Source organism: Nomascus leucogenys, chromosome 7b, assembly GCF_006542625.1.
Source record: "Nomascus leucogenys isolate Asia chromosome 7b, Asia_NLE_v1, whole genome shotgun sequence".
NCBI classification, from domain to species: Eukaryota; Metazoa; Chordata; class Mammalia; order Primates; family Hylobatidae; genus Nomascus; species Nomascus leucogenys.
Window position 1 is genome coordinate 12,832,791 of NC_044387.1, and position 68,594 is coordinate 12,901,384.

The 68,594-nt window shown below is 55.1% G+C and overlaps 2 protein-coding genes across 3 annotated transcripts; both read left to right on the plus strand.

Annotated features, from left to right (window-relative positions):
• The first annotated feature begins 3,619 nt into the window (after positions 1-3,619).
• On the plus strand, positions 3,620-33,420 carry CARD10 (caspase recruitment domain family member 10). Its single transcript, XM_030815604.1, has 20 exons — positions 3,620-4,064; positions 4,911-5,048; positions 6,723-7,048; positions 12,775-12,972; positions 14,384-14,539; positions 15,115-15,240; positions 17,012-17,203; positions 18,643-18,777; positions 19,111-19,226; positions 20,199-20,227; positions 20,693-20,816; positions 26,212-26,371; positions 26,828-26,939; positions 27,390-27,633; positions 27,809-27,878; positions 29,207-29,309; positions 30,631-30,789; positions 30,883-30,998; positions 31,550-31,662; positions 32,391-33,420. The coding sequence occupies exons 1-20, from the start codon at positions 3,830-3,832 to the stop codon at positions 32,623-32,625; spliced, it is 3,087 nt and encodes a 1,028-aa protein (XP_030671464.1). The 5' UTR covers positions 3,620-3,829; the 3' UTR covers positions 32,626-33,420.
• A 3,914-nt stretch (positions 33,421-37,334) lies between these two features.
• On the plus strand, positions 37,335-55,060 carry MFNG (MFNG O-fucosylpeptide 3-beta-N-acetylglucosaminyltransferase). Of its 2 annotated transcripts, none has more exons than XM_030815605.1 (8): positions 37,335-37,852; positions 43,466-43,514; positions 43,936-44,038; positions 44,738-44,891; positions 47,240-47,325; positions 49,423-49,588; positions 51,597-51,682; positions 54,093-55,060. In XM_030815605.1, exons 1-8 carry the CDS (start codon positions 37,598-37,600, stop codon positions 54,157-54,159), a joined length of 966 nt encoding a protein of 321 aa, XP_030671465.1. In that variant the 5' UTR covers positions 37,335-37,597; the 3' UTR covers positions 54,160-55,060. The 2 variants fall into 2 exon arrangements, with proteins under 2 accessions (XP_030671465.1, XP_030671466.1); XM_030815606.1 differs by lacking the exon at positions 37,335-37,852 and adding an exon at positions 41,418-41,486.
• Positions 55,061-68,594: the final 13,534 nt, after the last annotated feature.

The following is a 68,594-nucleotide window of genomic DNA, read 5'->3' on the forward strand; positions in this document are numbered from 1 at the left end:
AGAGAAAATTAAACACCACATCTAGAGTCCAGATAAACTTTGTCCCAAATGAGTGTTTCTTCTTTGGTCCCATTCAATTTCCAAAGAAAATCACCTGTAAGATAATGTCTGCCTCCCAGGCCCATTAATGCCTCCTAACAATCATTCACTCCTACAGCCCCGTCTCCCCTTCCCCAGTGAAGAAGCGGATATAAACGTCTGGACCTCAGTGGATTACTGGGTAATCATTCTCCTATGATTCCCCTGTGCTATGCATGTTAAATACATTTTTAATGCTTTTTTTCTTCTATTTATCTGCCTATTGTCAGCGCGTTTCCGGCAAACCTTTAGAGGGAGAAGGAGAAGCCGTCCTTTGGCCCCTACGTAGCACAGAATGGCTTGGATGGGGTGTATGGAACTCCGTGCTGGGGGGTGGTCCTGAATCAAGGGAGGGGAAAGTTGATCTGAGACCTGAAAAGCTAGAAGGAACCCTCCATACCAGGAGCGGAGGGACAAGCAGTCCCAGCAGAGGCAACAGGCTGGACAAGGGCCTTGAAGTGGAAAAAGCTAAGAGGTTCCAGGAACAGAATGAGGCTGGTGAGCAAGTGGGGCAGTGGGAAGTGGGAGGCGGGGGAGCCAGCAGGGTCTGGGGGCAGTTTGCATTTTATTCCAGTTTGGTGGAAACCATTAAGAGGTTTTAAGCCAGAGAAAAACCTGTTCTGTTTTTAAAACCATCATTCTTTCCAGCTTAGGCAACATGGCAAGACCCCTCTCTACCAAGAGTAAAAAAAGTAGCCGGGCATGGTGGTGCATATGTGTAGTCCCAGCTATGTGGGAGGCTGAGGCAGAAGGATTGCTTGAGCCCAGGAGTTCAAGGCTGCAGTGCGCTATGATTGGGCCGCTGCACTCTAGGCTGGGTGACAGAGCCAGACCTTGTCTCAGAAAAACCTCCCAAACCAAACAAACATCATTAAGGCTGCAGAGTGGAGAACATACTATAGCCCAGTGCCCTGTGAGTGGTAGTTTGTGGGGGCGTGTGTGGCTTAGACCAGTGGCGCTACAGGTGGTAGGACGCAGACTGGTTTGAAACATGAAGGTATGCCTTTTGATGAGTTGGGAAGAGGACTGACATTCCTGTACCCACTTCACATACGGAGAGACTGCAACTCAGAGGCAGTCCCTGCACATGGGGGACTATTGTCCATTTTTCAGATGTAGAAGTTGAGAGGGGAAGGAATTTGTCCGAGTAGATGCAGCTAAGGCTGAATGTTGGTCTCCAGGGCACTCTCTGTTCCTGGACTGTCTGCCTTTGTAGGTGTGGCTGGGACTACTCACCGCCTGCCTTTTGCAGACAGGGAAATGGAGACTCAAAGAAGAACAATACTCACAGTGGTGAGCCCGCGATAGAACCCAGGGCCCCTGGTACAAAGTCTAGATTCTCTGTGTCCCTGCTGTAGTCTCTGCTCGCCTTCCCGGCATAGCTATAGAGAGAAGATGAATGTAGCAAAACTCACAAGAGGACAATAATGAAGGTGGTGCCTAATCACACGCTTGCACACTCGGTGCTATGGATGCCCAGGGACAGGGGAAAGATGAGGAGACTCAGATGTTTGTGGGGAAGTGGGTGCGCCCCTGTCTGCCTCCTGCCTGGCTTGATGCCCACAGTGGGTGAGTGTGTATGTGTGCATGTGTATGTGACGCTGCGTGTGCACGCCTGTGTAATTGTACATGTGAATGTGGGAGTGTGGTGCCCACAGGAACTCTGTCGCTTCCCCTGGAATGCCGGGCACCAGGGGCGCTCAGTGTACCCAGCTACCTGCCTGTTCAGACCCAGTCTGCCCTCACTTCTCTGTCCACTTATCTGCAGAGACCTCTTGGCTTCTGTGCCTTATCTTTAGGCCCTGCTTAGCTTCTTGATGAAAAAATAATTAACCATAGCCTCATTTTCCAAGGTGTCCATCCCGCTCTGCTGGCCAAGTTAAAAATATTCACGAGGAGTAGGGCTGCTGGTGGGAGGAGCTGCCGCTCTGCGTGGGAGGGCAACCAAGGCCACAGAGAGGGAAAGGACGTATTGAAAGGGAGGCCTGGTGTGTGCCTGGACTCGGGGCTTGGAGAGGACAGAGGCCAGGGGCTGGGCTCCGGCCTATTCCCACTGTGGCCTCGCTGTGTGAATTTGGGCAAGTTCCTTGCCCTCTCTGAGCTCTGCTTCCTCCTTTGTTAATTGAGGAATTTGCACTAGAATTCAGTTCTCCCAAAGCATTTCTTCTGCATGTAAACGGGTGACACCCAAAGCAAAAACAAATGTACAACAAATCTAAACCAAAAAAAGGCTGTGGTTAATTAAGTTTGGAAAAGGACACCAGGATATATAAAGTTAAATCTGTTTCTCTACTGCTGGACCTTTTTTTTTTTTTTTTGAGGGAGAGTCTCACTCTTGCCCAGGCTGCTGGAGTGCAGTGGCACCATATCACTGCAACCTCTGCCTCCTGGGTTCAAGCGATTCTCGTGCCTCAGCCTCCCGAGTAGCTGGGATTATAGACGCGCACCACCACACCCGGCAAATTTTTATATTTTTAGTAGAGATGGGGTTTCGCCATAATGGTCAGGCTGGTCTCGAACTCCTGACCTCAGGTGATCCACTCGCCTCGGTCTCCCAAAGTGTCGGGATTCCAGGCATGAGCCACCGCCCCCGGCCTTAATTTAAGCAGGGCTTTTCAGAGCCTTTATTGATTGCAACCTTAATTCTTTGGATAAGTAATACATATGTCCACAGCATCTAATTCAGAAGTTGTGGAAGGCGTTTAGGGAGCTCACACCTCTTTCCTGTACCGGTTGTGCCTCCTCTGTTCCTCCCTGGCAGCAGGTACCTGGCAGCTTCTAATGCATAGCGAGACTGTATCGCATGCACCAGCAGATACCGTGTAGACTCGGCCAGTATCATGGTAACAGACCACCGGCCTCCCAGGCGGGAGCGGGAGTATGGATCGCTAGTCACAGCCCGCCCCCAGCATCTCTGGGACCAACACCTGGAGGAATACCCTTTGAGAATTGTGGGGTCCCTGGTCCTCAAGTGCCACGGGAGTTTGCGTAGGAGGGGAGTTGGCAGTGCCGCCCTGCAGGTTCAGACCCCCATCTTGCAGAAGGCCCCCATGACCTCTGCCCATTGCTGTCCCCCCCGGGGCTGTCCTGTGCTCCAGGGAAGCTCCGGCGCCTGCAGTGTATGTGGGGACCTGGGAATGGCAAGCCCAGCTTGTGTGCCCGTGAGCTGCGCCGGGCGTGAGCGGCTAGCCCCGCGCGGGCGGGCGCGCTGTGGGCGTGGGGAGGCGATGCGCGTGGCCCGGGGAAGGTGTGTCGCGGCGCGCGGGGGGTGTGAGTGCGCCTGCCCGCCCCGCCCCGCCCAGAGGCCGGGCAGGTGTGGGCGGGCGGCCAGGACCCCGCCGAGCCGGGCTGGAGAGCCGGCGGGAAACAGGAAGCAGGGGGAGGTGCAGCCGGACGGCCGGGAGGGAGGGCGTGCGGACTGACGCGCGGGGTGGCCGGGGGCCGGACGCACGACCCGGGGCGGGCGGCGATGTGGGGAGGCCCGGGCAGCCCAGGAGGCTGCGGGGACGGGGGCGGAGCCGGGGGCGCCACGGGCACCGCCCCCCTGCGCCGGCGGAGCCGCCGCCCGAGCGCGGACCCGGGAGCCCGAGGCGGCTGTAGCGTGCGGGGTGAGTCGCGGGGAGCTCGGGGCGCGCCCCCGACGGCGGGTCTGCGGACGACGCCCCGGGGTGTGCTTGGCCGCACATCTAGCCCTAGGGCGCCCTGGTCGACCCCCGTGCGCCTCTTGCCCGCAGACCCTGAGGACACGGCCATGCCGGGCCGGGCGGAGGCGGGGGAGGCCGAGGAGGAGGCCGGGGCCGGCTCGGGGTCCGAGGCGGAGGAGGACGCGCTGTGGGAGCGAATCGAGGGCGTCCGGCACCGGCTGGCTCGCGCCCTGAACCCGGCCAAGCTCACGCCGTATCTGCGCCAGTGCCGGGTCATCGACGAGCAGGACGAGGAGGAGGTGCTGAGCACCTACCGCTTCCCGTGCCGCGTCAACCGCACCGGTGAGCCGCGGTTCCCGAGTGGGCCACGACCTGGGGCGACCGTGCCCTTGGGCGCAGCGCCCACAGCCGTGGAGCGCGAAGCTAGGGCTCTGCTGCCCTGGGGCTCGGTCTCCGCATCAGTAGAGTGGGCTGGGTATGCCCACCAGCCTGCCCCCTCCCCAACGCGCCCTGGCGATCCGCGTTGCCCACACCGGGGTCAGAGTTTTGTCTCTTGGGGTTCTCTCCCACTTCCTGGGTCCACATTAGAGCAGAGGGTTGGATGTGGCTGCCAGGGCCGGCTGGGCCCGGGACCTCCCGGTCACAGCCGGTGGACTTGGCACCTTTCCTGCGCTCTTTGATCTCCGAGTTCTGTCTGTCCCCTCTTCTGTGCACCATACACTCTTGGGGGAGTCCTTTTTCAAATGTCAAGACCCGTCTCAGCTTTACGAGGGTCCTCTCTCCCACAGGGTGTGCCTTTGAACTAGAGCTCACAAAGGCATGATGGAATGGTCTTTAATGGTGGAATTTCAGGCATGGCCAATGGGAGAAGTATTTTCTTTGCTTCTGGGGATACAGAGGGCTTCTCTGTGCCATTGAAAAGGCAGGCTGCATTTGCGGGCCGGCATCTGTGCCTGTGGGGGGTGTTGGGGAGCTCTGGGAGCCCAGGAGTCATGAGGGAATGTGCTCCCCTGGCTGTGGCAGAATGGCTCTCTTCTCTTCCCTGATGTGTTAGGACAGGTCCCTGTGTGTGTCACTGGCTCAAAAATCTGGGGAACGTGGGCCTGGAGCATGGTGGGGGCAGAAGCAACCAGGCACCTGGGGAGGCCCTCCCCTAGACCCTGGGTACATCCCCCCACTGCTCTCTAGGGCGCCTGATGGACATCTTGCGCTGCCGTGGCAAGAGGGGCTATGAGGCCTTCCTGGAAGCCCTGGAGTTCTACTACCCCGAACACTTCACGCTGCTCACGGGCCAGGAACCCGCCCAGCGCTGCTCCATGATCCTCGGTGAGTGGATCTGCGGTGGATGCTTGCACCTCGGACTCCAGTGCACAGGCTTCTTTCCCCATCCCTGTTAGGGAGGCGCTCCCACTATGCCTGTTGAACAGTAAGGGAAACTGAGGCATGGAGAGGCTGAAGGGGCTTGCCCAGGGCCCCACGGTAGGCTGAGGCTGGGCCTGGATGCTAGTACTGTTATGCCAAGTTCAGAGCCACATGCTTAACATGGCCTTTTCTTCCTGATAGTGTTTTCAGACATATGTCTGACATACACAGATGTATAGTTTTTTTATGTAAAAAAACACAGAGGCTCCAGGTGACTTTGAATTTTTTTTTTTTTTTTTTTGAGACAGAGTCTTGCTCTGTCACCAGGCTGGAGTGCAGTGGCGCGATCTCGGCTCACTGCAACCTCCGCCTCCCAGGTTCAAGCGATTCTCCTGCCTCAGCCTCCCGAGTAGCTGGGATTACAGGCATGAGCCACCACGTCCCGCTAATTTTTGTATTTTTATTTTTAATAGAGATGGGGTTTCATCATGTTGGCCAGGATGGTCTTGATTTCCTGACTTCGTGATCCGCCTGCCTCGGCCTCCCAAAATGCTGGGATTACAGGCATGAACCACTGCGCCCAGCTGAATTTTTTTATATAAAACACACACACACACATACACACACACCCACACCTACATGTGTATTTTGCTTTTTCTTAGAACAACTGATTTTAGTGATTCTTTCACCTGTGTTACATACACTTGTTTTAAGTGACTGCATACTGTTCATTAGTGAAGTTAGGAAATAATTCATTTAACCCATTTCCAGTTGATGGATACCTAGGTTTCCAGTTTTGTATTATTACAACGATGCGGTAACATCCTTGTATGTGCGTCTTTGTGCAAATGCGTCTCAGGCGAAGAGGTTCTGAGAAGAATTTCTCAAAGAGTCTGTATTTTAACTGTTAAATCAACATACCTCCTACCAGGAGTGTGTAAGGGCCCATTTGAATCCTGGGGATCATGTTTAAACATTTTTGCCATTCTGATATGTAAAAAATAATGTTATTGTTTTAAGTTTATATTTCATTGATACAGTTCACAGGTTACTAGTTATTAAACCTTGGGTAAATAACTGCTCTGTGCTTCACTTTTTCTGTCTTTAAGATGGATACAATAATAGTACCTACCTTATAGTGTTGTCATAAAGATTAACATGTGTCTAGCACAAAGAATGAAGTTAACAAATATTAGTAGCTTCTGTAATTATTGTTGATAGGTTGGTGCATATTTTCCTGTATTTATTAACTATTTTTATTTTGGGACTTGCCTATTGATAGTTTTTGTCCGTATTTTTATTTGGTTGTTGATCTTATTGATTTGTAGGAGCTCTTTATATATTATGGCTCTGAGTTCTTGTTATATTTTCTCCCACTCTGTTGCTTATTAACTTTGTTACATCTTTCATTTTTCAAAGGTTTAAACATTTTTATATGGATTTGTCCATCTTTTTTCTCTTATAACTCCTGGATTTTGTGTGTTGTTTAGGAAGACCTCCCCTGCTCCCAAATTCTACAAATATATTCCAGAATTTCCCTCTAGTGTTTTTATGGTTTGAGTTTTTTGACACAGTATGTTATCTCCTGGATTTTACTTGCCTCAGCTGCCTGTTCTGTCCCCTGTTCTGTCCTGGCAGATGAGGAGGGGCCTGAGGGCCTGACCCAATTCTTGATGACAGAGGTGCGACGGCTGCGGGAAGCTCGCAAGAGCCAGCTGCAGCGGGAGCAGCAACTGCAGGCCCGGGGCCGGGTGCTCGAGGAAGAGCGGGCAGGGCTGGAGCAGCGGCTGCGGGACCAGCAGCAGGCTCAGGAGCGCTGTCAACGGCTGCGGGAGGACTGGGAGGCGGGCAGCCTGGAGCTGCTGCGGCTCAAGGATGAGAACTACATGATCGCCATGCGTCTGGCACAGCTCAGTGAGGAGAAGAACTCGGCTGTGCTTCGCAGCCGTGACCTGCAGCTGGCGGTAGGCCCTGGGGAGATGGGTTGGGGAGGCAAGGGAAGGGGCAGCTTTTGCAATGTAGTAGCTCGCCAGCCTGTGTCCCAGAGCCACCATTGCTGGCTCTTTGACATGGATAAGTCCTTTTAGTGCTCGGTGTACCTACTTCATTGGGTTATGACTGTGGTTCTCAATGGGGGGTGATTTTGACCACCTAGAAACATTTGGCCGTGTCTGGGAAATATTTCTGGTTGTCACAATTAGTGGGGATTTATTGGCATCTGGTGTGTAGAGGCCAGGGATGCTGTCAAACTCCCTGCAGGGCACAGGACAGTCCCCAACAAAGAATTACCTAGCCTAAAACGTTGGTAGGGCCGGGGCCAAGAAATGTTGGGTTATGAGGATTTGGTAAGTTGTTTTTTTTTTTTTTTTGTTTTGTTTTTGAGACAGAGTCTCACCCTTGTTGCCCAGGCTGGAGTGCAGTGGCGTGATCTCGGCTCCTTGCAGCCTCTGCCTCCTGGGTTCCAGCGTTTCTCCTGCCTCAGCTTCCCGGGTAGCTGGGATTACAGGCTTGTGCCACCACACCCAGCTAATTTTTGTATTTTTAGTAGAGATGGGGTTTCACATACCATGTTAACCTGGCTGGTCTCGAACTCCTGACCTCAGGTGATCTGCCCGCCTGGGCCTCCCAAAGTGTTGGGATTACAGGCACGAGCCACCGTACCTGGCCCGGTGAGTTTAAGACACAGTTTCAAACATGTACAGTCCCTAGCACACTGCTCACAACTTGTGTCATCAGTAGCCATTGTTGATATTATTATCAAGAGCCACACAGGTTATAAACATCATGTCTTCTAATCCTCCCCAAAGCACCATACGCCAAGTCCTCATTTGCAAATACAGACTCTGAGACTCAGATTAGTGAAAGGACTTGCTCAAGGTCACAGAGCCAGGAAGCAGCACAGCCTGGATTTGAACCGGGTCCGGCTGGCTCCAGTGCCAGCCCCCTTCCCACGCTGCTGTTCCGCCTGCTCCCTGTGTGGAAGTCTCACCTGACTCCCTCCAGCAGCAAGTGAGGCCATGCCTCCTACTGCATCTCACTTTCTTGGTTTCTGACTGGGACTCAGCAGGGGGATAATACTGGTATTTGACTGCCGCCGGGCGTTGTTCCAAGGATTTAATGAGCTGCTCCACGTCAAGGGCTTAGCAGTGCCAGCCGCACGGCACGCAGGAGGCTCTCTCCAGCCATGTTGCTCGAGGCTGCACAGTGGGTTCTGACCGTGGAATTTGAAGCCTCCCTACCCCAGGAGCCTTGGGCCGTGGCTGCAGCATTGCAGGTGGCTGTGAGGCTGTAGATGTGGGTGCACTGGTGTGCCAGTCCTCGGTTTGTGCACGCCAGGTGGGTCAATATCTTGGGGAGGTGAGCCCTGATGGGGGTGTTGAGGCCACCAGTTGAAGGGTCCAGGCTCCTGGTCCTGCTTGAGGATGTAGGTGGCTGGTTTGAGGTTGTGAGATGACCTTGAGGCTGTCTTTCGAGGGCCTGGTTGGTGTGTGGCAGGAGACAGAGGCTTTCTGAGGAGTGGTGGGCAGGGACAGGGACACAGGTCCCAGGCCTGCTCTACTGTGAAAAACCATGTGGCATGGGGTGGGCTTTCCTTTCTGTGCCTCAGTTTCCTCATCCTCATCACAGGTAAGGATGACGTAACAATTATAAAATGCCCTTGTGCTTTATAGATACCATCCTCAGTGCTTGCCATGCACAGACCCCTTTAATTTTCCTGCCACCCTATGCTGGGGTGGACAACACTATCTTCCCCATTTCTAGAGGAGGAAACTGAGGCACAGAGAAGTTGGTTCGAGCACTTTCCCAATGTCCCGGGATTGAAGGACTTTTTTTTTTTTTTTGAGATGGAGCCTTGCTCTGTTACCCAGGCTTGAGTGCAGTGGCCAGATCTTTGCTCACTGCAACCTCCGCCTCCCAGGTTCAAGCGATTCTCCTGCCTCAGCCTCTCAAGTAGCTGGGATTACAGGTGTGTGCCACCATGCCTGGCTAATTTTTTTTTTTTTTTTTTAATTTTTAGTAGAGATGGGGTTTCACCATGTTAGCCAGGCTGGTCTGAAACTCCTGACCTCAGGTGATCTGCCTGCCTCAGCCTCCCAAAGTGCTAGGATTATAGGCGTGGGCCACTGTGTTCAGCCAGATTGAAGGATTTCTGAGTTGGCTCTCAGCACTGCTGAGGGGTGGTGGCTGGCAGGTAGGAGTGCTCCCCTTTCTTTACCCAGAGGGCTTCCCCTTTTTTCTGAAACAGGCATGGGGCTTGCTGTAGGGTTTTCTCAGGAGAAATAATCTGCTGCTCAGAGAGGACGGCGTGAGGGCTGCGGTCTGGGGGTACTGGGAGGGGCTGCAGCCCGCATGGCTTGTCCCACCTTTGGGTTGGGTGTGATGGGATTGGGAGATGTCTTGTGTGTGTGGCATCTGGGGGCTGCTGGGACAGGGGAGGGGGATGGAAAAGAGATGGTTGGAGGTGCCTCTGTAGTCTGCAGGTCATCTGCCTCTAGGCAGAGTGGCTGCTTTTTCCTATTTTAGGGACCTAAGAAGTGAAATTGGCTGGGCGCGGTGGCTCATGCCTATAATCCCAGCACTTTGGGAGGCTGAGGCGGGTGGATCATGAAGTCAGGAGATTGAGACCATCCTGGCTAACCTGATGAAAACCCCGTCTCTACTAAAAATACAAAAAACTAGCCGGGCGCGGTGGCATGCACCTGTAGTCTCAGGGACTCGGGAGGCTGAGGCAGGAGAATTGCTTGAACCCGGGAGGTGGAGGTTGCAGTGAGCCGAGATTGAGCCACTGCACTCCAGCTTGGGCGACACAGCAAGACTCCGTCTCAAAAAAAAAAAAAAAAAAAAAAAAGAAGTGAAATTAAATGTATCTACTATAAATTTACCTTAATTTATAATTTATGTCTGGAGCTTTTCTGCTCCAAAATTAACAAAGTGTTGCAGATGGATCTGAACAGAGCAGCTGATCGTGCCTGGCTTGGCAGCTTGCGTCCCCACCTCCCATGGACAGGTGTGTGGTGGCTGGGATTTAATACCCTGTTTTATAAGGTGCAAATTTAATGAGCTGTTATTTCTAAGCAACATAAACTGAAGGAACGAACGCTGTAATTTTGTGCTCAGTGAGTTTGTATGCCAGGATTAAATGCATCCGTATTTCCTGTTGCTCGTCGGAGACTCCCAGGTGTCCTGTCCTCTGAGCTCATCAGGGAAGCCGGCCGGCCAGGGGTCAGGCAGGAGGCCCTGGTGTGTGGCTGCGGTTTGCTGAGAGGGTGTGACCACAGTTGTCCTTGTAACGAGCTGTCTTTCTCTGGCTGTTCACAAAGCATGTTTTGTGAGTGGAAAGGAATGCGGGAGTCATGAATTTCTTTCTGAGTCTCTTGCGGAGGAGGAGGAGTGGACTGTTAATTTGTGGAATTGCCTGACCCAGCCTCCAGACCCGTGTGTGTGTGTGTGTGTGTGTGTGTGTGTGTGTGTATGTGTGTGTGTGTGGAGGGGGGTTGCCATTCTAACCTCTCAAGGCTGGGGGACTAGCAAGTCACTTCCCAAGAGAGGCCAGGGGACTCCTAGGGCACCAAATATCGCATGCCTGACTGTAGCACCAGAAGTCATTGTGACCTTTTCCCAACAATTACTTCATTTTATGGCCTGCCACCTGCTGCCACGCTTGTCACTGTCTGGCCACCTCAGACCCCACATGCGTCATGCTTGGCTGAGTGCACTCATAGTCCAGCAAACTGGCCATGCATGTCTGCTCCCAGCTTGGTGGTCACCCCACAGCTGCCCACCCACCATACCAGGCCAACTTCTGGCTGCACACTCCAAACTGGTGATTGGTTAGGGGCATGGGATTTTATTTGAAGCTGTGAAGACAGCCACGGTCACACTGTGGCAGCTCTGTAGCCCTTCACAGTTTAGAGGCCTCTGTCCACTTGCTGTCTTATTTGATTCTTGCAACACCTTTGGGAGGCAAATGATGGGGCCAGGGGATTGACTGGGCCCATTTTACTGATAAGGAAACTGAGGCCCAGAGGAGGTAAGTGACTTGCTCAGGATGACAGAGCCTAGAAGTAGCAAAATTGAAACCTGAACCCTGGACGTGGAGCTCTTGAGGGAGATGAACCAACAGCCAAATCTTCTGGAGTGGAGGCTCTGTTAGGAATTCCTTTCAGGGTGGACCAGACCAAGTCTGAGTCTCTGAGAGTGTTGAGGTGAGATGTTGGCTTGTTGCGGGGAGCATCTGCTTCCTGGGCTGCATGAGACCCTCAACTCTCAAAACCATTGCCCTCTCCTCTCCCCTCACACCCCCGGTACAGATGGGATGATTGAGGCACAGAGAGGGGCCATGACTTGCCCAGGGTCACACTGAGCTAGAGACGGAGCTGGGGTCTGACCCTGTTTTTTTTTTCTTCTTCTTTCTTTCTTCTTTCTTCCTTCTTCCTTCTTTCCTCCTCCTCCTCTGCCCTCCTCCCGCCTCCTCCTTCTCCTTCTCCTCCTTCTTTTCCTTCTTCTCCTTTTTCTTCTCCTTCTCCTCCTCCTTCTCCTCCTCCCTCTTCCCCCTCCCTCCTCCATCCCCTCCCTCCCCCTCCTCTCCCTCCTCCCCCTCCTCCTCACCCCTTTCTCCTCCCCTCCCTCCTCCTCCCCCCTCCTCCTCCACCCTCCTCCTCCTCCCTCCTCCTCCTCCCTACTCCTCTCTTTTTCTTCTTCTTCTTTTTTTTTTTTTTTTTTGAGACAGGATCTCTCTCTGTTGCCCAGGCTGGAGTGCAGTGGCACGATCATGGTTCACTGCAGCCTCAACCTCCCAAATCTCAAGTGATTCTCCCGCTTCAGCCTCCTGAGTAGCTGGGATAATAGGCGCGCACCACCACATCCAACTAATGTTTTAAATTTTTTTTGTTGAGACGAGGTCTCACTGTGTTAACTAGGCTAGTGTCCATCCACCCGCCTCGGCCTCCTAAAGTGTTAGGATTACAGGCGTGAGCACTGCACCTGGCCTGGTTTCCCTTATTTTTTATTTATTTATTTATTTATTTTTTAGACAGAGTCTTGCTCTGTTGCCCAGGCTGGAGTGTAGTGGCGCAGTCTTGGCTCACTTTAACCTCCATCTCCTGGGTTCAAATGATTCTCGTGCCTCAACCTCCCTAGTAGCTGGGTCTACAGGCATGTGCCACCATGCCTGGCTCATTTTTGTATTTTTATCAGAGACGGGGTTTCACCATGTTGGTCAGGCTGGTCTCAAACTCTTGACCTCAGGTGATCCGCTGAGGGCCCGCCTCAGCCTCCCAAAGTGCTGGGATTACAGGCGTGAGCCACTGTGCCTGGCCCCCCTTCTTCTTGATGCGGCCCTCCTCCTTTTCTGCCATGAGAATACTGAGCTACATTGACGGGAGTCAGTGTCAGAACTGCAGGACAGACAGCATGTCGTGATGCAGCACATCCGCTCACAAGTTCTTAGAGTGGATTCCCCTGGGAGGGTGTCCTTGGCCTTGCTACCCACTGCTCCTGCCTCAGCCCTGTTTGTTTTATATCTGTCCAGCCTGTCCTGTTTTCATAGACAAGTCTGGGGAGGACTCCTGCTTCGGCTTCTCTGGGAATCTGGGAGGTACCCAGGAGTGAGGGAGCAGGTCTTCCCACCCCTGTAACCTGTGGCTCCCAGTGTGTCCCCCTCTGGGCTGACCCATGTCTTGGGCTCCAGGTGGATCAGCTCAAGCTCAAAGTGAGTCGGCTGGAGGAAGAGTGTGCACTGCTGCGAAGGGCCAGGGGGCCGCCCCCTGGGGCAGAGGAGAAGGAGAAGGAGAAGGAGCCTGACAATGTGGACCTCGTCTCTGAGCTGCGTGCCGAGAACCAGCGGCTGACAGCGTCGCTACGGGAGTTGCAGGAGGGCCTGCAGCAGGTACCAGGGCCAGGGCTTGTGGGCATAGGCTGGGGGGTGGTCAGGAGGGCCTGCAGCAGGTAGCAGGGCCAGGGCTTCTGGGCACAGGCTGGGTAGGGTGGGTCAGGAGGGCCTGCAGCAGGTACCGGGGCCGGGGCTCATGGGCACAGGCTGGGGGGGTGTCAGGAGGGCCTGCAGCAGGTACCAGGGCTGGGGCCCATGGGCACGGGGGTGGGGGGGTGGTCAGGAGGGCCTGTAGTAGGTACCAGGGCTGGGGCTTGTGGGCACAGGCTGACAGGAGGTCAGGAGGGCCTGCAGCAGGTACCAGGGCCGGGGCTCATGGGCACAGGCTGGGGGAGGTCAGGAGGCCTGCAGCAGTTACCAGGGCTGGGGCCCATGGGCATGGGGGTGGGGGGAGGTCAGAAGGACCTGCAGCAGGTATCAGGGCCGGGGCTCGTGGGCATGGGGGTTGAGGGGTGGTCAGGAGGGCCTGCAGCAGGTACCAGGGCCGGGGCTCGTGGACATGGAGTGGGGGCAGGGGTCAGACCCAGAAAACAGGCCCTCTTGCTGTTTGCCTATCCTCCCAAGGCCTGGGAAGCTGAGGATATCAGAACCAGGGATCTGAGATCTGGATGGAGTCCCGGTAGCCTCTTGCCTGAAGCTCTGAGCTGAGGGCCCTTAGCAAGTGGCTGTGCCTGGTTGTCTGGTCTAGGGTGTGTGAGCAGCCTCCAGAAGGTCTCCAAACTCCCTAAAACTGTCCCCCTGGTTTTGAGTGTGAGCATTTTTCTGGTGAAGGGGCCCCAGCTTTAATTTGATTTGTAGAGGGTGTGGTCTGGTGGCCCCAGGGCTTGCTTAGTGTCCTGCGGCAGGTCAGTGGCAGGTCAGCAGCTGCATGGGTCTGCCTCCTGGCCATTGTTCCACACAGGAAATGGGGGATGGGAGCCAGTGCGTTTCATGGGGTTGGGGCACTTGGCTGGGGTGTGGGTCTGGGGGTAAGATCTTGGGCCCAGGGTCTACCTGTATGGGCCAGGCTCAGCCCCTTGAAGACCCCTAGTCATGGGGGTGGGAATAGGCCTTGGAAATGGCCGCCGTCTGCTGCCCTGGATGGTGGGTGAGGGCCAGAGCATAAGTGTGTGCCTGGTGCTTGTTTAGGAATAATCCTGGCTGAACTTGTGCAGTCACACCCTCATCTACTTCGCTTATTAGCTTACTTGTACCCCAGATGCTCCCTGGAGGGTGGGTAGGGCTTGTTGGGCCCCACCCCCTCTGCCGATGGGGAGACAGAGATCCAGAGAGGGTGGAGGCCCCAGGCCAGCATGGCAGAGCTCGTCAGGTGGGTTTGGAGGGCTGAGAGCTGCGTGTCCCCTTCCTTCCCACACCCAGGGTGGGCCCCTAGCCAGACCTTGAGGTGGCTCTGCCCTGTGATCCCCAGGAGGCGAGCCGGCCGGGGGCCCCGGGCTCCGAGCGCATCCTGCTGGACATCCTAGAGCATGACTGGCGGGAGGCACAGGACAGCAGGCAGGAGCTGTGCCAGAAGCTGCACGCTGTACAGGGGGAGCTGCAGTGGGCCGAGGAGCTGCGCGACCAGGTGGGGCCCTGCCTGTGCCCTGCCCCTTGTGGGGGAGGGTGTCAGGCAGGGTCATGTGCTCACGCCTTCCCTGAGCATCTGCTGGACGTAGGCACCGTGCTGAGAACTGCATTCATTTGTTCTCAGATGTTGACGGAGGCACCCTTCTAGGCGCTTGAGACGCCACAGTGAGCAAAACAAAGGTGCCTTTTCCTTGAGGGGGAGCTCCAGCAGGGGAGACCGGCAGTATGTGAGATACACAGTCCCACGTCAGCTATTTCATGTAGTCAAAGGCGATGAGCGCCGTGGGAGATGCAGAGTTGGGGAAGGGGCCGGTTGCAGTTTGAGTGGGGAGGCCAAGGGTGGCCGGCTGGATGGGTGAAATGATGATCATTCTTCTCATTTTACAGATTAGGCAGTTGAGGGCCTGTGAGGTAAAGTCAGTGGCTCAGAGCACTCCACTGGGCAGGAGGGGACTTGTTATTGGGTCTCAGACTGTTGGTGAGCATCTCTCGCTGGCCCTCCGGGGCGCCTGCTGGTTAGTTTTCTCGTGGTCCCCAGCCCTGTGGTCTGACCTTGCCCCATGCCACCCTCAGTACCTGCAGGAGATGGAAGACCTGCGGCTCAAGCATCGCACGCTGCAGAAGGACTGTGACCTGTACAAGCACCGCATGGCCACTGTCCTGGCCCAACTGGAGGAGATTGAGAAGGAGCGAGACCAGGTGAGCCCAGTCTGCGTGTACGAGGCCCTGGGCCAGTTGCTGCTTCTCATATGGGAGGAGACAAGGAGCAATGGAGGGGACTAGAATGGTAGAAAGAGACATTAGCAGCTCCCTGGTGGGTTAGGACGGGTCACAAAGGCTGGGGGAACCAGACAGGGGACCTGGAGCCCTTGAGATACCAACCTTACACCCTGGACCTGCTGGCCTCATCTGAGCTCCTGTGGCAGTTACAGAAGCTGGTCCTGGTGTCTTCATTTCTGAAGCCCTTGTTCTCTCCATCTCAAAGACAAGGCCAGCACAGGGGAGGTGCTTACAAATAGAAGCCGATGAAGAAATTCTCAAAAGTTTTGGCTTTCAGTCCCTGGGCACTATGATGCTTGTCTCCTGCCAAGGTTGTGGGGTGGGCTGAGGACCTCTGGCCAGTGCCACCAGGTCCCCGAGCCTCCTTGTGTGAGGTTCCATGTGCAGCAGGGAAGGGCAGGAGGTTTTTGTCCTTAACCAAGTGTGAATCCCACTAGAGGAGTTGAAGTCTACATATTATTGTTATTATTACTTTTTGAGACTGAGTCTAGCTCTGTTGCCCAGGTTGGAGTGCAGTGGTGCAATCTCAGCTCACTGAGGCCTCCCAGATTCAAGTGATTCTCCTGCCTCAGCCTCCCAAGTAGCTGGTATTACAGGCATGCCACCATTCTCGGCTAATTTTTGTATCTTTAGTAGAGACAGGGTTTCACCATATTGACCAGGCTGGTCTTGAACTCCTGGGCTCAACTGATCCACCTGCCTCAGCCTCCCAAAGTGCTGGGATTAAAGGCATGAGCTCCCATGCCCAGCTGAAGTCTACATGTTAGAAATGCCCTCAGAATCCCCTGGCAAGCTTGAAAGTGCAAATTTGGGGCTTCATTCTCTGGACATTCTGATTCAGGCGGTCTGGGGTGGGCCCCAGGAATCTGCATTTTATGGGGCTGCCCCCTGCTCTCTCTGAGGCATAGGTGACAGGTCTGGACCATGGGCCTAGCTCTGGAGCCCCTGGTCTTCACTGGATGCAGTGGGCTGGGTTTGACTCCTGGCTTCTCCACTGACTGGGATTCTGGGAGTGAAGCCCCTGGCACACAGCAGGTCTTGTGGAAAAGTTTTCAGTTCTTGGTGAAATGGTGAGAGCCTGGATTCTGCAAATGGACTGCCCAATTTGAATCCCAGCTCTGTCCCTCCTGGCTTGGTTTCCCCAATCTGCAGAATGAGAATAATGATATGAATAGTGTCTAACTTAGCGAGTTAGTGTGAAGATATATTATTTATTTATTTATTTATTTATTTATTTATTTATTTATTTTTTGAGACGGAGTCTTGCTCTGTCACCCAGGCTGGAGTGCAGTGGCGCAATCTTGGCTCACTGCAAGCTCCGCCTCCCGGGTTCACGCCATTCTCCTGCCTCAGCCTCTCCGAGTAGCTGGGACTACAGGCGCCCGTCACCACGCCCGGCTAATTTTTTTGTATTTTTAGTAGAGATGGGGTTCACCGTGGTCTCGATCTCCTGACCTCGTGATCCGCCCGCCTCGGCCTCCCAAAGTGCTGGGATTACAAGCGTGAGCCACCGCGCCCGGCAGTGTGAAGATATTTAAATGAGCTGATAATTTAGCTCAGGGCCCAGCACCCAGTGCTCAGTACGTGATAGCTGCCATTCTCCTTACTGTCCCCATTCTCCAAGTCATAGGCCAGGAAAGCTGGGCCAAGGTGGCTCCTTCAGCTGCTGCCTCCCCTGCCCCAACCCTAGGCCATCCAGAGCCGTGACCGGATCCAGTTGCAGTACTCACAGAGCCTCATCGAGAAGGACCAGTACCGCAAGCAGGTGCGGGGCCTGGAGGCGGAGCGGGATGAGCTGCTGACGATGCTCACCAGTCTGGAGGGCACCAAGGCTCTGCTGGAGGTGCAGCTGCAGCGGGCCCAGGGTGGCACCTGCCTCAAGGTGAGCAGGTCAAGATTGTGGGGGTCCTGGCAGGAAGGCTGGGGTCCTGGCAGGAGCTCTTGGCCAGGGCTGGGAATGTGCCGGCCCTGGTGGGCGACCTCAGCCAGGGGAGGAAGCTTGGGGGAAGTGGGAAGAGCCCTCAGTTAGGGGCGGGAACTTGAACCCAGGCTGGGGTGGGTGTGGGCTGGTGAGCAGGCCGGGGAGCATGTTGGTCTCTGAGTTTCTGGGGTTGCTTCTGGGACACTAAGAATAGTTTGGAGCTGGTCTTTGCATTTAACTCGGGAAGGCTGGCTGCCTGAGTGCCTGTGTGCATGTTAGAATGTAAAACCTGGGCCTCAGAGACCAGCTAGTCAGGACTAACACGGGCCTAAGCATCCCTCAGAGACCAGCTGGTCTAATCCTCTCATCGCACAGGGCCCAGAGAGGGTCAGGGGCTTGCCCAAGGCCACACAGCCAGCTGGCACTGGAGCTGGAGTCCCAGACCCATTGTAAATTGGATCGTGGTCCTCAGGCTGCTGCCGGGAGCTCTGCTTTTTCCTTTTTTTTTGAGACAGAATCTTGCCGTATCGCCCACGCTGGATCCCAGGTTCAAGTTATTCTTGTGCCTTAGCCTCCCTAGTAGCTGGGATTACAGGTGGCTGCCACCATACCCAGCTAAGTTTTTTTTTTGTATTTTCAGGAGGGGCGGGAGTTTCACCATGTTGGCCAGGCTGGTTTCAAACTCCAGACCTCAAACTCCAGACCCAGGAGGATCAAGGGATCCTCCTGCCTCAGCCTCGCAAAGTGCTGGGATTAGAGGCGCGAACGCCCAGCCTGTGTTTTCTTATTTTGAGTTGCCTGACAGTGAGCTCCGCAGGCCTGGTGTTTGAAGCACTGGGGCCTGGAGGAATATAGGAAAAGTCAGCATTAATCCATGACTTTTTTTTTTTTTTAAACCCCCAGTGGCGTTTTTGCTGTTTGGTAAAGACAGAGTCCCTTTTCATGGCCAAGAGGCCCTGCGGATGGGGTTCCTCTTGTCCTCTCGCCTGGTTCTGTGGGTTCCAGTCTTTCAACTGGAATGCATCACAGTCCTGCCTCAGGGCCTTTGCACATGCTGTTGATCTGCCTGGACCATGCCAGCTTGACCTACTTAGCGCCTATATACCCTTGAGTTCTCAGTTCAAACCACAGTTTCTTTGGAGAGTACTTGGACTCCCAGGCTGGGTAGGGTCTTTGTGTGTTTTCCATGCCCCAGGCACCTTCCTTCTGCTATTGTCTCAGCTTGGGGCTATTTTGTTCATATGTCTGCTGGTTTACAGTTTCTCTCCCCCTCTAGGCTGTGAGCTCCCTGAGGACAGGGATCTGTCCCTGTGCTGGCACATGGCAGGTGCTCAGTAAAGGACTGTGGCTGCCATGGGCCTAGCACTGCTCACCTCCTTCCTTGCCTCTCCCTCTTCCAGGCCTGTGCCTCCTCCCATTCCCTGTGCTCCAACCTCAGCAGCACTTGGAGCCTGAGCGAGTTCCCCTCCCCTCTGGGAGGCCCAGAAGCAACTGGGGAGGCTGCTGTCATGGGGGGACCTGAGCCTCACAACTCGGTAAGACGACTGCCCCATCCCAAATAAGGGGGGACGCTGCTATAGCATTATTACTAATGTAGAGAGTGTTTTCTGAAGGATCCATTTCACAGGTGAGGACACTGAGGCGCAGGGAGGCCGAGTACTTTACTGAAGCTCACCCAGAACCATTTTCTTGCCAGGCATAGGTGCCAGGAGGCCTGGGGAGCCACCGGCACACTATAATCTTGCAGAGCCCACTCTTCTGCTCTGGGCCCTACTTCTGATCTGTGGAATGGGCACAAACCAGGTGTGCTGAGGACTGGGATGGTGCTGGGCAGTGGGGGTGACCCAGGCCCTGTCATGGCATTGCAGGAGGAAGCCACGGACAGTGAAAAGGAGATCAACCGGCTCTCCATCCTGCCCTTCCCCCCCAGTGCCGGCTCCATCCTCCGCCGGCAGCGTGAGGAAGACCCCGCACCCCCTAAGAGGTGAGATGTCTAGGGATAGCAGTAGACACCCAGGGAGGTGGGGCTGCCGTTTCCTGAACAACCACCTCCCAGAATCTGCAATGCCAAAGTCAGGTCCAGGCAGTCACTTCCCTTTATTGCCCTCAGATGGCTGGAGCTCTGGAAACCCAGGCCCTGTGAGTCACAGGGGCGACCAAAGTCAGGGTTAAGACAAGGCCGATGGGCAGAGTGAACTCAGTCCTAGCCAAGCATCCTGGCAGGAGAGTCACTGGGCGACAAGCCTTGAAGATCCTATACCCAAGGAGAAGCTTGATGGCTCAGGACTAGGGGGCGTGGAGAATGTTTCAAGGTATAAGGGACCTCGGGCAAGAAAGCCAGGCCCCAGGTTTGGGCATCAGCAGCAAATAGGGACCAGAAAAACCAAGGCGCACCCTCTGGTGGCAAGACCAAGGGCGGGAGATAGCCTGCCTCCTGGGGCGCAATCCTTGTCACTGCTTTTCCCATGTAAGCAGCCCTTGATTTATTCCTTTACTGGTGAGAGGCTGGGCCCTGGGAGGCTGTGGTCAGTATGGCCTTGATCTGTGTGAATCTGTCCCAAGGAGGCGTCTGATGAGGAGGTCATGGTTTAACTTAGGAGGCGTACCTGGGAGCCACAAACCACAAAGGTGGCAAGTGAGGGTGAGGTGAGGGGTGAGAGATCAGGGGTGGCTTCCAGGAGGAGGTGGCATTGAAAGAGCTGGCTTTGAAGGGCATGCCAGGGCATTGTAGGTGGAACAACACTGGACAGAGGCCAGGACATTAACTTCTTGCCCTGGGAGTTTAGGGGAGCCAGGTGGCATGGGTGCCCTGTACCTGGGACCCCACCTTGAGTCTAGCCTGCATTTGCTTAGGGGCTGTGAGACATTTATCTGATGTGGGGGCAGGAGGAGGGAGCAGGGCAGAGTGCCCACTGTGCCTCACCTCTTGCCCCCTCCCTGCCCTCTCTCTGCCCAGATCCTTCAGCAGCATGTCAGACATCACAGGTAACAGCCCTTGAGTTCTGTGGGGAGGGCTCCTCTGGTCGGGGGAGGTGGCTTTGCAGCCCACCTGAAGCCTGCACCACCTGCGCTACCCTTGGCCTGCATCCCCTTTCCTGAAGCCGTGCCGTGGCCCCTGCCAGGCAGGAAGGTTGTGCTTGGGACGCCCCTGGGGGCTTTGGTTCCAGCCTCTCACCCCAAGCCCAGTCCTGGGCCTCACTCCTGTTCCTGGCTGTGATGTACGAGGCTCTTCAGTTCTGGACCACCTTTCACCCTCTTCTGGGAAACTGCGGGGTCAGCCTCGTGGGCCCTGACCTATCTCTGAGCCCAGTGGGTCTGATGTGCTCCTGGGGCCTCAAACCTGCCAAGGCCCCTCAGGTCCTGGGCTGGAGGGGGATCAGTCCTGGTCATGGACCCTGGCCATCCCTGTTTCCCAGTCCCAGACCCCTGAACCTCATTCTTTTTCCCCAGGGAGTGTGACACTTAAGCCCTGGTCCCCTGGCCTCTCTTCGTCCTCGTCCTCTGACAGCGTGTGGCCTTTGGGAAAGCCGGAAGGCCTCCTGGCTCGGGGCTGTGGCTTGGACTTCCTCAACAGGTACTGTAGCTGCCTGCGGTGGGTGGAGCTGGGGTGATTGCTTGAGAGGGGAACAAGAGCGAGGTGGGAGGAGCAATTGCCTCGCCCCTGTTTTAATGCAACTGTTGGAAGATTAAGATCTGTAGACACTGGCAGCCCTTGGATTCTAATCCTGCTGCCGCTCTTGATCGTCCCTGTGACTTGGGCTGGTCCCTTCACCTCTCTGGGCCTCCATTTCCTCAGTAGCTAAAGGGAGATGATGACCCTTTTTGCACGGAGGTCTTTTGAGGGCTCTGCTCGCGGAAGCAAAGCACCCAGCTCTGCCAGGCATGTAGCAGGTGCTTAGTAATAGTTGTCACTGACAAGCTGTCCTTGTCCCAATGTCCTGCCTGTCAGTCCCTTGGCTCTGAGTCCCTGGGACTGAGCCACCCAGCAAAGTTTCTTGCTGTGGGTGGGCTTGGGTCACCTCAGGAGCCCCTATGACCGGGCCAGTCACAGGTCCATAACAGGAGTCACAAAGCCCATTAGTGCAGAGTGCACTGTAGGTGATGTGCTGTTAGTGTGGCCGGTGCGTGGCTGCTGTTCACACTTGCCAGTGTATCTAAGGGAGGGGTGGGGCACAGCAGGGGCTGCACTGCCATTGTGGTCTTGGAACTCAGCTGTGAGGCGAGGGCAGGTAGGGGGAGCATCCGGTGACTGTGGAGAAGGAGCGAGGGGGATGGGCGAAAGTCAAGGCTTCCTGAGTCAGGCTGGGAAAGTGTGGACTTTGGCTTGTATACTCCGGGAAATGTGGGAGGGTTTAGTTATTAACTGCAAGGCCAGCTGCTGGCTGTTTTACAACATGCTCTTTGTCCAGGGAGTAGGCATAATTATGATTATCTCTGTTCCATAGAGGAGGTAACTGGGGCTCAGAGAGGTTAAGCAACTTGCCCAGGGTCCCACAGTTGGGAAGTACCAGGTCTGGGTTCATAGTGACCTGATCAGATTTGGGTTTTGGACAGGGCGTAGGAAATGTGGACTGTCAGCGCTGGAATGTGGAGGTGTTGGGTACAGAGGGACAGGTCACGCAGCAGATCCAGAGGACCAGGACCTCTGGCCTCCGGAGCGGCTTGGTCAGCCAGTGTCCAGGCCCTGCCCCCACCTGGCCCCCGGCAGTGGGTCCAGCGAGACATTGTTTTTGCCTGTGCAGGACGTGCTTCTCGGGGAAGGGGTGGAGGCGCCTCCCTTCCTGCTCGCCTCGCCTCGGCCCTTCCTCCCTTCCTCCAGTTTGGGCTGCAGCAGGGGTCCTGGCTGTTGTCCAGGGGGCGCCAGGATGCAGCCAGGGAGCAGGAGCCTCTGTCCCAGCCCTGCCCAGGCCCCACGATCACATGGGGCCACTTCTGCTGCCCATGCTGTTCCTGGGGAGGAGAGAGGTTCCTGGGGAGGAACACAGGCTGGGGAGGGCGCAGAGGTGGTGGACAGAGAGAGAGAGAGAGAGAGAGAGAGAGAGAGAGAGAGAGAGAGAGGCGGAAAGGCGGAGAGGGAGATGAGGGCCCGGACAGGTCCCAGGTCGGGGCAACTTTCGCGTCTCCTGGGGTTGTGTTATGGTGAGGTGGGAAGAGCTCGCTTTGGTGCCAGCACTTGTTACTGTTGGACCTCGGGCACGTCTCTGAATTTCCTAGTGCCTCAGTTTTCTGCTCTGTAAAATGGGCTCACATAGTGCCTGTCCCTTAGGGTCACTGTGGGGGTTTGAGTATCCCTTCTAGAATGCTTAGCACACTCACAGTGGATGTCAGCATATGCTCTCGGTTAGCTATGATTATTGTCGCCATTGTTGTTTAATCCCCAGAGCAGCTCTGCAAGGCTGGAATTTTAACCTCATTACACAGACCAGGACACTGAAATGCAGAGACAGTTAGAAATTGGTCCCAAGTCACAGGCCCCTCGGAGCTGGTTGGAGATTCCGATGTGCCTCCCTGCTGTCTCAGCTGCTGGAGATCTCACATCTGTGTTGTGTGCCCACTGTGTACTGGGCACCATGTTGGGCATTTTCTCTCCTCTTTCCCATTTCCTGCCCATCTCTTGCCCTCAGCCTCTCTGCCCTGCCCTTTCCAGCTCCTGGAGCCTGGGTGCCGGGAGGGGATGGTGGATAGTGGGGGGCTAGGGCAGACCAGGGGATGGGCTGACAGCCAGGTAGGGGAAAGCAAGGGAGAACTCATGGGGCAAGTGAGGTGCTGGGTGAGAGGGGCAGAGCATGGAGAGCACTGGAGGGTTTTGGGGTGCCGTCTCCCCAGCATAGCCTCACCACTGCCCCAGCTCGCTCACGTGGCCCCAGGGGATCTCTGGCACCTTCTGTCCTTGCAAAGAGAGGGTTCCCATAAGTCATTGCCTGGCTCCACGGCCCACTAGCTGTGCCCATTCTTGGCAAGTTAACTTTCCTGTGCCTCAGTTTCCCTTATCTCAACCATGGGGTTGTCAGGAGGATTGACTGAAGTGATCTGTGTGGCATGCTTCAGTCTCAGCATCAGGTCCCTGACCTGGTACCAAGCAGGCACGCAGACTACTCAGAGATCTTCCCACAGGGCCCTGGGGGACACTCATTGAGGCCATGTGGCCTGTCACTGATCAGAGCTGGCAGAGCTGGCAGACTTGCCCCGTGCCTGTCTGCCTGTGACCTGACCTGACTGGGGAGGGGGCCGGGAGCTGGTGGCTAGGGACACTGTGCTTCCTAGTACCCCACAGGCAGCCAGCTGGTCAGCCAGTCCCAGGAGCGGGGAGCAGGCAGCCCCTCTCCCTGCTGTGTCCTTTCGCTGCCCCTCCTGCTTGTCTGCTATGGCAGGGGGCTGGGAGGAACCCTATCTGGACCCTGCTCTGGGCAAGCCCCCTTGTGGGCTCTGCAGACTCCGAGGAGTGCTGGGAGCGGGTATTCCTGGTCTGCGGAGGCTCAGAGAAGTCACTGGTCCTTTGAGGAGGTTGGCAAGGGCGTCCTGGAGGAGGGGGCGCCTGAGCTGGGTCTTCAGGGAGCTGCAGGAGTTGTCAGAAGAGCCTGAAAAACCTGAAGTCAAGGCTGAGGTCAGCCTTGATGCTTGCATTGCAGAGGGGAGGGGTGTGGGGGAGGGAGCGAGTAGAGGTGGGTGGGATGGGTAGGGTTGGCGGAACAGCCTGGGTGCCGGCTGCTCACTGGGCTCTGGTCTGGAGAGGCCATGATGGTCAGCTGTCTGTGGGTTTGATACAGGTGGGGAAACTGAGGCGAGTGAGAGGTGATTTGTTATGAATCACACCTGATGCCAGTAAATGTCTAGTTCTGACAGAGCACTTAGTGTCTCCTGGGCCCTGTTCTGAGAGCTGCCCATGTCTAAACTCAGCGAGTAGCCAGGGAGGTGGGTGGAGCTGAGGCTCCGCGGCTGAGCAGCTGGGCTGTTTGACCCCAGAGTTCCTGCTGGCGCCCTGCGTGCTGTGCTTCTCAGACCATCTGACCACAGCCCACAGTGAGAGAAACCCGGTACACACGCCTGGAACAAAAAGATCATGAGATAATAATTGGATTTACCTGGGGTGGTGGGAGGCGGGTGGGGGATAGCCTTGTACTTTCTATTCCATCGCATTATCCAGCTGTGCCAGTCACAACCCAGTGAATGTCACCACCCACTAAGGGCCAGGCCTGCAGTTTGGAGGCCCCAGAGTCCTCTGGTTTTCACCTCTCCCTGCATTATCTTTTATTCATGTGCCCCCCCCCCCACACACACTCACAGAGGGCAAGGGGTGCCATTGTCAGCTTCGTGTTATGCATGCGGTAACTGACGCTCAGCAACCGGCTCATTTGCCCAGGCTAGGGTGCAGTTTGCCCTGGGGTTTGGAGCAGACCGTGTGCTCCAGCCACACAGCCAGGGCCAGCATAGCCAGGCCGGGTCTCAGGCCTGCCCCCTTTCCGTGCCACCTCGATGCAGCCAGGACGTGGGGCACTGAATGATGCCTCCCACGCCTGCATCTGCCCAGCCCCTCGGCCTGGCTCTGTATCTTACCTGAGAGGGCGGGGCTGCTCCCCAGCAGTGCTGATTGGGTGGAGGTCCTTGCAGCCTCGCCCTCCCCAGGCTGGCAGCAGGGGGCAGTGCAGCTGTGTCTGGGCTGCAGCTGCTGGGGTAGATGGAGATGCTTCACTCCGCTGCCTCTCCAGCCAGCACACCTGCCAACTTTGGTCTCTCCACCTCCTCCGGGCCAATGTGTCTAGCAGGGGACTTGGGGTCCATTTGTCTCTGAGCCTGGCCACAAGGCCTCACCTTTTCTCATCCAGGGACAGGCAGAACCCTACCATAATGGGGATTTTGGTGACATCTTAACTGTTAATGGTACCCCTGCCTATGGGAGGAAAACCAGACGCCTCTGTTCCACGCCCTCCAAAGGGTGGCTCCAGCTTGCCTTTCCTGGGAGCTGCTTCCCACGATGTAAAATGAGAATTAGGGCAAGCAGCTCAGCATGGTGTCTGGCACATGGAAAGCACCCAGGAAGCGTTCGCTGCTATTGTTGTTATTAAATTCTTCCACACATCCTGTGTTCTGTCCTCCACACCTTTGCTCTGATATATTCCTTCAGCCTGGAGCTCTGTTTCCTCCCTCTGTCACCAAAGTGCGTCTATTCTTCACTAGCGTGTAGCCCAGGTACTTCTTCCATCTCTGCTTTGGATCTGTGCCACATGCTAATGGTGACCTCCCTCCTGAAACTGTGAGCATAACAAGCTTTTTTTTTTTTTTTTGGAGACGGAGTTTCACTCTCGTTGCCCAGGCTGGAGTGCAGTGGCGCCATCTCGGCTCACTGCAGCCTCTGCTTCCTGGGTTCAAGCAATTCTCCTGCCTTGGCCTCCCGAGTAGCTGGAATTACAGGCACCCGCCACCACGCCTGGCTAATTTTTTTGTATTTTTAGTAGTGATGGGGTTTCACTATGTTGGCCAGGCTGGTCTCGAACTCCTGACCTTGTGATACGCCCGCCTCGGCCTCCCAAAGTGCAGAGATTACAGGCGTGAGCCACCGCGCTTGGCTATATAACAACCTTTTATTAGTCATCTGCTATGTGCTAGACACTGGGTTTGGTGCCAGGGCTACAGAGCAGAACAGTATAGAAGTTTGGTCCTGAAGGTGTTCGTTCTGATGGAGGAAATGAAAGGGCCATGGCAAGGCAAAGTTGGAGTGCTCCCGTGGCATGCAGCCTCCACTGAACCATGTGCCCAGGTCCAGGGGAGAGGCCGCTTGTCACTTGAGCTTTGAAGGATGATCAGCATTTCCCAGGTGGAGAAGGCAAGGAAGAGGGCACAGAAGATGGAGAGGCCTGGGGTGGGAGTCATGGCATACTTGGGAAATGGAGTCACTGTGGTTTTCCAAGAATGGTGAACTGAATCCAAGTACTGACTGGACTCTAATTCTCATCTCCTTTCTCCCTTCTCAGGTCTCTGGCTATTCGGGTGTCTGGCCGGAGCCCCCCAGGGGGCCCAGAGCCGCAGGACAAGGGACCAGATGGACTGTCGTTTTATGGGGACAGATGGTCTGGGGCTGTGGTGCGCAGGGTGCTGTCTGGGCCTGGGTCGGCCAGGATGGAACCAAGAGAGGTGAGGCCCCGCCTCCTGAGCTGGGGGGGTGGGGTCAGTGCTTTGGCCCAGGCTGGACATCCCCTAGTTGGTGGATCAAGATCACCAGGCGGAACTTCTGGGGATTGGCCAAAGCCGAAGCGAGCTCAGTGATTAGCTGTGGTTGTCTGCTCAGCCAGGGTTAATTGAAGTCTGATTGGGTGGGGACTGGGAGGTGGAGCCAACTGACAGCACGTTACATCCCTGCGCTTCAAGTAGGGAAAGACTTGGATGAGCTGGGCGGGTTGGGGAGTCCTGTGGATGGGGGCGTCCTGTGGATGGGGGCGGGTCTCACTGGGCTGGGCATGGCAGTTTCTGAGGGGGCACTATCTGAACTGTGAGGCATGATCACCCCCACACCCAGTCTTCCTCCAGCCCCTGGGCTGCTCTACTCTTAGAGGCTCACTTCTTTCCCTCCCTGGCTGGGTTTTCTCCCAGCAAAGGGTGGAAGCTGCTGGTCTGGAGGGGGCGTGCCTGGAAGCCGAGGCCCAGCAGAGAACCTTGCTCTGGAACCAGGGGTCCACACTCCCCTCCCTAATGGACTCAAAGGGTAAGTCTGGCTTGGGAGTCGGAGCTGATGGCCCGAGAGGGGTCCTCTAACCCGTGGTGCATGGGGGTGGGGGGGGACCAAGGACCTGAGAAGGGGCCAGCCTTGCCCCAATTGCCCTTCTCCTGGCTCCCCGCCTGCTGATGCCTCCTTTTGTCTGTCTTTGTGCCCTTTCTCTATGCCTCCCTCCGTAAGCAGCTTACAGTGAAAGGAGCACTACATTATGAGTCCAGAGACCTCAGTTTGAGTCCTGGCTCTGTTCCTAGAAGACACTGGTCTTGGGCAAGTCCCTGCCCCGTCTGGATCTAAGTCTCTCATTCTAAGAAGGGGAAGGTGGGGTCCTGGGAGCTCAGGCCTCGAGAGGGCCATGTCTATGGCCCCACCAAGGCCGATCCTAGACCTCACCATCCTCCTCTCATCCTCCTTGCTGCCCCCTGCCCCATCCATGCCCAGCCTGCCAGTCCTTCCACGAGGCCCTAGAAGCCTGGGCAAAGGGGCCAGGTGCCGAGCCCTTCTACATTCGTGCCAACCTCACCCTGCCTGAGAGGGCAGATCCCCATGCCCTTTGCGTGAAAGCCCAAGAGATCCTTCGGCTGGTGGACCCGGCATACAAGCGGAGGCAGGAATGGTTCTGCACCCGGGTTGATCCCCTCACTCTGCGGGACCTGGACCGGGGCACCGTGCCCAATTATCAGAGGTGACGCAGAGCCAGGAGCTGGGGATGGGGTCCCCCCCTGGGAGCCAGGGCCCGGATGGGGGTGCTGTCCCTCCTCCCACATTCCCTCACCATCCTCTGGGACAGGGCGGGGGGTTCGAGGAGAAATGAGGAGCTTTCCTTCTTCCTACACACATGATGTCACTCCCTCCCACAGAGCCCAGCAGATGCTAGAAGTTCAGGAGAAATGCCTGCCCTCCAGCCGGCACCGAGGCCCCCGAAGTAATGTGAGCATGGCTGGGCGGGCAGTGGGTGGGTGGGAGGACCCCAAGGGTGGGGTCCAAAGGGAGCTAGCAGGCTCTGTTCTCTGGCAACCTAGGAAGACACTCCCTCCCTCCTTCCCTGGTGATTCAATTGGTCATCTACTATGTGCCCAGCAAACAGAACAGCAGAGCTCACCGTCCAGGGTAGTTTAGAGATGAAATGAGGTAAAGCATGCCTAGTACACAGGAGTACCCCTGGTACATAATAAGCATTTGACAGGCCAGGCGCGGTGGCTTAGGCCTGTAATCCCAGCACTTTGGGAGGCAGAGGCGGGCGGATCACAAGTTCAGGAGATTGAGACCATCCTGGCTAACACGGTGAAACCCCGTCTCTACTAAAAATACAAAAACAAAATTAGCCGGGCCTGGTGGCGGGCGCCTGTAGTACCAGCTACTTGGGAGGCTGAGGCGGGAGAATGGCGTGAACCCGGGAGGCGGAGCTTGCAGTGAGCCAAGATTGCTCCACTGCACTCCAACCTGGGCGACAGGGCGAGACTCCGTCTGAAAAAAAAAACAAAAAAAACCCAGCAGTCACGTCCCCTTTTCCAACGCCTGGATGGTGGCTGGGCGTCGTGACCAGCGCTGCTGTGTACAAGGGCAAGTGAGGCTCAGAGCCATTAGATAAAGGACGAGCGAGGGCCCCAGCCGGGCAGCCTGCATTCGACCCCAGCTCTGCCACCTATCAGCTGTGTGACTTTGGACAATCACCTGAACCTTCCTTGAGGCTTGTTTCCTCATCTGTACAATGCGAGGGTTGTACTGCCTCTCAGGCTGTGCGTGGCAGGGGATGACTTCCGTGAGTTAGTGCCCCTCAGGGGCTTAGTGAGTGTCTGTTATGTGGTAGGCATTTGAGACCTGTCAGGTATTGGTAAAATCAGTGCCATCTTTATTGGTTTCATTAATTTTCCTACCAAGGTCACATTGCTAATTCATTGGAAGAGACCCTAAAGTTTGCCTCATATGTGACATTTGGTTCCTCTTGGTCTCTGGGCCTCAGTCTCCCCATCTGTAACTTGGGGGGTATACCTAAGGCTCCTCCACCTGGCTCAGATGGGCTGGCTTCCCTGGGGCCACAGGGATGGTTGCTCTCATCTGCCTGGGGGACTGCGCTGGGCTGGGGAGGGGCAGGAGAGGGCCTGGTGGAGAAGGACATCTTTGCTGACCCATGCTCTTCCGGCAAGCCTGGACCACAGTGGCAGTGGGGCCCGCTCTGCCAGGGGTCCTGTTTCCTCCTCTCCCTGAGGGGGCGGGGCTGAGCTCTCAGATGCTCCTGTCTCCTGGCACCCTCCCAGCTGAAGAAGAGAGCCCTGGACCAACTGCGACTGGTGAGGCCCAAGCCTGTGGGGGCGCCCGCAGGGGACTCCCCGGAGCAGCTGCTGCTGGAGCCCTGTGCAGGTGAGTGCGTGGGGGCAAAGCTGTATCCTGTGTTGCTCCCATTGTCCAGGGATGTGTGCAGCTGGGTGTCCTTTAGCTTGGGTGGCCTCTTTGGCCTGGAAGGGCCGGTTGTGAGGGTTCCAACAGGAGTGGGGGTCATGCTGGAGGCCTGAGAGACAAGACCACCCCGCCTGCCGTGGTGATTGCCAAGGTTGAGGGAGACCCTGCGGGGAGGTGCATGCAGACGTGGCTGTGACTATGGGTTTGCACACATACGGGCTTGTTCTTTTCTGGCAGAGTTTGTGTAGTGGTGCTTCTCACACGTGTGTGGTGGCAGGTGCTGTGAGGACCCAGGGGGGTTCCCGGAGGCAGTAGGGTGAGGCCTTAGGCCAGACGGGGAGAAGGGGCTGGGGGAGCTCAGATGAGGGAGTAGCAAATCTGGGGCAAGAGGAGCAGGTAGTTAGGGAAGACTTCCTGGAAGAGAGGGAGTTTCCGCTGGGGCCTTCAAAGATAAAGAGGAGTTCGTTCCAGGCAGAAGGCACAGAGGCATGGCTGTGTGTGGTGTGCTTGGAGGGTGTTGGGGACAGCAGGTGAGTATTGAGTGCCAGCTCTGTCAAGCACTGGGGACGTGGCTATCCCTGCTCTCATGGAGCTTGCTGTCTAATTGGGGATAGAGGGTCAGATAATCCCACCTATGAACACAGTGAGAGTGTGAGGTGTGCAGTGGAGGAGAACTGGGGGCCGTGGGGCACATGCCAGGGGCCCTGCTGTCTGGGGACCTGGGAAGGTGTGACCTAGGCTCTGAAGGGAGGGCAAGGGTTAACTGGGCTGAGTGGTGCAGGGGTGGGGCTTTGGGCAGCCCCAGGGCATGCAAAGGCCCTGTGGTTGGAGGCAGCTGAAGGGAGAGCAGAGGCTGGTGGTGTGGGGTCAGTGGCTGGCAGCCTCCCCAGGCTCTCAGGCAGGACTGCGTCACCCACGTGGGGGATGTGGCTTTTATTCCTGAGAATCTGAGAAGTCACTGGTATGTTGAAAGCAGGGGGGATAACATGATCTGATTTGCTTTTTAAAGCCTCTCTGGCTGCTGGGTGGAGAATGACCTGTAGGGGGCAGGGATGAGGTGGAGAATCAGGGAGGAGCCTACTGCCACCATAGGTCCTACTAAGAGTGTGTGTGGGGGGGTGTGTGTGTGTGGGGGTGTGTGTGTGTGTGCGCATGCATGTGTAGGAGGAGCAGCAGCAGGACTTAGGAAGGGATGGGTGGCGGGGTGGGTTTTGGGGTATCGAGGAGCTGGTATGCTGCCTGCCTGTGCCCTTATCCCTTTTGTGCCCCTCCCCTGCCACAGAGCCGGAGCGGAGCCTCAGACCCTACAGTTTGGTGCGGCCACTGCTGGTGTCTGCCCTGCGGCCCGTGGTGCTGTTGCCTGAGTGCCTGGCGCCCCGCCTCATCCGCAACCTGCTAGACCTGCCCAGCTCCCGGCTGGACTTCCAAGTGTGCCCAGCGGGTGAGACTATGTGTCGGGGAAGGGAGGGCTGGGGGCCCTCTGGGCAGCCGGGCCCATGGACCCTTCATCTCTGTCTCTCCACTCCCTGTGCAGAAAGCCTCTCTGGGGAGGAACTGTGCCCATCTTCAGCGCCTGGAGCCCCCAAGGCTCAGCCTGCCACCCCTGGGCTAGGCAGCAGGATCCGGGCCATCCAGGAGTCTGTTGGGAAGGTGAGTGCTGGGGGCTGGACTGGGGTGCTCACAGACGTGGCCCAGAGCAGGTGCTGCTGTTCTGGGCTTGAGCGCCAGCGTCTGAGTGCGGGCCATGCTCTGCTGCTCACTGGCAGGGCGGCCCTGGCCAAGTCCTTTCCCTCATGTGGCCTTCAGTTTTCTCACCTGTCGCCTGGGTGGGTGGGGACAGTTGACTGCATGTGGGCCCCCCTTGAGGTGTTTGGCTGACACAGCTCACCTACACATCCTTGTCCTTGAACTTGCCACTATCCTGGGAGCTGGCAGTCGGCTGTAGGGTGGCCGGTGGTGGGTGGGTTTGGGTCAGCTCCATCCTCCGGGTGGGGAGGCCTAGATCCTGAGGGGGAGGTCTGTATCTCCAGGTTGCCCCATGAGCCCAGGCCTCTTGTCTGTCCTTTTGGGCTCCTTCCTTGTTGACAGGGTCCCCCTGGGTGGGGAGGCAGGACTTGCATTTGGGACCCGTCTGAGGGCAGAGCGTGGGAGGCTGATGTCTCTGGCCCGGGAGTACAATGTAGCCTCGATCCTCTGAGCAGAAGCACTGCCTGCTGGAGCTGGGCGCTCGGGGTGTGCGGGAGCTGGTGCAGAACGAGATCTACCCCATCGTCATCCATGTGGAGGTGACTGAGAAGAATGTCCGGGAAGTCAGGTGAGGTGGGTGTGGGGGGGCAGCGGGCAGGGCACTCAGACCCCAGAGCTTCCTCCTTGAGGATGCCTCTCTTCCTCCCCCCTCTCCCTCTCCCCATCTCGTCCCTTCCCCCCCTCCCTCCCCCCCTCCCTCCCCCCTCCTTTTCCCCTCCCCCTCTCCCTTCCCCCTCTTCTTCTCCCCTACCCCTCTGTCTCCCTCCCCCCTGTCCCTCCCCCCTCTGTCTCCCTCCCCCCTCTGTCTCCCTCCCCCGCTCTCTCCCTCCCCGCTCTCTCCCTCCACCCTCTCTCTCCTTCCCCCCTCCCTCCCCCCTCTCTCCCTCCTCTCTGTCCCTCCTCTCTCTCTCCCCCCTCTCTCCCTCCCCCTCCTTCTTCCCTACCCCTCTCTCTCCCTTCCCCTCCCTACCCCTCCCTCCCCCATCTCCTTCTCCCCTCCCCCTTTCCCTTCCCCCTCCCCCTCCCTCCTCCCTCCCTCCCTCCTCTCTCCTCCCCCTCTCTCTCTCTCCACCCTCTCTCTCCCTGTCTCCCCTGTCTCCCTCCCCGCCCTCTCTCCCTCCCCCTCTCTCTCTCCTTCTCCCCTACCCCTCTGTCTCTCTCCATCTCCATCTGCCATCCATCTCTCTTGGGTTGTCCATCTTCTCTCTCTGACTCTTCCCCCTTTGTCTGTCCCTCTCTCCCTGTCTGTCTGTCTTGGTCCCCCACTTTGACTGCTGCCCACTCCTCTTTTGGCAGGGGTCTGCTGGGCCGGCCGGGCTGGCGGGACTCAGAGCTGCTGCGGCAGTGCCGTGGCTCAGAGCAGGTGCTCTGGGGGCTGCCCTGCTCCTGGGTGCAGGTGCCCGCCCATGAGTGGGGACACGCAGAGGAGCTGGCCAAGGTGGTGCGCGGCCGCATCCTGCAGGAGCAGGCCCGCCTCGTGTGGGTGGAGTGCGGCAGCAGCAGAGGCTACCCCAGCAGCAGTGAGGCCTGAGGCTCATCTGATACCTGCAGCTTCTTCCCAAGCCAGCGGGGACCCTGGTGTCTGTGGTGAAGCTGGGCCCTCCCACCCTGAGCCTTCCTAGACCCTTGGACTCTCAGACGCAGGGCCCTTGGCTCTGGCCTCTCACCCCCAAGGCTGTCTCTGGCCCTGCCGAGCCTGCGGGAGCCCCGGGACAGAGCGCCCACCCCCCTCTACTTGCTGCTCTGGGCCTCCCCACCTGTCCTGGGGTCTCCACATTCCCACTAGTGGGTCTCGTGTGTCTGTGTCTTCTCCTTAAACACTCACCCTGGAGTCGGTTCTCACTCCTGTGTGCAGGTTTGCACACTCAAGTTCTCACGGGCAGGCTCAGGTCTGTCCCGCTGCCCTGGGCACGAGGTCTCCTGAGGACCTGGGCCTGTTCTGCTTCCAGGAGCCCCGAGCCCGTTACCGCGTGACTCCCGCCATCCAGCTCACGCTCCTCGTGGATTCAGCCATGCATGGACTGGGGGCTTCCCTGGCCCATGGTCACCTGTGCCCCTCGGGTCTCCTCACATGGGTGTCTGTGGTTCTCTCCTGTGTAAATGTCACGCCCCACCCCTGTTTCATGTGGGCACTAACATTCGTGCGTTCCTGGTGGGCACACGCAGGACCATGCCTCACAGGGGCCGCTCCCTGCCTATGCCTCCATCTTGGGAGGCCGAGGAGGGCGGCTGCTCTGTCATGAGAATGTGCGGCCCGTGGATGATTGACGGGCCTTTTTCACTTAGAAGCTGCACATTATGGAACATTAAACACTTTTGTCATAGATGCTGGTGGCCTTCTGCTTGCTTGTATCCCTGGCCTGGGCCCCTGCTACTCTCCTCATTTGTCTCCCAGCTCAGGCGGATGCCACCTTTCAGGTCCCCGCTTGCCCGTCGGGAGGGTCGGATTTCCCGCCTGTCTCTTCCCAGAGCCGCCCGCCATCTGTGCTGGCGTCACCTTACCTGCCCCTGAATGACCAGAGGAGGGCCCCACAGATGGGCCACCCCAACGCTCAGCCCTGCTCACAGCTGATCATCAGAGGAGTGTCCCCCAAAGCGGGGCACCAAAACTGGCAGGATGTGGCCTCAGACTGAAGGGGCCTGGCTGCTGAGCCCAGGAGCTCAAGAGCAAACCCTTGGTATGCACCCAGGTTCCTGAGACAGCTCTACTGGAGAGAGGATGGTTGCTCCCACTGGGAGCAATCCAGGCAGCCTTACTGGAAGAGGTGCCACTTGAGCTTGGGAATTGGGATTCCTTTCTTCAAGAACCACTTATTGGACCTACGTGTCCAAGTGCAGGTGACTGTCCTCAGCCACAGTGATGAGCCGGGGCTTAGGGTATGGGTGTACTAACTAGGTAGGGTAGCCTCAAGGGCGAAAGCTCAGAGGCAGCACATGGGTTGGATCTGGCCACCTTGGATGGGGTTGGAAATGAGGTTGGGAAGGGCAGGTCCAGGGGTGGGGTTGGGAGTGCAAAGGAGCTTGGGCTGTGCCCTGGAGGCTGTGGGAGCCTCTCAGGATGTGGGAGCAGGGCTGTGGCAGCTGTGGTTTGGAGTTGACTTAGAGAGGGCTGAGGCCAATTGGAGTAGGAGGCAAGGGCAGGGGCAGTGGAGGAGAGAGGAGCAGACAGGAAGGAGGGGCTCTGTGGCTTCCAGGGGTGGGTCTGGATCTCCATGTTTGACAAGAAAAATGCTTAAGAAGGGGTCAGGGCTGGGGATTTGGGGTGGTGGGTGGAGAAGGGAATGGGGAAGCCGGGAGAGGGGATTGGGGTATGGATCGGGGGCCACAGCCCCATCTTTAGTGGGAAGAGACAAGGAGTGGGTGTAGGGGAGAGGTGGTGAGGGTCTCAGAGACTGGACCACGCAGGATGACGGTGCTTGGGTATGAGGCCAGGGTGGACGGTGGGCCGAGGCTGTCCTGGGAACCCAGAGAGCCTTCCCCAGGATGGAGTGCAGGATGCGCAGGGCACTGTAGTTTGGTTGAAACCCAAAGCTCCAGGTGACCCTGGCAACTCAGGTGGCCTCTCTGGGCCCAGGGCCCTCCCCTGTGGAGTGGAGGCCAGGATGGTGGAGTGAGCATGGAGGTACGGATTGGCCATGGCTGGGTAAGCACGTGTGTCTGGGGCTGAGCCATTGCTTGGGAAACAGCTCTTCCCACTCTCCACGACAGGGTGTCTTTAACAAGGTGCAGATTGGACCTGGAGGCCTGTCAGTCTGTCACCACTGGGGTAGGGGCTGGAGAGCTGGACCCTGAGTGGCAAAGTGCCCTGGGGGAAGGGCAGCCTCCCTGCATGGGAGTCAGCGGCAATGCCCCTTTCCCCTCCAGGCCTTCCCACGTGTTGACCCTCCCATCCCCGCAGCCACATCCTCCCCACCGAAGGCAGTGGCAGTGGCCTTTCAGTTTACCCTTAGCTGTGCTCCTCTGCTCATGTGGCCCCTGCCTGGGCTGCTCTCCCTGCCTGAATCTTCCTGACCTTTGAAGCCTGGCTGAGATACTACCTCCATGAAGCCCACCGCCAGGTCCTCCCAGCCCTTGGGACTTCTCCTGGCCTGTGCCATGTTCTGCCTTGTGGCAGGACGAGGGCATCTGTGTGGCTGTCTCTCGATGTCTGTGGCTTCCTGGGCATGGAAACTGGGCTGTGCGCATTTGGGTACATGAACCTCCCCCTGCCCCACAGTGAGCCTGGCCCAGTGCTTGGCCTGGGGAAAGGCAGGGGCCCTGTGACTTGGCTGCCTTTGCCTGTTCCCCGTGTCAAGCATCCTTTCTGTGGGGTGGAGAAGCCCACTCATCCTGTAATCGTCGCCAAGTCATATTTTTGTCCCCATTTTAGAAATGGTGAAGGTAACTTGCCTAGAGTCATACAGCCAGTGAGTGGCCCAGTTGGGAAATTTTTTTTTTTTTTTTTTTTGAGATGGATTTTCACTCTTGTTGTCTAGGCTGGAGTGCAGTAGCGCCATCTCGGCTCACTGCAACCTCCGCCTCCCGGGTTTAAGTGATTCTCCTGCCTCAGCCTTCCTAGTAGCTGGGATTACATGCGCCTGCCACAATGCCCAGCTAATTTTTGTATTTTTGGTAGAGACGGGTTTCACCATGTTGGCCAGGCTGGTCTTGAACTCCTGACCTCAAGTGATCTGCCTGCTTTGGTCTCCCAAAGTGTTGGGATTACAGGCGTGAGCCACAGTGCCCAACCCCCAGTCAGGATTTAAACCTGGTCTGTGGGGTACAGAGTCTGGGACCATCACCAAGGCTGGCATCATCACCATTCTGAGAATATGGCCTGTGAAGGGGCCTGGCTGGGGGCTGGCCCATGAGAGGGTCATTCAAAGGGTTGGTTTTCCCTTCCTCTCCCCCAGCTGTCCTCATGCAGGATTGAGCCCGGCAGGGCCAGTTCCCTTCACCAGCCACCTGGTACTTTGTTGTGTTGAATTAACATTGATTGAGTTCTTGTCTGCTGGTCACTGTTCTAGGCACTGGGGATTAGGGACTCAGTGATCAAAAAATAAATCCTGCCCTGATATTCTCATGAGGAGGACAGAAACTAAGTTAAACATACAGAATGTTGGAAGATGAAAAGCGTGATGAAGAAAACAGTGAAGTGGCTTGAGAGGGACAGGCCTGGGGGGCTGGGAAGGAGGCGGTGAGGGGTTGCAATGTTAATAACGTGGTCAGGGAAGGCCTCACAGAGATGGTGACCTTTGTGTAAAGACCAGAAGGGAGTGGGGGAGTGAGACGTGCAGGTCTCTAGGGAGGGGCCTAGGTGGGAACAGCAAGTGCCAAGGTCCTGTGGCGGCCACGTGCCCGGGCCAGCCGGGGTCCCCGGGTCTGGAGTGGAGCAGGGTGAGTAGCGGGAGATGGGGTGGGAGTAATTTGGGGGCCAGCTCACGCAGGGCCTTGTGGGCTGCTGTGTGGTTTTTGGCTTTTTGTTCTGAAGAAAATGGGAGCCAGTGCAGGCTCTGAGCGGAGGAGGGAGGAGGTGTGAGTGAGCTTGTGCGAAACAAGATGGAGGTGGTGGCTGGAGAAGGCCCTCTGTCTGTCCACTGGTCAAGTGCTGGGAGAGAGGCAGCTCCAGAGACTGCGGAGTGAGGTTGGGTATGGGCTGGGGCACAGCTGGACAGGTGCCCTCAGGGGACCTCCTGTGAACTAGACGAGGACCAGAGACCTGGGTTCCGCCAGCTCTGCGGCTGAGTTGCTGGATCGTTTTTCCTCATTCTGTGCCTTTGTGTTCATTCTATAGCCTTTATGTCTTCAGCTATAAACTGGGAATGACAGTCCCAATGCTGTTGTGAAGACCACAGGAACTGAGTGAACAACTGTGGGAGCCCCAGAGGTTAAGAGGTTATCACGGAAGGCTTCCTGGAGAAGGAAACCCCTAAGCTTTGAAGTCCAGATAGAATTCAGCCTAGTGGAGGGAATGTGGCTGAGGCTGGTGGAAGATGGGAGAGCATCCCAGAGGAAACCTGTGAGCAAAAGCTGGGGGCTGGATGAAGCAGGACACCAAAACAATGGGTGTTGAATGGGCCGAGCCGACAGCTCTCTGGGGGAGTGGATGGTGCTGGAGGACCCTCCCTTCCACCGGGCACGGAGGGTTTGTTGTGACTTCCTCCCACCGCAGCAGCTGGCAGAGCCAGGGCTGCCCTTTCTGCTGGTGCCTCCTTTCAGCCGCCTCTGTCTGGGGTTCCCTTCGTCTGGCCCCGCCCCTCGGGCTGAGCGGGGCGGGGCCAGGCTGTCCCAGAGGCTGCGGCAGGCCGTACAGCAGGAGCAGGTGGAGGGCTGGCGGCGGTCGAGATCGTGCTGCCATGGCTCAGCCTCTGGGTCCAGAGCCTCAGCTCCTACCTCTTCCCTCCTTGCCAGCCCCTGATGCCTGCCAGACTTTTGCCTCTGCTGGAGCCCCTGCCTGACCAGCTTCCCCTCCCTGTCTGGTCGGGATTTGGGGGCTGAGCTGTCTGGGGTCGCAGGGCCAACCAATGCAGTGCCGGCTCCCGCGGGGCCTGGCTGGAGCCCTCCTCACCCTCCTGTGCATGGGGCTCCTGTGTCTGCGGTACCACTTGAACCTGTCCCCGCAGCGGGTACAGGAGACCCCCGAGCTGAGCCAGCCGAGCCCGGGGCCCCCTGAGCTACAGCTACATGATGTCTTCATTGCAGTGAAGACGACCCGGGCCTTCCACCGCTTGCGCCTGGAGCTGCTGCTTGACACGTGGGTTTCCAGGACCAGGGAACAGGTGACAAGTGGGTGACATTGGGCCCTGGGGGTGGCCCCTGGCCTAAGGGGTTCTCAGAGGCCTTTCTACTGGGCTGGGGTCCCTGACTGCCTCATGGGAGAAGCTGCCCAATACCTGCCTAATCCGGGATCCTCTTCCTCTCTCCTTCCCGGCTTTAGGGGCTGTCTGCGGCCCTGCCTGTGCCCTGTACTGGTCCTAACTCCAGGTGCACCCAGGTCCTACCACTCCACCACTTTTGGGGGCCAAGCTGGGCCCCTGCTCCAGGCTCCCGGGTCCCTCCTGGGGGTTCTTCTATTCCTAGCTGCTCCCGTGGGGGCTTCACTCCTAGCTACCCAGGCCCAGCCTGGCATCAGGGGTAATGGTGGGTGTTGGGCAGCTGGGGTGGAGGCCTCCAAGAGGTCCTGACCCTGACCCGTGCCCAGGCCAGGCTGTCCCACCCAGGCCCTAGGTGCTGTCCTGCCCAGGCTCTGAGGGTGGAAGACGGGGAGAATGTCTAGGTGGGGTCTGTTCTTGGGGGAGGCATCCCTTCGGCCTTCCCGATAGCCCCTGCCGCTGTGTCTCTGCTGCCCCGGGTGTGCCGAGGCCGCCATGTCTGGCCTCCTGCGTTGGCTTCCTGCGGGCTGCTTCTGAGGGAGGGAAGGAGAGCGCATGCCACGAGGGTGGCGGCTGAGGCAGTGGTGGGCCAGAGGTCGGGGAGGCCTGCCTGGCACGTGGGATTGTGTGTGTGTGCGTGTGCTCACACGCACGGAGCTGGAGTGTGCTAGATGTGCGTGACAAGAGGCGTGTCTGTCACATGGCTGTGCGGCTCCGGCGAGCCAAGTCCCTTCCAGCCCTTCCTCTCCTCGCATCCAGTATCTTCCTTAAGCAAAGTTAGTGATGTCAGTGTTAGGGACCGTTGATGGGGGAGGTGGAGAACGGGTGTACACACACACACACACACACACACACACACACACACACACACACACACACATCCGTCCCCTCTTTGGCGGCTGGCTCAGTCTTTGGAGATAGTTGAGGCCTCCTGGAAGACCAAAAGGAGGGGGAAAGGATGGCTGGCAGAGGCCAGGCCCTCCTGGGGAGGGGCACCCTGCCCTGATTTCTGCCCTTGTAACTCAGGATTAACTCTTCCCCAGCTGGCCCCCAGCACCCCAGCTCTTCTCTGGGCCCCACACGGCTTCTCATCTTGGGGAGATCCTGGTTCTTCCTGCGGAAGCCGTTAAGGCGGGCCCTCCTGCAGGCCTTCCTGTTTATGCATCTGTGTACCCGGAAGCGTGGCCTCACGTGGTCCACGGCCCTTTCCTGTCTTGTCTCCATCACCGCGGTGGTGCCCTTGCCCCGGATGAGGAAACTGAGGCCAAAGAGGAGGAAGCTCTGGCTGGCGTGGTGTCACGCAGAAGGCCTGAGGGGACAGAGCCCAGTGGGACCTAGAACCTTGCTCCTGGCTGGGTGCTTTTCTTCCCTGCTGAGACTTGGGAGTCCTGTGAGGCCTGGGTCACTGGGCTACAGGAGAGGGTCCTTGGTCTTCAGCCTGGGTGGTTGTGCCTGGCAGTACCAGTCCAGCAGAGGCAGGCAAGGACAACCCCTTCCATGTCCCAAGCTCGATCCCACATGTAAATCAGGCGGTGGGGTGGGAGTGGGGGTGCTGGCAGCTATGCCACTGCTCAGGGCAGTAGATCAGGCGAGTCGCTTGTTTCGCCCTCACGGTAAGCCCCAGAGATTGGCCGTGATGGCCGTGATGTTCCTGCCTTACAGTGCAAACACTGAGCAGGGTTCGGCCGAAGTGGGAGATGATCCACTCAGCCGCACCCAAGGGGCGAGGGGCAGACTCTAGAAATCTTGTCCTTGAAGTTGAAAGAAGGAAGGATGCTGAGATGGAGGAGGAGGTGGGAGGACAGGGAGGCCCTCGCTCGCTACCCCACGTCTCTCACCCTTTGGCTCACTTCTCTCTGTGACCTCGGCCAAGGCCCTCCCCTTTCGGCCCGCAGTTTCCCCATCTGCACGGGGCAGGAGTGTCTGGACCGGGCCTGAGCTGGTTAACTGCAGTGCTGGGCGCCCGCCTGGCTGGTTAAGGGCGGTCGGGTGGCAGGTGGGCCTTGTGGCAGGGGCTGGGACTCGTGTGCCGGCCTTTGTCCTGGGCTGAGGGGGTGGGCTGGGGGAGGCGGGTTTTGTGCTCAAGGGGAGCCTTTCTCCTCCCTACGGTCCCCTCGTTGGGGGGAGAGGTGGCAGCAGCCCCACCACTCCCCTCCTCTGCAGCAGATGGTCCCCGGCCACCCCTCCCCTGTACCAGCAGGCTGCGTGTCCCTTTGTTTCCCACGGCTGCCTGTGAAGTTTTCACCATTGTCAGGTCCCCTCCTTAAACAAGTCAAATGCAGCCCTTGGCTCTGAAGAAACTCTGCCCATCGCTCTGTGCCAACCTTAGGATTCCCAGGGACTGAAAGCACCAGCCTCACTGCCCGCCCTCTCCCATATCCCCGCCCCCTCTGGACCTGGACTCCCCTTCCCGGCTCTCTCCCTCACTCTGTTCACGGCTGCTGGTGTTTTGTTTTGTTTTGTTTTTTTGAGACAGAGTCTCACTCTGTTGCCCAGGCTGGAGTACAGTGGCGCGATCCTGGCTCACTGCAACCTCCGCCTCCTGGTTTCAAGCGATCCTCAGCTTCGTGAGTAGCTGGGACTACAGGCATGCGCACCACGCCCGGCTAATTTTTCTATTTTTAGTAGAGATGGGGTTTTGCCATGTTGTCCAGGCTGGTCTTGAACTCCTGGCCTCAAATGATCCACCCGCCTTGGCCTCCCAGAGTGCCTATTCTCCTGCTTTATTCAGGCTTACTAGATCTTCACCGGGAAACGGTCCTCAGCCCATTTGGCCCATGCTCCAAGCTTGAGAGTGCTTCACTATCTGGTGGCTGTTTGGTGGCAAAAGTTTGTTGAGGGCAGGGCAGGAAAGGCTTGGCTTCTTTTATAGGATCCCTTGAGGCTGTGTTGAAAACCAACTTGGGGTGGGGGCAGGGAGCAGGGAGGCCAGGGAGGAGGGCCTGCAGCAAAGCGGGCAGCAGGTGACGACAGTGGCAGGGACTAGGTGGCTGGGCGGGCTGGAGGGAAGAGCAGCGTCCCAGATGATTTGGAGGCTGGTGAGCAGAATTGATGATAGGCTCGGGGAGAGGTGTGAGAGGAAGAGAGGAGGAGCGGGGAGTCTGAGGTTTTGGGTCCCAACCAGTGAGAGGGAGGAGCAGGTCTTGGGGAGAACAGGGGCTCAGTCCTGATGTGTTAAGCCCCCAGGAGACGTCATGGTTTCAGGGGATTTGACAGTTTGGAGCTCAGGGAGAGGCTAGGGCTTGTGGTGTCCACGAGTCTCCAGCTCCCTGATGGTGTTTAAAGCTGAGAGGCTGTGTGGTGTCACCGACGGAGTGGGCTTCATGGAGAAGCGGGCCAGGGCCTAGGCTTGGACCACCAACATTTCCCCCTGCGGAAATCCAGAGACCTCCAGCATTCGCTAAATCCGACGGTGGGAGACAGACCCCAGGGAGAGAGGCTCAGAGGGTGGATGCTGCCCAGGCCTTCCTGAGGAGAGCCAGGTGCCAGAACAAGGAGACAAATTGGACCCAGCCTGTGGCCTCCAGAATGCCATCGTCTGGTGGAAGAGATGGGGAGAGAAATTTCTGTAACCAGGGAGTTTTGCTAACTGCTGTTAGTGACAGGAGAAACAGAGGGCTGAGGAACACATAGCAGGGGCCCCTAAAGTAGCTGGAGGGGTGTCAGGGAAGGCTTCCTGGGGGAGGTGATGCCTGAGCTGGGAGCTAGAGGGTGGAAAGAGGGCATAGCATGTGCAGAGGCTCAGAGGTGTGCGCGCGTGTGTGCGTGCGTGTGTGTATGCGTGCATGCCTGTGCGTGCATGTGTGTGCGCGCACATGTGTGTGTGTGTGTGTGTGAGAGAGAGAGAGAGAGACAGAGAGACAGAGAGAGAAGCCCCAGAGGTGGACAGGAAGTAATGAGATCAGACTACATCAGGCAGGGTGGCCAGGTGGCCCCTCACTGGCCACACTTAGGGAGGCTGGCCTTTATCCCAAGAGTAGTAGGGAGCCATGGAAGGTGTTAGTGGCTGGTGGTGGAGGTGGGTGTTATCTGATTCTGGTCCCGGCAGGGAAACGTATCTGAGGGAATGAGGCAGAGTCTTGCAATAGTCCAGTAAGAGGTGATAGTGGCTCAGAAGCAGGGCTGTGGCCATGGGCCTTGGGAGACAGCCTGGCTCCCTCCTGCCCCTTCCTGTGTCAAACCTGGCTCCTGGCCTCCTGGCTTTCTATGCCTCGGTTTCCCCTGAAATACAAGTAGTTGAGCCTGACTTCACTGTCAACCCTTCCTTGCTCGTTCACACACAGTCTTGTTTTATTCTCATAGCCACTACTATCCCCCCTTTTTAGATGGGTAAACTGAGGCTCAAGGTGGGGACTGTTCTCATCTGAAGGGTTAATTCCTGGAAAGGAGGGAGGGGATTGTGGGTAAGCAGAGGGGAGCATTGCAGTTGAAGGCCCTGAGCTTCAAGGGAGGACAGGGTGGCCCCAGTGGGGGCTGAGAGAGTCTGGGGGCTTTAAAGAGGTGGGACACTTGGAAGGGGTCCGGAATTGTCCTGAGTCCTGGGCTGGGTCCCAGGGCCGGGGAGGCCCTCAAAGGCCCTTGATGTGCTCACTGGGTGAGAGGACCCACTTGGGCAGCTGAGAAGCTCTGCCATGTTGGGCCGGGCGTGGAATGGGAAGGACACCAGTCCCCAGCCTGGCTTGTCTTTGTCCCCAGCCTGGCTTGTTTTTGTCCCCAGCCTGGCTTGTCTTTGTTGCATCCATGTACTTCCTCTACCTCTCATTCAGAGTTTGAGTTTGGATTATGTAGGGGCTGAGCAGCTTTAGCTGCCTGGGAGGCGGTGGGGAGAGGTCCAGGGCCTGCGGGTTTGAATCTCAGCCTGGCACTTGCCAATCCTGGTCCATCACTCAGCCTGCTTTTTGTTGTCTGGGAAGGGAACAGATGACAACACCTGCCTTGTGAGGTTTGAGAGTCGTTGGGGGCAGGTGCATGTCCAATCTGGGAGAGCTGGACTGGGTTGTGAGGCAGCATTTCCGAGATGGCTTGCACAGGGGGTTTGTGTGGCTGTGAAGGTGTGACGTCTCCCTAGTGGCGTGGTGTCCCAGGGTGTGGGCGTGGGTCTGTTCACATAGAGTTTGTGTCCTGATAATGGGTTTAAGGTGGTTTTATGTGATTGTGGAGGAGCCGAGTGCAGCTGGGATTGTGTGTGTGTGTGTGTGTGTGTGTGTGTGTGTATGTGTGTGTGTGTGATAGAAGAGGGTGAGATGCTGCCCAGGTATGTGGCTGTGGTTGGGTCACTGCTCTGGAAAGGGGGTGCGTGTATGTGTTTAGACTGTGGGCTGTGTACACCCTGAAGTTGTGTGTCTAAAAAAGCTGGGTTGTATGTGTTGTATGTTGTCCTAAAGGAGCGTGTGACCATGAGAGGGGTGTGTCTGTCACTGGAGGAGTACAGAGTCCATCTGGGGCCTGGTGGGGGCTGTGGATTGGTCTGGGGTGCCCCTTGGGCTGACGTGAGTCCTGACCCCTTCTTCTCCTTCCTAGACATTCGTCTTCACCGACAGCCCAGACAAAGGCCTCCAGGAGAGACTGGGTAACTCTGCCCAGCCTGGGTGAGGTGGGGGACTTTAGCTGTTGTCCAGGAAAGCTGGGGTGGCTGTGCCCTGGCCTGAGGGTTCCCAGGAAATGGGCTGCCCACCCTTGGCATGTGGAGATTCCCCTTTGCCCAGGAGGGAAGTGGGCCTCTTCCCTGGAAACTGGTGTGGGCGTGGGTATGGGGAGGAGCTGTGCTGGACAAGGCCCTGGACACCTGAGTCCCAGCCCAGCCTGCTGTCCACTAGCTCTGTGGTCCTGGGCAGGTCTGCCTTCCCTGGGTCTCAGTGTTACCATGTGTAAAATGGGAGTGGGTGGGCTGCTCCAGACTCCCTGTAGCCCAGCCTTGCTCTGTATTCTGTGTTCAGGGCTGTGAAGGGGGGACCTGGGCAGGGTCCCCTGACTCCTCCTCACTTCTCCAGGGTCCCACCTTGTGGTCACCAACTGCTCCGCGGAACACAGCCACCCAGCTCTGTCCTGCAAGATGGCTGCTGAGTTCGACACCTTCTTGGCCAGTGGGCTTAGGCGAGTGTTCCTGGGTCTCTGGGGATAGGTGTGGTCTGGGCCCAGTGAAAATAACCCCTGGGCTTCCTGGGGTCTGACTTCAGCCGCAACTCCTCTAGCAGGCAGTGGGCAGATGGCCGGGAAGTCCAGCTGGGTTCCAGTCCTGACCTTCAGGATTGGGTATGTGACCTTGGGAAAATGACTTTTTTTTTTGAGACAGAGTTTCGCTCTTCTTGCCCAGGCTGGAGTGCAGTGGTGCGGTCTTGGCTCACTGCAACCTCCGCCTCCCGGATTCAAGCGATTCTCCTGCCTCAGCCTCCCAAGTAGCTGGGATGACAGATGCCCACCATCATGCCTGGCTAATTTTTGTATTTTTAGTAGAGACGGGGTTTCACCATGTTGGCCAGGCTGGTCTCAAACTCCTGACCTCAGGTGATTCACCCGCCTCGGCCTCCTAAAGTGCTGGGCTTACAGGCGTGAGGCACCGCACCTGGCCAGGGCGAGTGTCTTAACCTGTCAGCCTTGGTCCTCAACTGTGAAGTGGGTACCCTCCTCACGAGCTTACACAATATGCAACTTGACACAAAACAGATGCCTTAAATGTCAGCCTCTCCCACCCCTACCCCCATTCAGTCACTGTTGACTGACTGGGGGGGGTGCTTGGGGACCCTGGCTTGGAACCCCCCCAACAAGTTCACTGTCCCCATTTCATCCCTACAGGTGGTTCTGCCACGTGGACGATGACAACTATGTGAACCCAAGGGCGCTGCTGCAGCTGCTGAGAGCCTTCCCGCTGGCCCGCGACGTCTACGTGGGAAGGCCCAGCCTGAACCGGCCCATCCACGCCTCAGAGCCACAGCCCCACAACCGCACGGTGGGTCCCTCTCCTCCTCCTTTGCCCCTTGGCCCGCTGATCCCAGGGCCGGGCCAGTCCTGGGGGTGGGGGTGTGCTAGAGAGGTGAGAGGGGTTCTGGGTTTCAGGTTTGGCCCCATGTGTGTTTGGGCTGGTAGCTTCCCCTCTTTGACCCTCAGTCTCTTCCTCTGTGAAATGGGGAGACTGAGATCATGCAGTCGTGGCACAGACACAGTACATAGTGAGGCCCCTGTCCCCCAGGAACCATGGCTTGTCCTGGTCACTCAGGGAGCATCCAGGTGAGCTGAGGCTGTGTGACACAGCAGGGCTCCCAGCCACCTGGTGTCCCCATGTAGGTGTGCAGGTTGTTAAAATGCTGGAATGGCTGGGGGCAGTGGCTCGTGCCTGTAATCCCAGCACTTTGGGAGGCTGAGGTGGGTGGGTCACCTGAGGTCAAGAGTTCGAGACCAGCCTGAACAATATGGTGAAACCCCGTCTCTACTAAAAATACAAAAATTAGCCGGGCATGGGGGCGGGCACCTGTAGTCCCAGCTAGTCGGGAGGCTGAGACAGGAGAATCGCTTGAACCTGGGAGGCGGAGGTTGCAGTGAGCTGAGATTGCGCCACTGCACTCCAACCTGGGCGGCAGAGCGAGACTCCATCCCTCTGTCAAAAAAAAAAAAAAAAAAATTGCTGAATACTGCAGGGCTGGGTGATTGATTGCTGCTGCCTGAGCCCCAGAACCCTTCCCCACCTTCCCCTCCTTGGGCACCCTCTCTCTCCAGACACCTCCACTGGACTGTGACTGAAGAGTTGACACCTGGTACAACAGGGGGCTCTGTACCCGCCTCAGTTCCTGACCTGGATGGACACTGATTTGGGTTGCCAGATTCATTAAACAAATACGTGAAAAACCACTACATCCAGTTAAACTTGACTTGCCAATAAATAATGAGGCAATTTTTAGTATAAGTATGTCCCAAATATTGCATTGTTCTCTCCCTGTCCCCAGGACCCACTGGGCATCAGGTGTTAGAGTGGTCCGGGCCCTAGGGCTCCCTTGGCTCCAGGAAAAAGGCAGGTCGGGAGGTCCCTCTCTAGAGGCAGTGCCTGGTACAGGAGCTGGGCACACAGCGGGGCTCAACCTCCCTTCCCAGGTCACCATCTGCTTCATTAGGAAAACCAAGAGCAGAAAACAGAGCCTTAATTATCAGCAGCTAATCAGCCTCTGAGCCTTAATTAAATTCTTCTGGGCCCTAGGGCTCTGTGTATGAGTAATTCCAGGGGAGCCAGGGTGTCCCCCAGGCTCTCACACCACTGCTGGCCACTCACCTCTGCCTAAGCAGTTTGCCTCTGGGGTGGAGAACTGCGCGCTGGAGCCTGACTCCCTGGGTTTACACGGCAGCCCTGCCACCTCCTGGCTTTGTGACCTTGACTGAGGTCACCTCACCTCTCTGTGCCTCAGTTTCCTAATCTGTGAAATGGGTAATAACAGCCCCTACTCAAAGAGTGGTTGTGAACACAGAAGAAAGAATGAAATGAGGTCATCTATTCAAGTCCTTGGAATGAGACCTGGCACGAAGTCAACTCTAGAAAGTGTTAGTGATCTGAGGCCGGGCACGGTGGCTCGTGTCTGTAATCCCAGCACTTTGGGAGGCTGAGGCGGGTGAATCACCTGAGGTCAGGAGTTTGAGACCAGCCTGGCCAACAAATAGTTAAACCCCATCTCTACTAAAAAATACAAAAATTAGTTGGGCGTGGTGGCGCATGTCTGTAATGGGAAGCTGAGGCTGGAGACTCACTTGAACCCGGGAGGCCGAGGTTGCAGTGAGCAGAGATGGTGCCACTGCACTTGAGCCTGGGCAACAGAGCAAGACTCTGTCTCTTAAAAAAAAAAAAAGTGTTAGTGATTTGTACTGGACACAGCCCGACCTTTGTTTCCCAGCCACATCTTTCCTATGCACACTCAGGCCCTGTCAACCTAGGCCCACCTCTGTGGCCCAGGAGAGCAGATGCCATGTTGGGCAGCCCCTCCCAAGCCACATGGAGTGACGTAGAGACCTTTCTTAGGGGAAAGGGGCACGGTGGCCGGGTGGGTAAAACAACACCTGTCCCCTTTAACTGGAATTCAGCTGGACTTGAGTCTGATCAGTGACCTCACCACTCATAATTAACTATGTGACTTCGGGCCTCTGTTTTCTTAGCTATAGAATGGGCACAATAATGCCAGGTTGTAGCAAGACTCTAGTGAGATTCAAAATAAAGGGCTTTTGAGCCATGCTGGTTGGGGGTGGAGGGTGTCCTGGCTGTCCCTTTTCCCCACAACTGCCACCAGGCTCACTCTGCCCCTTGGCCCTCCTCTCCCTCAGAGGCTGGTACAGTTCTGGTTTGCCACTGGGGGTGCTGGCTTCTGCATCAATCGCAAACTGGCTTTGAAGATGGCTCCATGGGCCAGGTAAGCAGAGATCCAGGGGTGGGCAGGAAGGTGGGGAGGGGGTGGCAGCTGGGGTACAGGAGGGGCCTTTGCAACAGGAAGGGCTTTGAGAGTGAGCTCAGGAGAAGCTGCTCCTCATTCACGTGTGTTACAGAGCGGCAGTTAGTGGTGAACAAGCCACCTGCTACCTGCCCTCAGGGGCTGCACGGCTGAGTGCATGACGTGCCACTCACAGGCAAGTCATGTCATCTCCAAGAGCCCCAGTCCCCCCGTCTGCATATGGACCTGATAATACAGTGGCCAATGGTGTGGTAAGGGTTAAATGAGAAACTGTCTGGGCTGGCCCTGGTAGTTGCTATTTGCTGCCCTTTTCTGACTGGTCAGTGCCATAGGGGAGGTGAAGGCCAAAAGTAAGGGTCTTCAGAGGAGGGAGAAGGGCCTTCCGGGTGAGGAAAGAAGGGAAGGCTTCCAGGAAGAGGTGGTATTTGAGCTGGGACGGTCCAGTATACACTGGGCCATCTAAGGGAGATGATATTACTCCTAATATTATAAGGGGATCTCAGGGGTAGTGGAGGCCGCAGTGTGGGTGGGGGTGGGACACTGGTGTTCTAGAAGTGGCAAGGCCTGGCCTCTGGAGGTCTTTCCGGGCTGTTATTATTATTAACAGCACCATCAGCAGCCACTCCCTTGTATGGAGGACTGACTCTGAGCCAGCTCTGTGCTCCATCAAGAGGATCACAACACCTGGGGAAGAAGGTGGCGTTAGCCTTGTTTCTAGATCTCAGGCAACTGAGGCGCTGAGATTAAGCCAGTCTGAGGTCAGCCAGGTTCAAGGTCACTCAGCTGCTGGGTTTGGCTCCAAGGTCTGCAAGCCTTGCTACTACCCAAGCTTGTCCTGCCTTGCCCTGGCTGGGAGGGGCCCCCCAGGCAATTCATACTGGACAAGAGCGGGCTCATTGTCCTGGGGCATGTCCACAGAACTGTGTGTGTATACATGACCAGGGTCATCCGTGTGCCTGGAGTGCCCCCACCCAGGCTTCTGCCCACGTTTAAATTGCCTTTGTGTGAATTAGAAAAAGCCCCCTTCCTCCAACTCCTGCAGGTGCAGCTTGAGGGCATGCAGGCTGGGGAGGGGAGTACAGGCTGGATTTCCGTACCCACTTGCCCCTTGGCCAAGCATCCGGGGCACTGGCATTAATGGGGTGTGTGCGGCCGGTTGAAGTCCTTGCCTGGGGCTCTGTTCCTCTCTCCTCTCAGCATTGGCTGACTCCAGCCCATCCTGCAAGACTCTGTTTGGTGGCTTATGCCTGTAATCCCAGCACTTTGGGAGGCTGAGGTGGGTGAATCACTTGAGGTCAGCAGTTCGAGACCAGCCTGGCCAACATGGTGAAACCCTGTCTCTACTAAAAATACAAAAATTAGTTGGGCATGGCGGCGGATGCCTGTAGTCCCAGCTACTCGGGAAGCTGAGACAGGAGAATCGCTTAAACCCGGGAGGCGGAGATTGCAGTGAGCCGAGATTGTGCCACTGCACTCCAGCCTGGGCAACGAAGGGAGACTTTGTCTCAAAAACAAACAAACAAACAAACAAACAAACAAACACAAAAAAGCTGCCACCTCCTCTGGGAAGCCTGCCTGATTCTCCCTATACCCCCAGGCAGCATGCTTCCCTCTGACTTAGCACCACTCTTTGAAAGACCTGCTCTGTCTCCCTCCAGAACAGCGGCTGCTGTTGAGGGCAGGAAGCATTTCTTTCTTATCTCTGTATCCTCAGCCCTAGCATGGTATCTGGCACCAGCAATGAATAAATGAGTGAATGAATGAATGACAAGACAGAGAAGGAAAGGCTACATTTATAAAGGGCATCACCTTCCCATTCCCTGTTTAATCCTTACAACAACCCCATGAAGACATGGCCATTAGCATCCCCATTTCATAGAATAGGAGACTGAGGCTGAGGCTGCCCAAGGTTCCTGACTTGCTCAAGGTCATACAGTATGCAGGAGGCAGGTGCTCTGCTCTGCCAGCTTGTCCCAGCGGAAGGCCTTCGTGGGGTGGCCCACGGCTCTGGGTGTGGAGGGCCTGGGCCAGTGTCTACAGTCTGGCTCTGTCCCTCAGCGGCTCCCGTTTCATGGACACATCTGCTCTCATCCGGCTGCCCGATGACTGCACCGTGGGTTATATCATTGAGTGCAAGCTGGGTGGCCGCCTGCAGCCCAGCCCCCTCTTCCACTCCCACCTGGAGACCCTGCAGCTGCTGAGGACTGCGCAGCTCCCAGAACAGGTGAGCTGGCCTTGGGGCAGGTGGCAAATGGGAAGGGGGAACCAAAGGAACATGAGGTCTCCCCAGCCCTCCCTCCTGGCGTTTGAAAGAAACCTGGAACTCCAGATTATGGGTTTTGGCTGTTCCCTATTGATGGGGAAACTGAGGCCTATGGTGGCAAAGGACCCTCTAAGGGTACACAGGGACTCAACCCCTTCACCTCTAACCCTCAAGGATTAGCATTTGTGAAGCTGAAATTCTTTGATCTGGTCCTCAAATGCCAGGAAGGACCTGAACAAATGAGATGAGGTTGTCTTCAGGTTCCCACCACCCTGCTCCCCACCCATACCTCTACTCAGTCTTCCATCCTCCTCACATTCCTCTCGGGGAGCCCAGCTGGCTCTTTCCAATTTTACCCATTGGGAGCCCCCTCCTTCATCAAAACTCCCCTATCCATTGCTCAGTGCTGTTCCTGCCAACCCTCAGGTTACCGGGATGGAATGGGTCTGCGGGGGGATGCTCAGCATTATGTTAGGCTGGGGGAGGAGGGGGACCCCATCCCACCACCTGGCAGGTGATACAGGTCCAACTGGCTCTGCCTCGGAGAGGCTGCCCTCTGACGCTGTAGATGGTCCTGGCTGGGAGTGTCCCCGGGATCTCCTGCCCAACAGTGTGACAGAAACTCAACATGGACTGGCTAACCTGAAAAGGAAATGGTTGGCTCACATAACTGATAAGCTCTCCCCGAAGTTGGCCCATCCTCAGGCGGGCTCAGCCCTCATGTTGGTGAGGATGGCAGCCCCAGCTTTCCCCCTACTATCAGAGGAGAGCGCCTCCTTCCTTCAGATCCCAGGGCTGGCATTCATTGATTTGATGACTGGGCTTGGGTCACGTGACCCATCTCCTACCAGCAACTGGAGTTAGTGTTGATTGGCCAGGTCTGGAACTGGGGTGTGAGGTTGGTCCCATTAGGATGGCAGGGCCTGAAGCCAGGAAAGGGAGGCAGATTTGAGGCAGCCCAAACTAGGGCACCCTAATGGTTAGGGTATCCTGAGTACCCCCAATGCCAGGCACCATGCTGGGGGCCTTCCCTTCTTTTTTTTTTTTTTTTTTGAGATAGAGTCTCGCTCTGTTGCCCAGGTTAGAGTGCAATGGCACGATTTTGGCTCACTGCAACCTCCACCTCCCAGGTTCAAGCGATTCTGCTGCCTCAGCCTCCCGAACAGCTTGGACTACAGGCACCCGCCACCATGCCTGGCTATTTTTAGTAGAGACAGGATTTCACCATGTTGGCCAGGCTGGTCTCGAACTCCTGACCTCAAGTAATCCACCTGCCTCAGCCTTCCAAAGTGCTGGGATTATAGGCATGAGCCACCGCACCCAGCCACCCTTCTTTAACTCTCTGGTTCCTCACAATATTCACATGAGGTCAGTACTAACATTATCCCCATTCTATAGATGGGGAAAATGAGACCCAGCGAGCTGAACTGACCACGGCACACAGCTAATATGGGGCAGAGGGGCACTGGAACCCTAGCTGGGTGGTCCCTATGCCCACAGTCTTTAACCACTGTGCTCTATAGCCTCTGAGCTGAAATCATGATCCATGTCATCACTGCCTGGTGGAGTAGAGGCTCCGGGTGAAGAGGGATGTGCCAGGGCCCTCCAGTGAGTCTCAGAAACCTCCATTCTAGTCCAGGCATGCAGCTTACTGGAAAGCTGCCTTTTCCTGTTGAGCCTCAGTTTCCAAATCTGTAGATGGGGGTATTGTTCCAGCTTCTTAGGGGAGCTCAACTCTTGAGGGAGCAAATGGGATTAAGGGCATGGCAGTGCTCTTCCAGCTGTGAAGTGCCTTGGGGCGTGGAGTGGGCTCCTTAGTGAAGCTCCCACCACCAGCGGGGAATTTCAGGTTCCCGGGCAGCTTTCCCTGCAGCTTAAAACCCCTCCTCCACCTGTGCCAGGATGCTGCCCCCTTGGAGGGATCCCCAGTGTGACGCCCCAACACTCACTCTTCTATCTCCCTGCCCAGGTCACCCTCAGCTATGGTGTCTTTGAGGGGAAACTCAACGTCATTAAGCTACAGGGTCCCTTCTCCCCGGAGGACGACCCCTCCAGGTGGGTCTGGGGGCTGGAACCTTGGATGGGAGGAGTAGGGGCTGAGTCCAGGCATCCAAACATGGGGGAGCTGGGAGGGAGTGGAGTGGGACAGGCTTTGGTGGCTGACAGCACAGAGCTAGGAGTGGAGGGAGTGGATTTCAGTTTCTGACCCTGCCACTGGCTTGCTGTGTGACCTTGGGCAAGTATCTTGCCCTCTCTGGGACTCAGTCTCCCATTAGTAACACCTGGAGGCTGGCCATCATGGATCTGAAGAGCTCTCCCAGCCCCAGTCCTCTGGGGTTCTTTGGGAGTCCCTGGAAGGCTGAAATGCCTTCCCTGAGCACAGGCAATGCTCTCATGGTGGAACTTCAGGCTCTGGTGGGGGATTTTATTTTATCTCTTTTGGACTCATTGTTTCTTTGATACTCTTAAATGCTTCTTTTAGGCAGGTAAACGGTTGGAATAACGCATTCCAGTTCTGCCCAGAACTGGCCACGGGGAGATGGGCCACCCAAATCTGCTCCTGACTGGTCTAGAGCAATCTTGGAGCATAGCCTGTGATATGCAGCTTCCTTTCCACACACCAGCACCTGCCAGTTGTGGCTTTTTTTTTTTTTTTTTTTTTGAGATGGAGTCTCTCTCTGTTGCCTAGGCTGGAGTGCAGTGGCGCGATCTCGACTCACTGCAACCTCAGCCCCCCGGGTTCAAATGATTCTCCTGCCTCAGCCTCCCATGTAGCTGGGATTACAGGCGCCTGCCACCGTGCCTGGCTAGTTTTTGTGTTTTTAGTGGAGGCAGGGTTTCACCATGTTGGCAGGGCTGGTTTCGAACTCCTGACCTCAAGTGATCCACTTGCCTTGACCTCCCAAAGTGCTAGGATTACAGGCATGAGCTGCTGCCCCCGGCCCAGCTATGGCTTGTGATTCTGGCTAGGGGTGGCGGGATGGGGGTGGAGAGGAGTTGGGGGAGGGGACACATGGACTCTGGGCCCATCAGTCCAACCCCCAGAACTGATGCTTGACCCCCTTCCAGCATCTCTGCCAACTGATGGGCTGGCTTCACCTTGCATGCATCCAGCCATGGGGAGTTCCTCCCTCCTGTGGCAGTCTGTTCCATCTCTGGGCAGCTGGACTAGCCCCAACCCTTCTATTTCCATTTCTGCTCCTTGTAGTGACATGCAATGGGCCTGGGACCTGGGAAGGAGCCCTGATCCTGCCTTTGGGGACTGAGCAGGGACTCAGGGAGGTAACGAGTAGAGGAGGGCATGGGGTGAACTCTGGGCCCACTTGAGTAACAGAGACTTGTCCAGAGGGAGCCCTGGGGGACGGGGAGTCCGGGACACTGTGTGTGTAGGGGGTGAGGGTGAGTATGCAAGTATAGGCTGTTATGGGAGAGTAAGTCAGAGCCCTGATGTTGACTGGGGAGTAGGGGCTGGCCGGGGAAGGCTTCTCTGAGGAGGTAATGTGAAGGACCTGAAGGGCTAGCAGGAGTTCGCTAGGAGAAGAGCAGGTGGCAGGTCGCTACCGCAGAGGGGACAGCATATGCAAAGGCCTGATAGCAGGAGACAGGCCTTGACCTGCTCAAGGTAGGAAAGGGAGACTGTGTGACTGGAATGTGGAGAAGAGGAGGGAATGGTGTCAAATTTGGTTGGGGATGTGGCAGGGGCCTCTCCAAGGCCTTTGTAGGCTCTGTCTGGACGCTTGTGATGCTTGGAGGAACCAGGGCCCCTGGCCCTGACGTTCTTCAGTGCTGCCTGTCCTGAGGCAGAGGGCTCCCATGATGCTGAGGGCCCTTGCGGCCAAGGCTGCGTTGAACAAGTTGGATATTACAAGGAGACAGAATTTGGCTCGATATAGGGACAAAAATTCAAAATTCCAAGATGAACGAAGCTGCCTTCTACTAGGATGAGCTCTCCGTCAGCAGAAGTGTGTAAGCCATAGCTATGCTGACAAGAGGTTTAAGAATTGCTGTTAAATTTCCTCAAAGCCTGAAGATTCTAGAAGTCATAGATTATTGCCAAATGGGTCTGGAGCCACCTAGAGATTCAGATGCATGTGATCAGATGATTGGCCTCAGCTGAGGTCTCTTTATGGCTTCTCTGGCTTTTGAAGTTTCTCCAAACTAGCGGTTCTCAAGTGGGGGGGATTTGTCTCCTAGGGGACATCTGGCAATGTTGGAGACATTCTTGATTACTATGATTCAGGAAGATGCTACTGGAATCTTGTGGGTAGAGCCCAGGAATGCTGTTAAATATCTCGCAAGGCACAGGACAGCTCCACAACAAAGAATTCTCTGGCCCTAAGTGTTAGTGGTGTCGAGGTAGAGAAACCCTGCTCCAAACCATCTCTGTGGCATGTGTCCACCTAGGAGAGTGGGCTGAGAGCAGAAGTGGGGGTGACCATCCTGTCCTTTTCTGGTCTCTCTGCAGGTTTCGTTCCCTCCATTGTCTCCTCTACCCAGATACACCCTGGTGTCCCCAGCTGGGTGCCCGATGAATCCTGAACTGCTGGGCAAAGGTTGGGCAGAGACTTCTGGGTGTGCCTTGGCTCCCAAGGTGGCACTGCGGGTCCCTGGCAAGTGTCTTGTGATAGGCAGTCCCTGGCAGCGCCTTCGGGTGGTTGGCAAGCCCAGGATCTGAGTGGCAATTGGCACTGAAGGCACCCCAGGCCCCTGGGAGGTGAGCTAGACAGCCCAGGGGACCAGGCGGACCAGGTGATGGCCAGAGAGGCTCCAGGGGCTAGACTCCCTCTGGAGGCTGAATTGAAAAAGGGCAGGGGGCACTTGAGCTGGGCTGGGGCTCAGGGGTCCTAACCTTTTAGGCAGTGACATGGCCTCTGGGTGGGGTCTGGCTCTTGGCCTTGGCTAATGTCTCTCAGTCATTCCCCCGGGGCTCAAGCGCTGGGCCGCCCACTCCTGCCTCCCTCGTCTGTGTCCCGAGTTCCTGAAGGGACACGGGTGGAATGATGGCAGAATCCAGGGTCTGCAGCACCTGCTGTTGTTGCCAACCAGTCTCCCAAAGCTCCTTGCTCCCTACCCCTTGCTAACAGGACCAGATTTTGTTTGGAGCCTCAGCATGCCAGGGCCCAGATGATGGAGCGTAATGGGTCCCAGCCAATTGTGATGATCCTTTTTGCTCATTTCCCAGCCTCCCTTGCTGTTAGGAGCTACCATGGGACCAGCTCTGGCCAGAGGGAACTAAGCAAATCCAATAGAGATGTTTCTGGGGAAGGTTTTGCATGCAGCCCACTCCCCATCTTCCTGCTGTAAATGTGGGCGTGATGGCTGGATCTGGGGCAGCCACCTTGCTACCATGAAGGAAAGGCCAAGACAATCATCCACAGCTATTCCCTCCAGCATCTGGTTCTGTACGAAAATTAAATGCTTATTTGTTTAAGTCTCTCTTGGTCCAGTTTTCTGTTACATGCAGCCAAATTGTTCCTGACGGGGTATGGTCTTTATCTGTCTATCACAGTGGAGATGGTGGTCACTTTTGGTGGTGTGATATGATGTGTGCAAAGGCCATGTTACAGAGCCTGGCACAGAGAAAGGAAGGGCACAGTGGATGGTGACTGTTACTAGTGTGTTTGTGAGTCATGGTGTGTGAGGCAGTGCACAGGTGTGTGTGTGTGTGGCATGTACCTTCTACATGTGTCTGTGCGTAAAGATGTACATGTGGTTTTTTTTTTTTTTTTTTTTTTTTTTTTGAGACAGAGTGTCACTCTGTTACCAGGCTGGAGTGCAGTGGCACGATCTTGGCTCACTGCAACCTCCGCCTCCTGGGTTCAAGCAGTTCTCCCAATTCTCCTGCCTCAGCCTCCTGAGTAGCTGGGATTATAGGCGTGCACCACCACGCCCAGCTAATTTCTGTATTTTCAGTAGAGACAGGGTTTCACCATGTTGGCCAGGATGGTCTCTATCTCCTGCCCTTGAGATCCGCCCGCCTCGGCCTCCCAGTGTGCTGGGATTACAGGCGTGAGCCACCGCGCCCGGCCTGTGGTGTGTGTTTTTGTGGCTGTGTTGCACATGTGTACATGATGTATACATGTGAGCGTGTGTGCTGTGAGGTGTGGAGTGGTTCCTCCTTTTCTCTGCCCCCAGGGCCTGGGTTGGGGGAGGTCAGAGAATCAGGAAAGGCGGAGTGGAGACTCAGGGCTGAGGGACTTAGCCTCAGGTATCAGATAATGGTGCCAAAGTGAGATTTGACAGCCAAGGGCAGGAACTGAATAAACTCAAGTGCCCTTGGAATTTCGGATCCCAAGGAGGTGGATGGATGAATGAAAGTGATCATGATGAAATTTCAGGCATTGGTGGCACATAGGCAGGGGAGGGTTAGAGAGGGGAGGTCTGTGTCATGCCCAGTGATGCTTGGAGTTGGGGTCACAGTGGGGCTCTTGGATGGGGAAGTAGAAGGAGAGATCCCAAGGGCCAGAGGGGCCCTGATCCAGGGAGCCAGGGCCAGGGGCTCCACCCTTGAAGAATCAGAAACTGTCTTCTGGCTACATCTGTGTTGGGGGCATCTGGAGCCACTGAGCACCTGAAGCCTGCCCCTTGTTTTCCAGGGAGGAGAGGTCCAGAGAGGGACTGCCACGTGCTGTGGTCACACAGTGAGTTGGATGCAACCGGCCACTTGTGCTTCTCCAAAGCCTCGCTTCTTTCTGGGCTGGCCCAGGGCTGGGTTTATGGAATGCCAGTTGAGTGAGGGCAGCCCCTGGCCCTGCAGCCCCGTGGGGCTGGAATGGTGCCATCCACAGTCGCCGTCCTCCCCACCCCACCCAGGGAAGGCTGCTCGTCGGCCCGCATTTAGACGCGGCAGCAGATTTTCGGGTTGCTCCTAGATCCTGAGGGTCGGGTGGAGGGAATAGGACTCGGGCCATCTGCTGCCTCCATTGTCCCAGAATAGCTGGGGGTAGGGAGGGGGAGCAGAGTCAGCAAGGATCAGAATTGGGATGAAGGAAGGAGGGAGTCTGAGTTTAACCCTTTGCGTGTCTGCCTGGGAAGTTAGGAAGCTCCCTGTGCCCTGTGCTGAAGTGACCCATCTGGGCCCCAGAGGCAGGGACTGAGTGTGGGGTGGGGTAGCAAGGTTAGACCACCTAGTCTTGGCCTTGCCATGCCCCTTGGGCACATAGCTGCCACTGAGCCTCCTCCTGTTTAGCCTGAGCTCTGCCTGCCCATTTTAGGGTGCATATGGATGGGATACTTTGAGGACCATGGGTGGTCACTGATCCTTTGGCTAGGCGGCTGAGGGTAGGCCCCCATGATAACAGGGACAGAGAGTGACTCCAGAACAGGAGTCCTGGCCTGGGGCAGACATCAGAAGGAGCCTGGAGATCTCCTACAGGGGTCTGCAGCTCCCTCAACCAGCCCCTATCCCCAGCAAGGAGTGTGCAGGGGCCCAAGGTAGGTCTCCTCTCCTCCCAGCAACCTTTTTCTTTTTTGAGACAGTCTCACTGTGCCACTGAGGCTGGAGTGCAGTGGCGCAGTCTAGCTCACTGCAACCTCTGCCTCCCAGGTTCAAGCGATTCTCATGCTTCAGCCTCCTGAGTAGCTGGGATTACAGGCATGTGCCACCACGCCTGGCTAATTTTTGTATTTTTAGTAGAGACAGGGTTTTGCCAAGTTGGTCAGGCTGGTCTCGAACCCCTGACCTCAAGTGATCCGCCTGCCTCGGCTTCCCAAAGTGCTGGGATTATAGATGTGAGCCACCGTGCCCGGCCCTGGCAATCTTTTAATTGATGCACCTGCTCCTGCTGTGAGTGAGGTGGACTCCACCCTGGGAGGCTGGTGACCTATCATCTCAGCTTTGCTATTCTGTAAGTATTGATGCCAACAGAACTATAAACATAAATATCTACCATCAAGTGCATGCTGGGGGTCAGGCACTGTTCTAAGTACTTGACATAAATTAGTTCATTTCATTCCCACCTATTTGAAGTAGGTACAATCGTTATTCCCATTTTACAGATTGGGAAACTGAGGCACAGAAGGGGAGAAGGTCCTTGGGCCAGGTCATAGGTCTTCTCGGTGCCAGAGCCAAGGTTGGAGGCAGCCTGGCTCTGCAGTGGTCATCTCGCTGCGGGACAACTTTGAAGAGTTGGAGAACCTCCTCAGGCCTGGGCTTCACCCTGCTGCCCACCTGTGGCTCTATGCCCTTAGGCAGGTGGCTTTACTGTTCACTGGCCTCATCTGTACAATAGGCACAGTGGCTCCTATGCAGCAGGCTGTGAGGCTTTGAGATACTGCATAGAAAGCTCCTGATGCGGGGTAGTTGCTCAGTAAGTAGCACCTGTCTGTCCTTGCTGAGCTCACGTTCTCAGCAGTAAGAGGTGGGGGTACTGGGCTGGCCATCACCTCCACTCCCTACCTTGGCTGTTATCACAGCAGCCTCCTCGCTGCTCCTGTAGTCCTCTCTCCACTGCTCACTGGCTCCTGGCACAATGGCCTCCTTGCTTGCTGTGGCAGGTGCCACGTTCTCTGCCAGCACCAGTTCTTGCCTCTCCTTGTATTGCAACCCTTAGTCCTGCACAGCTGGCTTGCTCTTGTCAAGCTCCCATGTCCCACCTCTTAGGGAGGCTCCCCACTCCCATCACACAGCAGCCACCTGGTGGTCATCAATCACCTTCTGTTATAGTCACTCATAACCCGTCACCCTTGCAGACCTGCCTTCCAGGTATTTGTTTGTTGTCTACTCCCACCTGGCTGTGAGCTCCACGATCAGGAATCCCCTTGGTTCTGTTCCCTGCAGCTCATGACCTGGCATAGTAGATCCTCAACAAATATTTGAGGAACGAACAGAAACTTAAGTGAACGGACTTCTCAGATCTCTTCCAGCTCTGTCAGTGTTTTAAGATGCCACGGAAGGTACTGAAATAACTGAGGCAATGCAATGGGGCTTCCTGATGGAGGGATCAGGCTGGCAATACCAGAATGCACCAAGCCTTCTTAGTATCACCCAGAAAGCGTTCTTAGTATGCTCCAGATGTGATCCCATAGGAAGGATGCAGCACTTCCCAGGAAGTCCGCTTGCTAGAGTAATTGACCCTACATCACATCAACCCTCTGGACCTAAACGCCAGTCTACAGGAAGCAGGAGGACAGTGCAACACGTTAAATGATACCACAAGGGTTCGGTCCGCCACATCAACAATGAGGACAGTCTCACATGACGAAGGCCTGGTTTCCTCGACAAGTAAAAGGGCATAAAAAGGAAGAGAGAAAAGACTGTTAGAGAGGAAAAGAGATTTAAGAGATAAAGCACCAAAATGCAATGTATGGGTCGGGTGCTATGGCTCATGCCTGTAACCCCAGCACTTCGGGAGGCCAAGGTGGGTGGATCACCTGAGGTCAGGAGTTCCAGACCAGCCTGGCAAACATGGAGAAACCCTGTCTCTACTAAAAATACAGAAATTAGCCGGGCGTGGTGGCGGGCACCTGTAATCCCAGCTACTTGGGAGGCTGAGGCAGGAGAATCGCTTGAACCCAGAGGTGAAGCTTGCAGTGAGCCGAGATCGCACTGCTGCACTCCAGCCTGGACACCAAGACCTTGTTTAGATCTTTATTCAAACAGACGAACCCTAAAAAGGCATTTTTCAGGAAAATAAGAAAATTTGAAGATGGACTGCATATTAGAGGATCTTAAGGAATGGTACATTTTATTAGGTATGGTGATGATGTTGGGCTTATTTTTAGAAATGTGCTAATGTGTGAGAGATACATTCTGAAATATTAATGGGTGAAATGATCTGATGTCTGACATTTTCGTTAAAAAGGGGCTTGAGGGAGGAATGGAATGAGAATGGCAAAGTGGGGATGGCAGTTAGAGCTGGGTGATGGGTGCGTGGGAGTGCCTCATACCAGTCCCTCTACTTCTGTAGGGGTTTGAGATTTTCCATAATAAAAGTAAAATGGAATAAATAAAAGTGGGTCTGTGCATATTTCATTTCTCTGGCTGTGGCCCTCCCCTTCCAGTTCCCCCCTCCTCCACGCCCCACATTCAGGACCAGAGAACATCTGTTTTCACCAGGCACAGCTGTCCTGGCCCCACTTCCTGTTAGCCCCAAACACCCGGAGAAAGGAAAGCCAGGCCTTGACTCAACGCTGGCTCCTGCCTGATTTGCATTTGGCCTGTTGCCTGGTTTCCCAGAGGCCCACCCTGATTTCTTTGGGTTCTGAGCACTTGTCTCAGCTGCTCTGTAACCCAGGAGCACTTCCCCGGGCACATTCCTCTCCCTACTCATCCTCCAATAATTGCTCACCTCCTCTAGCAGGGGTCAGGGAGGTGAAAGTGGGGATGGGATGGGTCCCTGTGTCAGATGCATGGAACAATCAAGTGCAAGCCCTGCCCTCAATAGGGAGTCCCAATCCCAGTTGGGACATGATTGAAAACATAGCGGCTGCGCGGTGGCTCACACCTGTAATCCCAGCACTTTGGGAGGCCGAAGCGGGCGGATCACAAGGTCAGGAGTTCGAGACCAGCCTGGCCAATATGGTGACACCCCATCTCTACTAAAAATACAAAAATTAGCTGCGCGTGGTGGCAGATGCCTGTAATCCCAGCTACTCAGGAGGCTGAGGCAGAAGAATCGCTTGAACCTGGGAGGCGGAGGTGGCAGTGAGCAGAGATCCTGCCACTGCACTCCAGCCCGGGTAACAGAGTGAGACTCCATTTCAAAAAAAAAAAGAAAGAAAACAGCACATCATGTAAACAATGATAATCAGCAACCATACAGTGCAGGGAGGGAGGACTACATTCTGGAGGGTTCAGGGCATCAGGAATCAGGCACACTGATGTGTGAAGTGGCGATGTGTCTGGGTCCTAGGCCATAAGGAGATCTGAAGGAGAAGAATATGTCATACTGTGCCTTGCAGATAGGGCCGTGGAGACTCCAAGGAAAGATACAGACACTGGCTATGGTTATGATAACTACCGTTCTCACGTGCCTATGTATCTCATCTTGCAGGATACAGGCCAGGTATGTGCCTGGTGCTGTGTCTACACAAAGCAGAAGGGGCTCCCTCTCTCCCTCCCTCCCTTACAGTATCTGGCACAGTGCTGGGTACATAGCAGGCACTCCATGAAGACCAGCTGATTATTGAGGTCAGTGTTCAAACTCAGGCCAGGACCAAAATGGCTGGATAGAATCACAAGCAGTCAGGATGGTTGGTTAAAACAGATCCCAGGGCTCCATATTAGACCCTCAGAACCCAGATCTTTAAAGAAAGGGCCAGGGAATCTGTATTTTTACCTGCCCCCCACCCAAGAGGTCATAAGTTGCTGCTGGGTTACAGAAGGAGGTGAGGGAGTTTGAGGATAGTTCAGTACCACGGACAGAGCCACACTGCCACCTCCATCGACTCTCTTTCCTGGGACTGACTAGCTGGGGGCAAGGAAGGTCAGTCTCTGTATGTGGCAGGGATCCACAGTCTAATCCTGATGGGGGTCAGGTGACACCTGTGGTCTTGACCCCCGCATGACGCAGCCCCGGTCCCTGCTTCGGGAGCAAGTTTCAGGGAGGACAATGGTCTTGCTGCAGAGACAGCTTCGACTCTGCACAGGGAGGGGCCGTATAATAAATATCCCCTCGATCTCTTTTATAAGTTGTAAGTGACCCCCATACTGTGCAAGCAGCAAAGCATGAAGCCTGAGCCTGTGTGAACAAATTAATCCCCCAAACACGGTTTGAGCACCTACTGTGTTCAAGGGCTGTGCTGGTAGCCACAGGCCATGTAGGGATGAGAGAGAGATACAGCCGCCGCCTCAAGCCACCTGCAGCTTGTCAAACATGGTTCATTGGTTGTTAGTAAGGAGAGCAGCCTTGAAGATAAGCAGACCCTGAGTCCAGTCAGTGTGCGTGTTAGAGAGGCAGCCCGGGGAGTGGAGAGAACAGACATTTGGTGGCAGAGGCTTCCTGCATTTGAGAACTGGCACTGACAAGCTGCGTGGCCTTGTGCATGTGGCTTTGCTCTCAGAGCCTCGGTTTCCTGATCTGAGAACTGGGAGTGACTGCATCCCTCCCTCTATCCCCGCCCCGCCCCCCAGCATGTACTAGGAAAGTGCCCACCTTGCCTGGTTCCCAGGACCCAGCCTGAGCACCATTCATTTACTCATAGACTCCACATTTGCTGAAGACCCATTGTATGCCAGGTACAGTGCCAGACACGGACAATAAGGTGGATGAGAGCTGGCACTCTGGGATCTGATACTGGGAGAGTAGGCAGACATGGCTCCTCCTCTTTTGCTCCTGAGCCCGAGCTGGGCGACATTTCTAGCTTCCCTTGCGGTGAGGGTGGCCATGTGACTGAGTTCCGCCTGATGGATGTGCCCCACTTGCAGGGCTGGCCCATAAAGCCCTCCCCCATGAGATGATCTCTTTTCGTCTTCTTCCCTGGCTGGTGAAAGAAGCCTCTGGGTGCAAAAGGGGCAGAGCCTGGAGGCAGGAGGGGCCCAGGACCCGAAACAGCAGGAGGAAGTCTGTTCACCAAATAGTGGAACTGAACTGTTGCCAGCAGCAGAAACATGCTAGTGTTGAGGCCCTAAATTTTGGGGTGTTTGTTGCAGCACTTAGCCTGTCCTGACAAATACAGAGAGACAGACATCAAGCAGGTGCAAACAAGCAGGAGTTTCAGAGATGATGGGGTTATGGAGGAAATAAACAGGAAGGGGACAGTGGAGAATCCTTGGGGAGGATACATTATGGAATTCTTTTTTTTTCCTTTTTATGAGACAGAGTCTTGCTCTGTCACCCAGGCTGGAGTGCAGTGTCACGATCTTGGCTCACTGCAACCTCTGTCTCCCGGGTTCATTGATTCTCCTGTCTCAGCCTCCTGAGTAGCTGGGATTACAGGCACCCACCACCATGCCTAGCTAATTTTTGTATTTTTAGTAGAGACGGGGTTTCACCATATTGGTCAGGCTGGTCTCGAACTCCTGATCTCAGGTGATCCACCTGCCTTAGCCTCCCAAAGTGCTGGGATTATAGGCGGGAGCCACCTGCGCCAGGCCGCATTTCTTTTAAGTTCTTCTAACCTTAACGAATAAACCTTTAGCTCCTCAGGGGTCCTGGTCTTAGGCCATAGAACTTCCTTCCCTTCTCAAGCCTCCTGAAACCCCATCTCAGGTGATGTATCAATCACTCACTTAACTCCTCCACATTCTGGGTTTTATTCCAAGGACCTGCTGACTAGGTTTGTCTTTAATTTTCTGGGTTGGAAACCTGCCCCTTCATGGTATGTAGCCCCAGCCACCTTTCTCCTTCCTGCCCTTGTCTTCTGGGTAGAGAGCCCTCTGACAGAACTATATTCCCCCTCGCTCCACCTCACTGACCACCCCCCAACTCCAAGCTTTTTTCAGTATTCAGGTGAAAACATTTTTGCACCTTTAATAGCTTTATAGAGGCAAGATGCAAACCATGAGAATGAAAACCATCCAATTTACCAATTGGTTTGCAAGAGACATTTATGTAGTTTAAATCCATTTTATTTAAATCTGATGCTTTTTAAATTAAATTGAAACAAATTCAAATACATAAGTAATATGTTCACTGTTCCATTTATCTACTACTGCATTACAAACCACCCCCAAACCTCATGGCATAAAACAGCACCAACATTCATTTTGCTTATGAATCTGCAATTTGGCAGGCTCCATGGGAAAGCTCATCTCTGCTCCATCCACCTCTGCACCGTGTTGGCTGAGGTGGTCCCAAGTGGGGTGGGACAATCTGGAGGCTTTCTCACCTGTCTGAGGCCCAGATCGGGCAGACTCTGATAGCTGGGGCTGGAACAGCTGGTCCTATTGGGCCAGCATTGGGCAGGCAACATTTCCTACGGCCATGAGGACTCTCCGGGATCTTGTTGCAGGATACCTGGCCTCCTACATGTTGGCTCAGGGCTCCCAGCTAAGAGAGCTCGGTGGAAGCCAAAGGGCCTCTTATGACTTGGCCTAGGAAGACAGGCAGCATCATGCCATTAGAATCCAGTAACCAAGGCCAGCCCATATTCAAAGAGAGGGGATTTAGACTCTTTATTTATTTATTTATTTATTTATTTATTTATTTATGTCTTTATGAGATGGAGTCTTGCTCTATCGCCCAGGCTGGAGTGCAGTGGAGCCATCTCAGCTCACTGCAACCTCTGCCTCCCGGGTTCAAGTGATTCTCATGCCTCAGCCTCCCTAGTAGCTGGGATTACAGGCACACACCACCATGCCCAGCTAATTTTTGTATTTTTAGTATTTTTGTATTTTTAGTAGAGCTAATTTTTGTATTTTTAGTAGAGAAAGGGTTTCACCATCTTGGCCAGGCTGGTCTTGAATTCCTGACCTCAGGTGATCCACCCACCTTGGCTTCCCAGAGTACTAGGATCACAGGCATGAGCCACTGCACCCGGCCCTAGACTTCCACGCTTTAAAAAATAACATTATTAATTTTTAAAAATTGCATTAAAATATGTATAACAAAATTTACCATTTTAACCATTTTAACCATTTTTTTTTTTTTTTAAAGAGACGAGGTCTCACTCTGTTGCCCAGGCTGGAGTGCAGTGGCATAATCATAGCTCACTGCTGCCGTGAATTCCTGGGTTCAAGTCATTCTCTCACCTCAGCCTCCTGAGTAGCTGGGACTATAGCTGGGACCACACTCTGGCTAATTTAAATCTACTTTTTTTTTTTTTTTTTGTAGAGACAGGGTCTCGCCATTTTGCCCAGGCTGGTCTTGAACTCCTGGGCTCAAGCGATCCTCCTGCCAAAGCAATCCTCCTGTGCTTGGCTTTTAACCACTTTTAAGTGTACAATTCAGTAGCATTGATTTTATTCACAATGTTGTGTGATCATCACCACAACTTTTTTGTAATGTTTAATCATAATGTTTTCAAGGGTCATCCATGTTTGTAGCATATATCAGCACCTCATTCCTTTTTATGGCAGCATACTATTCCATAGAACAGATATGTCTCAGTTTGCTCATCCATTCATGTCAATGGACATTTGGCTTGCTTCCTTCTTTTGGCTATTGTGAATAATGCTGGCATGAACATGAGTAGACAGATATCTGTCTAAGTCCCCACTTTCCAGTTTTTCAGGGCATATATCCAGAATTGCTAAATCATGTGGGAATTCTATGTTTAATTTTTTTGAGGACCTGCTATATTGTTTTCCATAGCAGAGCATCATTTTATATTCTTACCAGCAATGCACAAGTGTTCTAATTTCTCCACATCGTGGCCAACAATTATTATTATTTTTTTTTCTGAGACTGAGTCTCACCCTTTCACCCAGGCTAGAGTGCAGTGCCATGATCTCAGCTCACTGCAACCTCCACCTCCTGTGTTCAAGTGGTTCTCCTGCCTCAGCCTCCCGAGTAGCTGGGACTACAGGTGCATGCCACCGCTCCTGGCTAATTTTTGCATTTTTAGTAGAGACAAGGTCTCACTGTGTTGGCCAGGCTGGTCTCGAACTCCCGGCCTCAGCCTCCCAAAGTGCTGGGATTACAGGCGTGAGCCACCACACTTGCCTGTTTTCTTTTTTAAAATAGCCATTGTCATGGGTATGAAGTGGCACCTCATTGTGGTTTTGATTGCCATTCCCCTAATGATTAGGGATGTTGAACATCTTTGCAGGTGTTATTGGCCACCCATTGTATAACTTGTTTGGAGAAATTTCTATTCAACTCTTTTGGCCAGTTTTTATTCAGGTGGTTTTGTTGTTGTTGTTGAGTCCTCATTCTTTTTTTGACAGCCACATGGTATTCCACATAATAGATGTACAGTTTTCTATTGACCAGTCAGCCCTCTACAGATGGGCATTTGGATGGTTTTCCCAATCATGTGCTGTTCAAACAATGCTACAGTGAATTTTCTCATACACGTGTTATTAAGTGCAGGTGTGAGTATATTGGAGGATTGGTGGATTAAAGAGAAGGTGCATCTGTGGCCGGGCGCGGTGGCTCACGCCTGTAATCTCAGCACTTTGGGAAGCCGAGGTGGGTGGATCACGAGGTCAGGAGTTCAAGACCAGCCTGACCAACATGGTGAAACCCTGTCCCTATTAAAAATACAAAAAAATTAGTCAGGCATGGTGGTGTGCACCTGTAATCCCAGCTATTCAGGAGGCTGAGGCAGGAGAATCACTTGAACCCGGAAGGCGGAGGTTGCAGTGAGCCAAGATCGCACCATTGCACTCCAGCCAAGGTGACAGAGTGGGACTCCGTCTCAAAAAAAAAAAAAGAGAAGGTGTATTTATCATTTCGGTAGACGCTGTCCAATTGTCTCTGAGAGTGAATGTGTCCACTTTTATTCCCACCAGCCATGTAAGAGAGCAAGGCGCAGCTATAAAACAAACACGTACGTTTTCGGCATCGTGCCAAAGATTTTGTCTTCCTTGGGGAGGCTAATCTGACATTTCCTCATACTGATGAAAACATTGGCCTAACATTGCACTCTCTCAAGGGATTTGCAACTTAATTGCATTTGTTCATAAAACAGAATTAATATTGCATAACTTGCCATCAACAGAACTAATTTTGACCCTGCACTACGACAAATCTATTTATGCTTTATGTTTTAAAAATCTGCTCAAAGCTAAAAAAAAAAAAAAGGAGCTATTCGAATACCGTTAAGCTGATATCAAAACTCAGACTCAATTGCAACGTGTCTCCCAATCTTTCCAAATAGCACAACATTTATTTTTCTCAATTCCTTCCCAGAGGTATATCCATGAAAATTCATGAGCGGTAATTCTTTTATCAAGAGTATGTAACAAGATAAGGGAACAACTCACATATCAAACATTAACTCAGCCTGCACATATGATACTATATGTGGATTTAGAGAAGCAGACAGCAGCTCTTTACCAAGCCCACACCAAACCACATGCTCCTCCAACTGTAATCAAGAAAGTAACTGAAATTGTTATGGGCAAATCCTAATTAAAAGAGAGAAACAGATGATAACCACATTAACTCCATTATATGAATATATGTTTATAATGAACCAGTCACAGTTTTCAAGAAGAAGGCAGATGTTCTCAAGGGGTAAAAAGTCTCATAAATGAGGTACTAACTTGTAAATAAACTCAGGATAGCAAATTCTATATGTTCTGTAAGCAACTAATGTAATATTTATATTAACTATAATAAAGATGTATGCCAAGTAAAACGTGATGTGCAGGTGAATAAATGAGACCTTCTTAATCAGTATAGATTAAAGCCAGAGTAAATACACATTAGCTTTATACTTAGTGTCAATCTAGAAGCTGGTTTACATAAATATCAGCTCACTTCTCTTTCCTTGCATGAAATCTTCAAGTTCACCTAGTTCAACCTCTCTCCCAGCAGAGGAATCCCAGGTCCGCTAACCACAGTGCCTTTCTCCAATGACGGCAGTTTCACTATTTCAAAAGGCAGTGAATCCATGCTGCTTCTGATTCGCTGCCCAGGTTGGGAGCCCGTGATTTTCTCCTCCTCTGAGGGTTGTCTAGGGTGCACCATCTTCCTCCCCAGCCCCCTGAGATTCAGAGACACAGAGTCGCCCAGAGATAATCTTTAAAGCTCCCCAGGTGATGGCAAGGTACAGCTAAGTGTGGGACCTACTGCTCTATAATGATCATCCATGATCTGCCTTATCAGCTGTACATGCATTTGTTTATTCTTCATTCACTACTAGCATTTATTGAATACCTATGCTAGGAGCTGAGAGTACATACATGTTATTTACCTAATGTCTTTCTTTACATGGACCCTTTTGTATCTAAAGACATTCGTTCTAAATATTAATGAATGTGATGGGTCAGATACAATCAAACTAGATACATAACTCTTAAAAAAGTTCATCGCTATTATCCAAAAATTACTCTGATAGTTTACTAGTGTTATTCACATGACCTTTTAGGAAATAATGAGTTCATTCATTCCTTCATTCACTCATTCCTTCCTTCATCCATCCCACATATGCTAAGTCTCTCTGACAGTCCATACGCAATGACAGGCACCCTCCCTTGCCCCCTGCTGGAAAATGCTCAGTGTCTACCTGCCACCCACAGTCACACCCCCTGCTGCTGGAACAGGAATGGAGCTGTTCCCAGCTTCTTCGGGCCTTTATGAAGCACATTCTTAGGACTCTGTGCTCCTCCCACAGGTGCCCACCCTTTCCTTCACCCAGCCAGGCAGTCCTGGAGGTGTGTGTGGGGAATGCTGCTACCTGGCTGGATCCGGGGTTGGAGTCCCAGTGGACAGTGCAGAACATCACCAGCAGGGGGCACTCATGCACCACCACTGGCTTCTCAGCTGGGCCAGGGCAAGGCAGGCCTGGCTGGAAAGTTAAGATAACTGGGGTGCCGCTGAGGGGACCAGGCTAGGCTTGGGAGGGGCCTTATGGGATAAAAGGGCACGAAAATGGGCCCCTTGCACTCAACTTCTGAGAAAATCCTCCCCAGCCAGGCGGAAGAATAGCACACAGCACGTCTCCTTACCAGATTTAACAAACATGACCATCTGGGGGACAGCAGCCATCAGTTAAATAATCCTGCCATTTGGTGAGGGGCAAGGTTGCCTCTCAGGCACATGCTGGTTCTTTGTAGGGAGAGGAGTGGGACAGAGAGCAGAACTTCAGGCCAATGGCTGTCCTGGGGACTGGCCCTCATATCCCCATCTCCAGCACAGCCAGGAGAAGACCAGTCCAGGTGGCCTGGGCCTTCTGCAACTGTCCTTTACCAGTCCCTTGGGCCTCATGTTCCCCTTTTGCAAGATGGGACTGAAGTCATTCCCACCCTACCTGTTTTTCCCGGGAGCATGAAGGCGGAAGTGTGTTGCCAACAGAGGAAAGCCATCTAAAAAACAAGGGAATCTAAAATAGAGATCGCCTGCCCCCCTCCTGCCACTCCCTTCCTACTTCGGAATTTGTGTGCATTTGTAATCTGTGAGTCTGTCTCATCATACGT

Bases quoted from the DNA above. Each gene is read 5' to 3' on its own strand.
- CARD10 (XM_030815604.1), top strand. From the start codon at position 3,830: ATGCCGGGCCGGGCGGAGGCGGGGGAGGCCGAGGAGGAGGCCGGGGCC. The intron at 19,227-20,198 runs GTGAGATGTCTA...CTCTCTGCCCAG, and splicing joins GACCCCGCACCCCCTAAGAG to ATCCTTCAGCAGCATGTCAG. The intron at 26,940-27,389 runs GTAAGTCTGGCT...ATCCATGCCCAG, and splicing joins CTCCCTAATGGACTCAAAGG to CCTGCCAGTCCTTCCACGAG.
- MFNG (XM_030815605.1), top strand. From the start codon at position 37,598: ATGCAGTGCCGGCTCCCGCGGGGCCTGGCTGGAGCCCTCCTCACCCTC. The intron at 37,853-43,465 runs GTGACAAGTGGG...TCTCCTTCCTAG, and splicing joins TTTCCAGGACCAGGGAACAG to ACATTCGTCTTCACCGACAG. The intron at 43,515-43,935 runs GTAACTCTGCCC...TCACTTCTCCAG, and splicing joins AGGCCTCCAGGAGAGACTGG to GGTCCCACCTTGTGGTCACC.